This window comes from Micromys minutus (assembly GCF_963924665.1).
Source record: "Micromys minutus genome assembly, chromosome: 5".
Classification (NCBI taxonomy): Eukaryota; Metazoa; Chordata; class Mammalia; order Rodentia; family Muridae; genus Micromys; species Micromys minutus.
This window is the reverse complement of record NC_137974.1, coordinates 24,981,920-25,054,008: the sequence shown is the minus strand read 5'-3', so window position 1 is coordinate 25,054,008 and position 72,089 is coordinate 24,981,920. Positions and strand designations below refer to the sequence as shown.

The following is a 72,089-nucleotide window of genomic DNA, read 5'->3' as shown; positions in this document are numbered from 1 at the left end:
ATAATATCTGACCTCAAACAAGTACACTCAACAGATAACTTAGTTGGTACCCTATAGTGGGGCTGAGGATGGGTTGGTAAGAGAGGAGAGAGGACAGAGAAGTCCTCACAATCACATGGCAAAGGTGTGACTTTGTACTTTATGGAACAGTCCTGAATCTCTGTGATAGGATTAAAAGAAAAAAATTACAACAAATCTATGTCCAAATACCGTTGCAGCCATCCAAGGCATTTGCACTGGGCAGTGCCCGGGCATCAGTGTATGTGCCTTACAAAAGCAAGGACCAGTGGCTGGCTGTGGATGAATGAGGCTCTCCTCATAGGATGTGAATTAGCTGGTGCAATCTGTTTACAATTAGGCTATAATTCACTGTGTAAGGAAACAACGTTAGACCAACCTTAAAGCATATGCAGAGGAAACATCATGCTCACCTTAACAGTGGTTACAGGGAGTCTCACACTGGGTAAAAGCGCCTAGAACTACACGTGTGTGGACCTGCACAGCCACACATGTGTGCAAACTGGTGAAAGTCCAATAAGGCCTTGTAATGGCATGATGTTGTATCAGGAGTAACTTATTGGGTCTGCTGAGATTTAGTCGCTATGTAAAAGTATTACGAGTTGCAGAATACAAAACTGAAGGCATAGCACCTGAATTTCTTTCTACTGTTGTACTTTTTATCACCTAAACGTTCTCATTAAAATAATAATAATAATAAATAATACATTTAAAAAAAATAGCTCAGACTAACCTCAAGCTCATGACCTACCAGCCTCAAACTATTTAGTTTGTAGAAGTAAATAGTAGAAAAGGGTGCTCGGTTCCACTCACCACGCCAAGCTATCCCCAGCTATGCTCTGTCCCCGGCAATGACAGCCCTCTTGGCTAGTCTCTGCCCTCAGACCCTGCTCACACTCCCAGCATCTGCCCCCTGTGGTTATTGTCATAATTTCCAGTAACCTGACAAAATCAAAACTCTTGAGGCTTGTAACTTATCAGTCGGATTTATATCAGTAAGTTCTCTCCCCACAAAATGTCCATACAATAAACTCAGAGCCAATTGATAATGATAAGCACTGTCCATCTGGATGGGACTACTCCTACTCCTCACCTACTCGTCACCCAGTGATTGGTCCCCTGAAATCTTTATTCATTAGGGAAAGCTTCTAGTCATAGCATTACAGAAGTACAATATCACCATTTGCTTTGAAACTATTAAATTATCAAAATGAAATAATTCATGAAATACCAGCCTTTATTTTCATGGAGCTTGCACTTTTCTCTGGCAGGAGAAATAAATTAACTGATAAAATCATCAAATACTGTCTTATTTGTTTCAAGAACTCCTTTGTTGATTCAGTAGTTTGATTACTTGGTCAGTTGATTGATTTCTTAATATTTTGAGGCAGGGATTCTCTGCTTAGTGCTGGCTGTCCTATAAGTCATTCTTGTAGACCAGACTGGCCTCAAACTCACAGAAACCTGCCTTCCTCTCTTTAATTCCAAGTGCTGGCATTAAAGGCTGTATCTCAAAAAAATATGTTAGATTAAATATCAATATGATTTTACCATGAATGGTATGATGCAAAAGAATCATGTACTGGCTGGTTTTGTGTCAACTTGACACAAGCTGGAGTTATCACAGAAAAAGGAGCCTCAGGTGAGGAAATGCCTCCATGAGATCCAGCTGTAAGGCATTTTCTCAACTAGTGATCAAGTGGGGGAGGGCCCAGGTCATTGTGAGTGGTGCCATCCCTGGGCTGGTAGACCTGGGTTCTATAAGAAAGCAGGCTGAGCAAACCAGGGGAAGCAAGTCAGTAAGTGACATCCCTCCATGGCCTCTGCATCAGCTCCTGCTTCCTGACCTGCTTGAGTTCCAGTCCTGGTTTCCTTTGGTGATGAACAGCAATGTGGAAGTGTAAGCTGAATAAACCCTTTCATCCTCAACTTGCTTCTTGTTCATGATGTTTTTTGTGCAGGAGTAGAAACCCTGACTAAGACAAATCATAACTCAGATTACCAGAAATACCTATACACATTTATTTAGATTGAAAAAAGTATATATACCCACAGTAGATATTTTTCAGCTAAAAAAGGACAGTTATAGAAATTTTAAGAAGAATAAATAGAACTGTGGATTATCATGTTAAGCAAAAGTGTCACACTTGAAAGGGAAAATATCATGTTTTTCCCTTATAAGTAAAAAATTATTATTATTATTATTATTATTATTATTATTATTATATTTATTATATAAATATTTAATATTTATATACTTATATATAAATAAGATATATTATTATATCCCTTATTATTTAAGAAGAAGAATGCAACTGTATCTTTTATTCACCATTGTAATTGTCATCTCCAATGCTTACTGATGAATAAACTCACCTTTTCTAATTCTTCCTTAACTCTAGCTAACTAGTTTAACTCAACTGTTCTGGCCCAAACTTCTTTTCAAGTCTACTAATTTAAACTGGCTCTCTCGACTTCTGACTGAAGTGCTCTGCTTAGCCCCAAATTAACTCTGGCAATCTGCTCTAATCTTCTGGCTCCTTCTCAGTGTCTGGCTCACTCTGTCTTCACATAAGACCTGTCTCTGTAAAACCGCCTCCTCTCTTTCTCTACAGATGATTAGACAGACAGACATCTCAGAACTCTCTTAAGTCACCTTTCTTTCTTGTCCATTCTTGTGAGAGTTGGGCATATCCTATCTCTAACTCTTCTGCCAAATCTTTCTCTGATTCCTTACTTTGTCTGCCCCCTCAATTAGACACTGTCAAATATGCCTACTTGTTTTTACAACACAACTTTACCTTAACTGTTAGGGATTAAAGATGTATACTAGGGGAGTGTCTGATTTCCAATCAAATTATACTGTAATCAAGGCCATGTCTGCATTCCAGCCGTATCACATAGAAAGTCTTTGAATATAATTAATCCCTTGCCAGAGCAGCCATGTTTCTGGATTAAAATTCCTCTACAAAGAAGAGGACAGAAGGAACAAGAAAGGATAATAGGCAGGGCTGTGGATAAATCTGTTGGAAGAATGCTCATTCAGCATGCATAATGCCTTGGGTTTAGTCCCTAGCATGTATAAAACCAGGCATGATGGTACAGGAACTCAAGAGCCATAAGCAAAAGAACCAGAAGTTCAAGGTGATACTCGGCTGCATACGTTCAAGGACAGCCTAGGCTATATGCATATTAAAACATAAAGTTATAAAATAGTAGAGCGAATATGATCCAGCTATATTATATACTTATATACATGTATGGAGACGGTATAATCAAACTCACAGTTGAATATCACTGACATGTATTAACAAAACATGAATAGAATTGTATTTAAAGCTGTTAACACTTACTTTTCACCAGCCAACCTAGTGGCACAAGCTTCTTGGACAACAGAAGCAGGATTGCAAGCAAAAGGCCTACACCATAAGTTACTAATACTAGGGGCATAACTTGGTGATAGAGGTACTTGTTACTTATGTACAAAACCTTGAGTTCAATCCCCAGCATTGAAGGCAAATGTGTGTGTGTGTGTGTGTGTGTGTGTGTGTGTGTGTGTGTGTGTAATAAAAAAAGATCAACAATTAAAAGTTTTAATCAACTTCTTCTTCTTTGGGAAACCTCAAATGGTGAATGACGCTGGTTCAGAGGGAGGGCCGGAAGGACCCGGGGCCCAGGCTTAGGAGGCCGCGGTGGCTTCCATGGAGGATTCGGCGGCGGTCTTGGTCGAGGCAGTGGTCAAGACCGCGGGGCTCGTGGAGGTAAAGCTGAAGGCAAGGAGTGGATCCCCGTCACCAAGCTGGGCCGCCTGGTTAAGGGCATGAAGATCGATCAAGTCTTCGGAGGAGATCTACCTGTTCTCCCTGCCCATTAAGGAGTCTGAGATTATAGACTTTTTCCTGAGTGAATCTCTAAAGAATGCAGTTCTGAAAATCATGCCAGTGCAGAAGTAGACGCGGGCTGGACAGCGGACCAGGTTCAAGGCTTTCATCACTATTAGGGACTACAGTGGTCACATTGGTCTTGGTGTTGAGTGCTCCAAGGAGGTTGCCACTGCCACCCGAGGGGCCATCATCCTGGCCAAGCTTTCCATCGTCCCTGTGAGGAGAGGCTACTGGGGGAACAAGATTGGCAAGCCCCACACTGTCCCATGCAAGGTGACAGGCCGCTGTGGCTCTGTGATGGTGTGTCTCATTCCTGCCCCCAGAGGCACTGGCATTGTCTCTGCTCCTGTGCCCAAGAAGCTTCTGATGGTGGCCAGTGTAGATGACTGCTACACTTCAGCCAGAGGCTGCACTGCCACCCTGAGCTACTCTGCCAAGGCCACATTTAATGCCATCTCAGAGACCTACATCTACTTGACCCCTGACCTCTGGAAAGAAACTGTGTTCACCAAGTCTCCTTATCGGGAATTCACTGATCATCTTGTAAAAACCCACACCAGAGTCTCCGTTCAGAGGACCCAGGCTCCAGCTGTGGCTACCACATAAGGGTTTTTATAAAAGACAAAATAAATGAACTAAGTCTATTTTAAAAAAGTTTTAATCAAAACTAGAAATTTATACCTTATAACTTAAATTTCTAATTTTAATTTTAGTACATTGAAATTAATTTTCATATACTTAAATTCTGAATAATCTTTCTCTGTATAAGTCACTCTTGGAGCTGGAGAGATGGCTCAGTGGTTAAGAGCACTGACGGCTCTTCCAAAGGTTCTGAGTTCAAGTCCCAGTAACCACATGGTGGCTCACAACCATCTGTAATAAGATCTTACGCCCCCTTCTGGTGTGTCTGAAGACAGCTACAGTGTACTTATACATAATAAGTAAATAAATACTTTTTTTTTTAAGTCACTCTCATACAGCAGGGGAGGAACCATAATCTCAAATGTGTTTTTTGCAGGGCAAAGCTTGTCCATTGCACTCCAGATGGGCTGATTCCTGAAATGTCCCCAAATGTGGGAAACTCAAAAGCACTAACGGTAGTAGTAAAAAAAAAAAAAAAAAAAAAAAAAAAACAGTGCAGGAGATGAATTAGCAGGCACAGGCCTTTACCATCAAACCTGGCAAGCCCCAGAACCCAGAAGAGAACTCCCACCAGTTGCCCTCTGACCTCCACACGCTCTCCGTGGTGTGCACAACCCTATATAAAATAAAATCCCATAAGCACCACAGAAAAATGTATAAAAGAAAGGAAATCATCTGGCAGTGACAGCTTTGGCACTGCATTACCAAAACTGTCTTGAGAGTGCCTGCCAATCCTGCTGAGCCTTGGGGGGACCATGGTGCAAGGAACCCTTCAGAACAGAGAGAGAAAAACCAACTGTTATCTATTTATCTGAGGGAGTGGCTTGTCCTTGAAGATATCTGTAGAAATAGATGCCAAATTTGGGGTGTCAACCCTCACATAAACCACCAAAACTCCCCTTTCATTACTAGAAACACCTCTGTCTTTACAACCCCTCCCAACGACATGCTATATCACCCTAATGTTTTTCTCCCCAACAGGTTCTTCACGAAGTACTAACCCTACTGACTTCAAGCTTCCTAGATTTATCACATCCTATTTGGATCTCTGGCCTGCTTTCCGATTGTTTACACTGGCCCTGGCCTGGCATTCACCGCTGTGGGGCACAAGTTTTGGCATTTTCCCACAGGCTCTGCCCACCCGAACTGCACACCAAGTCTTTCAAGGAAGAGCATTAGACCTCAGAGCCAGGGAGACTATTTGGAAATAATCCTGGCTTTCTTAGTGCTTAGGCTTCAAAGACTTCTCAATTACCATCTAACATCTCCTCAACTTTGTGTTCAAAGACCTCTACTGAAAACGGGGGAGGGCCTGGTTTGGGGGAGGGGTTGGTTTTTAGTTTTTAGAGATAGGATTTCTCTCTTGTAACTCTGGCTGTCCTGGAACTCATTAAGTAAACCAGGTTGGCCTCGAACTCAGAGATCCACTTGTCTCTGCCTCCTGGCTAAAAGGAAGGTTTTTTCACCAAAATAAACAAGGCGCACCTGTAGCGCACAAACATAAACATGCAAGCAAAACACTCACACACACAAAATCAAATAGGTAAATCTTAAAAGGAAAAAAATAAAAGAACTGGAAGGTTAATATCTCCTATTGCCATTTCCTAAGAGTGGGGAAAGGAGAAGTGTCTTCGGATTAGGTTGGGCTAGAAGAAGGCTGAGGAACACCAGGTGTGTGAGGCAGACATGCCCAGCATGACGAGGTGAAAGAGGATGCCCCAACTCCATGAACTACACTTATGGAACTGAGGGTCAGCAGCACACACAAGTTTAAGGGTGAAAGAATTGGTTCAAGATAACATGACCAGGGAGAGGGAGGAAAGCCAGATGATCTTAGTACCCCAGAGTAAAAGAGGAACAGAAGAGGGGCCAATGAAAGCCACCAGAGATCACTAAAATTGGGGGGGGATGGCATTTTATTTGTTTTATTTGTGTGGGGTGTCAACGTTAGGAGGTGGGCGTAGGAGCGTGAGTGCCCGTGGTGTGCAAGTGAGGACATCGGACAACTAAGGACATCCATTTTCTCCTCCCACTGGTAACCTGATCCTGAGAGTCCTGCTCAGCAAGCAGACAGCTATGGCTTTGCTGGGGAGAGTGAAGACAAGTCTTGGGACCTCAGTTCTATGTGAAGAAAGTGTTGACCGTGTGGATCGAGAGGGGAAGGATACCAACCATCCTGAAATACAAATGACATGTGACAAAGCATCTCAGCATGACAGGAACATTAACGGAAAGGACATACATGGTGTAAAATGGTTCCTACAGACTGTGCGTTCTTCATGACTTTCTACATGAAAATGAGGATGGAGCTGGGACCCAGCCCCAGATATTTGCCTGTAAAGCAGTGCAAATCATGTCTTCAGGAGAAAGGGCAGCACTTGGAAACTGGCCTCCTACTGTGCTGCCATCCCTTCTGAGATAGAAAGCTGTTTCCATGGAAACGTTTCTCAGATAACCAGTCATGACTTGTGTGTGACATTTGATGTTTTGATGTAGGGTATCTCTACATAGCCCTGGATATACTGAAACTTGCTGTGTACAACAGACTGGCCTCAAACTCTTAGAGATCTGCTTGCCTCGTGCTGGGATTAAAGGCGTGGACTTTTACCCAGCCTGGTTAAATTTTTTTTAATAATGTTTTCTTTCTTTTAAGATTTATTTATTTTATGTATATGAGTACATACCAGACACACCAGAAGAGGTCATCAGATTTCATTACATATGGTTGTGAGCCACCATGTGGTTGCTGGGATTTGAACTCAGGACCTCTGGAAGAACAGTCAGTGTTCTTAACTGTTGAGTCATCTTTCCAGACTCTTTTTATTAAAGATTATAATATAGTTATTTTATTTCTCCCTTTCTTTCCAACTACGATATGTTCCTCCCACCTTGATCTCTTTCAAATTCATGGTTTCTTTTTCTTTAATTCTTTTTATTATTATTATTATTGGATATTTTCTTTACTTACATTTCAAATGTTACCCCTCTGGATTTTTTTAAATTCTTATTACCACACACACATAAATATAACCTATAGATTGTTACTTGTATCATATAATTTGAGAGCTGATCACTAGTTAGATTGGAGCTGATCACTTAGTATTAGATTGTCAATTGGTGTGCTCTTCCCTGGGGAAGACTCTCTCCCTCCCTCTCCCTCTCTCTCTCTCTCTCTCTCTCTCTCTCTCTCTCTCTCTCTCTCTCTCTCTCTCTCTCTCTCTCTCTTCCTCTCTTGGCATTTCTTAGTGACAGGGGGTTGAGGCCTAGAGAGATTTCCCCTTCCACATTAGCATCTCTGTTGTAATTGTTTGGGTTTGGTTTAGGCAGCCATTTTGGTGAAACTACGTTGGTACCGCTTCTTTGGCATTGCTAGGAGACCCAATCTCGAAGCCGACTTGCAGTCTCTTTGGCTCTTCTGCCTTTCCTTCTGTTCTTCCTCGATGATTGTGCCTGAGCCACGGATGCAGAAGTTGTATTGTTGATGTATCAGCTGGGCCTGGGCACCACAGATCTTCATCTTGATAAGTTATGGTTTTCTGTAGTGGTCTCGGTTGGCAAGGAGACGTTTCTTTGATGAGGGGCAGTCACAACGTTTTAAAAATAAGTTTTATATAAAATAATTGGCTGTGTGAGTTTTAGGTGACTCACCATTTTGTCCTTACTATTTGCTGTTTGAGGCAGGGTCTCTATGTAGCCCTGATTGTTCTGGAACTCACTATGTAGACCAGGCTGGCCTCAAGCCCACAGAGATCCTCCTGCTTCTGTCTCGAGGGCTGGGATAAGAGTTATTGTTTATAACCCCGACCATCTAGGAACTTTGTGGACCAAACTGGCCTTGAACTTAGTGATTTGCCTACCAGTCTCCGGAGTGCTGGGATTAAAGGAGTAAACCTGAAGTTAAAAGGTTTAAAGACAAGCAATTTAAAAGGCTGGGTGTGGTGGTGTGTACACCTAGGAGACAGAGGGAGATGTGCAAGTTTATGATGCAAATTCAGGCCAGCCAGGGTTAGCTCAAAAGACATTGTCTCAAAACACTGCCAAATAAACAAAAACAAACAATCAAGCAAACAAATCTCAGAAGCACGTGGCTTTTTCCCCCCATAATCCTATCTTCAAACTGGAGACTTTGAAGAGAAAGTCAATGCTTCATGGCACACGCTGTTAATCTCAATACTCAGGACTCAGAGGCAGGTAAAATCTTTTCAAATTCAAGGCCAACCAAAGGTATACAGAGAGACCTTGTCTCAAAAAAAAAAAAAAAAAAAAAAAAAAAAAAGAACAAGAAAGAGCTGGAGAGATGGCCCAGTGGTTAGTAAGATAGCTACAGTGAACTCACATACACAAAATAAGTCATAAAAAAGAAAAAAAAGAAAAAAGTATTGCAGGAAGCCAGGTTAAATTCTTAACCATCTTTTCTGAATAACTCTTAGAAATAAAATTTCACTTTCCACTTTGGCATCTGAGATAAACTATAACTCCAGGCCTCCCTGTTGCCAGTCTGAGAAGGAAGAACATACAAAAGGAAACAACAGAGCCAGGAAAATGGCAGAAACAGGAGGATTTAAAAACATCCCCAAGTCTCAGAGCCGATCTGATTGTGTTGCGTTTTGTTTCTTCCCACACAGAGCTCACTGATGGCGAAGACCTGCTGATACCCGAAGACGGGCAAAGATGCGGCGGAAACCAATGAGGTGCCACAATAGGCTCCTGGAAGACAGGTGACGAAACGCCTGAAGTATATCCATCCCTAAGGTGACAACCACGAGACCTTGAAGAAGCTGTTTTCAAAGCTGAAGCTATGGTGGGACACAGCCCACACTGCAGAGTTGGAGAGATGAACAGGAAGTGTGCATTCAGCCGCGGCTCTTTGGCAAGGTTGGATTATTCTGCGAAGAGGAATGAGAAAGCCCGTAGCTAAAGGAGATTGCACGGTAGGTATAGCTCCTGAGGAGAAGAGCTAGTGAGCCCGTGGGTGTCCAAGTTTCTTCAGGTCATCATCTTGTCCCTGTTCCCCCAAATCCATAGGGACCTCAACTGTAGTCACTGGTCCTCCAGGATTTTCCACAAACGTAACAAGAGTCAAGAAGGAAACCTCAACCTGGTACCTGCTGACCTCTGCAGTTAATACACAAAACACAGATTGCGAAAGAGCAGCCCAGGGCACTGCATTAGAGGGAATGGACAGACACACTTAAAGAAACTGGGCCAAGAGGTTCATTGTGATGGTAATTTGGGGATGCAAACAGAATGGGGGGGGGAAGAATGAAATAAAACAAAATGTTGAGTAGGTTGCTGTAGAATGCTCACTGCATAGGTGCAGAACCTCTGATCTTGGCCTCCTGACACTGAGGTATAGGTATTGACCTAGCCTGGTCAATCCCTAAACCCATAAAAGTCAAAGTAAAGAAACAAAAGCTTCTCAGCACGGATGAGGAAAAGATCCAAGTGAAAAGATCAAATTACAGAACAAGATTGTGATTTGTTCTCTCGTAAAGCTTAAAGTGGGTGAAATTATTTGTGTGCGTCGAGAACGAGAGGGTTGCGAATGTCTGATGTGACATTTCAAAAGAAGACAGTTTCATGTGTGTCACACACGGCTTTGTAAGGTGGAATTTTATAAGAACATTTTCTCTTCTGCATGAAAAATTAAGTACATGAAGGGGAAAAAAGAGGTAGTTACAAAAGCAGGAACTAAATTTGTACCAACCAGCATTTTTCCTAAACCAGCAAAAAGGGAACACTCACAACAGTGAGTATTTTTAATGACCAAAACCCACATTATGGGATTACTAGCAGAAAGAACGAGGGTATAGTTTTATCTGTTATCTCTTGGAGCATTTTGAACTTGATTAATTGTTTGGATATATGTAAAACTATTCAAATTGACTTTATCTAAAGTAACTTTATAGTCACCATCTGCCTAAACAGCATGCTGTATTTCTTATTATTATTTATTTTATCTTTTGAGATTATAATATAGTTACGTCGTAGGTTCTCTCTTGAAACCCTCCCATAAACCCACCCTTTAAAATTCATGGCCTTTTCTTCATTAATTTTTCCATATGTGTGTGTGTGTGTGTGTGTGTGTGTGTGTGTGTTTTGGGGACTGATGTTTAGTATTGGATAATGAAACTGAAGTGCTTTTTCTTAATGAAACAGACTGTTATTGTGTGTGTGTGTGTGTGTGTGTGTGTGTGTGTGTGTGTGTGTGTGTGTGTAGTACTCTAATGAAAGACACTGTGATTGCATGGAAAGTCCCCACCATCTAGGTACTCACATGCCTGAGATACACAGTGTGATGCTGTGGAGGAAGGCAGGACCGGCCGGATACGCCTGACTGTGGAAGCACATAATGTGTGCACTATTCAGCAGCTCAGTGAATCCTCTGGTAATCTGGTCATTCACCTGAAAGGCTGGGGGGAAGTAAGCCATGTGAGTGAGTCGGAGTGAGATGCCCCATGGCTTAATGAAAAGATACTGACAGACTCACTGAGTAGCAGCCTGGCAGATGTCTGCAGATGGAGACAGAGGACCCGCGCTAACTCACCTCTGCACCTTCTCTAGAAAGGCAAAAGCAGTTTCAAAACATTCCATGTGTTTACTCTTGGGAATCCATCTTTTCTGTGTTCTTTGACAATTTCATATATGTATGGAGTGTATTGTGGTCTTACCTTACCCTTCCCAACTCTTCCCAAGCCCCTCCAACACATCGCATCCTCGAATTCATATTTACATGTTCTCTGCACATGCCTACTGCGTCCAGTTAATGCTGCCTTCTGGAATGTTGGCTGATCCTGGCTCGGTGTGGTGCAGGGAGCCACAGGGGCGGAGGGTCGTGAGGATAAAGGTAATAATGCCCAGAAGACAATGTTTCACGATGCCCTACATGCACACACGTTCACATGCTCTAAGTGTGCCAGCAACTCTTCTAAGTTCTATGTAAATAAATCATGGTCATTTCGAAGATATCCTGTGGTTTAAAAACACACATAATTAGACCAGATGGTGGTGACACACATCTTCATTTCTTGCATTGGGGAGGCAGAGGCAGACAGATCTCTGCCAGTTCAAAGCCACCCAAGTGTACAAAGTGGGTACAACCAAACCTGCACAGAAAACCCCATGTCAAATACAAAACAACAACCAAAACCACGAAATTAAATTATCCCAGCAGTGCCCTTTAGCCGTGGGCAACCAGCAGTTCACTAAATGATCAACCCTTGCACATTGATTACTTATCAGTTCTTAACTACAAAGTCCACTTCTTCTCTTCTGTCCCTGTAATCAATTTAGCAGTACGCCATCGGCTGTCACCTTCCTGATGTCATGTGGGGAAGTCCCCCTAGTTCACAAGATAAGCAACACTATTCCAAATGACTGAAAGAAAAATATTTACAATAAGGCATAATGGTAGAAGATACGGCTCAGACAGTTTTGGTCTATAGGCATCCTCAGCCACTACACCAAAGAACATAATGTACAGCCGGCCTGTGATGGCTCACGTCTTCAATCCCAGCATTTAGGAAGCAGATCTCTGAGTTCGAGGGCAGCCTGACCTACGGAACAAGTTCCAGGATGGCCAGAGCTACCCAGAGAAACCCTGTCTAGAAAAACAACAACACAAACACACACCACACAAAAGAACATAATGCATATTTTCACAGGGAGAAATATAGATCTGGTAACCAAGCACATTTAAGGCATATACCACACACAGTGCTAGCCATACAGAGGTGAGGCCTACAAGACATCTGCCTCAAAAGCTTGCCAACTTCTCAAAACCAACAAACGTCATCCAAGAAAAGCAAGACTCTTAGTGTCAGATGGCTTTTATTTCAAATTTTTGGAGTTATTTCCACAAAGAAAAGGTCAAGCCAAATTTATGAAATATTTTTATTATAAACAAAATAAAGGATTGGTGTGCAGCTCAGTTGTTAAGAGTGCCTTCCAAGGGGCTGGAGCGATGGCTCAGTGGTTAAGAACACTGACTGCTCTTCCAGAGGTCCTGAGTTCAATTCCCAGTATCCACATGGTAGCTCGCAACCATCTGTAATGGGATCTGATGCCCTCTCTTTCTTCTGGTTTATATGAAGATAGCAACAGTGTACTCATATATAAATAAATCTTTAAAAAAAAAAAAAAAAAAAAAAAAGAGTGCCTTCCTAGCATGCGCTAGGCCCTGCAATTGGTCCCTGATCACATCAAACCAGGTATGGTGGCTAAAGTCAGAGATCTTAGCACTGGGGAAGTGAAGGTAGGTCAAGGTCACCATCTGCTATAAAGAAGGCGTGAGACCAGCATGGGCTATTTTGAGATAAAACAAAGAGGGGTAGAGAGGTGACTTGGTGGTTAAGAGCACTGACTGTTCTTCCAAAGATCCTGAGTTCAAATCCCAGCAACCACATGGTGGTTCACAACCATTTGTAATGAGATCTGATTCCCTCTCCTGTTGTGTCTGAAGACAGGGACAGTGTACTTATAAATAAATCTTTGAAAGAAAGGAAGGAGGGAAGAGAGGGAAGGAAGGAAAATAAATAAATAAAATGAGAAAGCACAAAGTGCATGTTTTTTTTCTTCAAACATTTTCCTCAACAGAATCTTTCAATACAAACACATAATTTAAAAACACATAAACAACCATGGTGTTTGTTACAGACATGGTAGCTCGTGACTGTGAGTCCAGTATTCAGAAGCTGAGGTAAGACTTTCAAGCCAGGGAGGTTTTGTCTCAGAAAAGAAGAGGAAGAGAAGGAAGAGGAGGATGAGGAGGAAGAGGAGAAGGAGGGAAGGAAGAATGGATAGAAGAACAGAAGAGAAAAAAAAAGAAAAAAACAAAAAGCAACACTCACTAGACAAGATCATACACAAAGAAAAACATGAAACTTAGATTTTTTTTTTTGAAGATTTTTTTTTAATTTTATGTATGTGAGTACACTGTGGCTGTCTTCAGACACACCAGAAGAGGGCACCAGATCTCATTATAGATGTTTGTGAGCCACCATGTGGTTGCTGGGAATTGAACTCAGGACCTGCAGAAGAGTAGTCAGTGCTCTTAACCACTGAGCCATCTCTCTAGTTCTGAAATGTACTTTTTAAATAAGAGGACAAATACAGTTTTTAAGTACAAAACTTTCATAATATTCCCACTCAAAGTTCTGTTTTTCATTTTATTAAGTGGGTAATTGTGCAGAACCACATGTTTGCTAGCCACAGCAAATATGTATGTGAAGGTCGGGACTCAATTCTTTCCTTCCACTATGTGGAACTGGAACTCAGGTCTTTGGGCTTGGTGGCAAGCCCCTTTTACCCTCCTAGTCAGCCCTCATCTAAAGGTCTTTATACAATTGTTGATTTGTACATTGCTGCTCTTACAAACCTGATAGCATTCATATGCATTTTGTTATTGCAAACATGTTTCCTTTATGGACTATAAGACCTTTTAAATTCTGGGCTATTTTTATTATTTTACTTTACTTAATTGTATCTGTCAGGGGGATAGAGAGATGGCTCAGAGGTTAAATATCACTGACTGCTCTACCAGAGGTCCTGAGTTCAATTCTCAGCAACCACATGGTGGCTCACAACCATCTGTAATGGGATCCCATGCCCTCTTCTGGTGTGTCTGAAGACAGCTACAATGTACTCATATAATTCTCCAAACAGTGGCCATGGTATAAAATGCCATAACTGATTCTGAACACTTTCCCTCCACTAAGTCAGTCTTTGTTGGAAGAAGACTGGAAGGTGTCCCCAGCAAGGCTCTGAAACTTTGTTTTGAAAAAACTCTAATAATACTGAATATTAACTACATGTTGTGATTTGATATCTCTAACTTTGTAAAAAAAAAAAAAAAAAATCAGCATAACAGTGAAAATTGTCTCCAAACCAACCAACCAAATGTCTGGGAACAGGAACACAAAAACATGGGTGAAGATTAGTGTTTAACACACTTTTCTTTGTTATCCTTCTGAAAGTGAACATAAAGAAATACACAAAAAAGGGGCGGGACAATTTACCACTCACTTAACAAGTGAGAAAAACTGAGGGCCACAGGAATGAAACTCTCGCCGAGATAGAACACGCCGTTTGTACACCCGATGGGGCAGGATCATAATACACAAGTTCCCACTTACCACACTGATTCATAACGGGCAAACGTAGAAAAGGGTGAGACCAACTCCCCAGCTTGCCTTCCACATGTTCCCTGATTTCTCCTCTTATTTATATAAGTCTCTAATTTATGTCCTTTCAACAACTTTCTTTTTCTTTGTTCTAAATTATTTATTTCCTTTATGTATGTGAGTACACTGTACCTCTTCAGAAACACCAGAAGAGGGCGTCGGATCCCAGGACAGATGGTTCTGAGCTACCATGTGGTTGCTGGGAATTGAACTCAGGACCTCTGGAAGAGCAGTCAGTGCTCTTAACCTCTGAGCCATCTCTCCAGCCCCTGACCACTGTCAATGGAAATTATTTTTTTTATTCACTCTCTTTCTAATAGCTGTCTCTGAGTTTTGCCAGAATATGTTTATGTGAACCTCTGTGTCTTGCTTAAAGCACCAGCTTTTAACAGAAACCGGCAAAATGGCCCAAAGGTGCCAGTACCTGCCATGCAGGAAGGAAAAGCCATCTCCCCTAAACTGTTCGCTGCCCTCTGTGTGAGCACATGGGTGCACACACTCGAGAACACACAAACACACACGTGCACATTCACACACAAAAGGATATTTTCATAGAAAAGTAACAATGAATGTCTTTGATGCCGGCACTCAGGAGGCGGAGACTGGCGGATCTCTGAATTCAAGGCCAGCCTAGTCTACAGAACAAATTTAAGATAGGCAGAACTCTTGAAAAACAAACAAAAGACAGAAGCATCTAACAGTTCTTAAATGCAGTTCAGTCGTTTTTGGTTTTTGAATAATCATTTCTTCATAAATTATAAACTCTATTTTTTTTTAAACTGAGTGAAAATCACTATCCTCAAAACAAGACGACTGGAAACCAGGCCACAGTAACAGCTGCACAGCCTTTTCCTGAGTTTTTCTGGTGCCATAGCTTACCAATGTCTTCTTAGCATTTTTTTTCCACTTGTTATAATTCAGTAATGGGCTGGGTTCTAAGAAAAACAGAAAAGAAGACATAGTCTTATAAAACAGAATCCCATTTGAACTTAAAATGTTGACAGAGTGTCCTGTGACTGCGATTTTTTTGGACCCCCTCAAAGCTGGGTTCCTTTTCATGTTATGGGAGAGTTCAGGGAGGAAGCAGCAGAGAAGGGACAGCCGGTGACCAGAAAGGGGGAATCAGGTTTCAAAACTGGGGACCTGAATTGTTCTTAGAGCCCCCAAATTAAATTCTGAGCCGAAGGAGCCCCCGCTGACTCTCGGCACATTTAAAAGGAAAAAGGCGTTGTCCCCAGACCCCAGAGGCTCTCATTGATAATCAGGTCAAACAGCTGAAGGGGTGAAACCAAGACAACCCAATCAGGGTAGAGGTTGAGGCCTGTGAATTGGGATTGAAAAGAAAAAAGAAAGGAGAAACAAGTGTCTTCCCATACTCTGCACTGCAGGAAAACAACAAAATCTGGCAGACACGCATTGTTTGGGCAAGCATGTGTTGTGATGCACCAGCTTGGGGGTGACTTTTTTTTCAAAAGCAGCCTTTTCAAAACAAAAGTGTTCATCTGGACAAAGTGTCATGCGCATACAAAAGAATACATTTCCCCTGATTCAGTATCATTTTGTTTTAGCCAGAAGCACACCAAATGCCAATGTTTTCTTCTCCCTGGAACAGAAGAGAACAGCAGAAGTCTATATTTTATTATCTTAGCCTTTTGCTTCTAACTTGAGCCTTTGGGAACCATCCATTTTGTCCTAGACTGATATGCAAAAGGGATGTCACAGAGCAAGGTTGACGTGCGGGTCATGATCAAAGTCAGAGACAATCTCCGGTTGGCTATCCGTTGTCATGTGCTTCTTCTTAGGGCCAGGATGAAGGCCTAGAAAGGGAGAGAGGGGTTTCACTCTAGACTGTGCCTTGCAGACAGTCGCTGATGTTGGAGATGTAAGATGTCGTTCTTACATCTCTTACCACCCAGATGAATGGATCTGATGTAACTTCAAGTTCCCAGAAGCCAAGACTTAGGGCACAAGACATCTCTTGTGAGTCAGCTAGATTACCGAGCGCCTGTCACCTCTAGGGAGTGTGTGAACAGAATGTAGCCTGTGGAATCAGTCCTCGGGCAGCTAGATGCCAAGAATGTCCCAAACACTGGGGAGTCTAAAGCATTTATTGGTGTCTTCTATTGATGAGAAGCCATCAGAGTGACTGTGTGTTAGGCTGTTAGGAGGAGGAATGCGTGATTAAAATCACAGTAAACTGTTTGTGGCTGTGTTAAATGGCAGGTTAGTGATGGGACAGGTATTTCTAGGTCCTAGCCATACAGTCCAGTCATATAGGGAAGTTTGAAGCTAACTAGGCCAGAGCATCATTTCCGCCTTACCTAATTTAGCCATTTAAAGCCTTCGGTCCCATCCGGGGCCCAGAATGGGGGAGTCAAGTGGTATTGAAAGCAGAAATAACACAATGGAATGGTACTGGCCACTTTCTGTCTTAAAGGAAAGACACCAGCTTGTGCATTTATCTCCATCCCAGCACCTGCTCAGCATCTCGCCATGTGATATTTCATAAAAATACACACCCCAACAACAGACAGCCATTGAAATAGCAAAGTCGAACAGAGAACGCTTTTATAAAGAGATGTTATCTTTTCTGAAATGTCTTTTTCCTTGTTTTTCCCTGAATGGTCTTTAAAAAGAAAATTTGACAGATTTTTTTTAATAGGTATCTTACAGTGGCCTCGAATTCTAAGGAGCCAGGAATGCCCTTGAATTCCCAGTCTTCTTGTTCCTACCTCCTGGCTACTGAAAGTTATATAATTTTAAGGATCAGGTGACTCTTGAGAAGGGAAGGCATTTGGGATGAAGAAGGATGCTGGCTTACATATTTATGTTCATCTTTAATATCTGTCCAGTGTTGTATCTTGTGATATTTCTATGTTGTGGCTGTGTCTGGTGACTCAGACCTGTAATCCAACTCCTTGGGAGTTGGGGAACTGAAGTAGGAGAACTTTCAGAAGTCTGAGACCAGACTGGGCTACTTGCAAATCCCTGGCCAGCCTGGATTATGGAGCAAGCCTTTCCTCCCCAACTCTGTCTCAAAAAAAAAAAAAAAAAGAGCTATATCATGAACTAATCTTTGCAGACTTAAGGTATGTGTTAAAATTCTTTCCCTACCCAATACAAACAGCTAGAAAATATTGGAACTTCTGGAATGAAGATGATACCAGGTGTTTATTATCTTGAAAGAGAAAGACACCATAAATACCAAGCACTAACTGGATGAGCATTCTTGGGGCCAGTCATGAGTCTCAATGTTTTCCATACATTATCACATGTAATCTTTACAATAAGCTTCAGGGCAGGTGCTACTTCTGCTCCACAAGGGAGGGACAGGCATTTCTAAAGATTATCTTGTGTAAGGCATTCTCGTCAGCAAGTGCACTAAACTTAAGTCTAAGTGTGTGCTCCAAGTCACGATCCCCTACTTCCTCATTAATCTGGTTCAACGAGAAGGAAAGTCGCTCTGGTGCATCCTCAGACATGAGGCTTTTTGTAAAATTCAACAATCCCAGAGTGCTTCCTTCTACACTCTGCTCTATTGTTATAATCTTTTTATCTTGTTCCATATTTTTTAAAACCTGGATTCATGCAGATCTGAATTCACCATGCAACCTAAGGATGACCTTGAGTTTCTGATCCCTCCTGCCTCCACTTCCCCAGCACTCACTTAGCTTTATGCTGGGCTAGAGATTAAATCCATTGCCTTGTGTGTGCTAGATAAATACTCTACCAACTAGCCCCTTCCTTTACTGGTATTTAATTACTTCAATATTCCAGACATTAATTCTCTCGGTTATGTAAGCTCAGCTCCCATGCTGGGGAGTTTAGGGAACAAGAAAGAAAGAAAGAAAGAAAGAAACAAAAAACAAAAAACAAAGAAAGCCTAGATTGTCAGGGTGGTTTCTTTGTTGTTGTTGTTGTTTTGTTTTGTTTTGTTTTCATGATACTCATCTTCTATGCCTCTGTACAAAAATAAATGTATACAAGTCAAAAAAAATCTCAAGCGATACTATAAAATATCATGGTCAGTGACACAGTACAGGCCTGGCATCTGCCTCCTAGTGTTGTGTGTGCTGCTTTCTTCAGCCACTGATCAGTCAGTTCTGGAGCAGCTAGTACTGTCTCGTGTGAACTGAATTACACCTGATACTTGGTTCTCAGACAGAGAGAAATAATGGTACTGGATGGTTCCCAAGTCATGAGAAATACCAGAAAAGAGACAAGAAATAGAGTTCTCGTTTTCATACAGACTCTAAGACTATATACATCAAGATGTATGTGCCCTTGAGGCAGTGTGAAAAGACAACCAAGTCAATCTCAATTTAGTTCCAGATACCATAGACTATGGAATATACTTCAGAGAACATGGGGGGGGTGTTGGAAGTAAAAAACAGAAATCAAATCAGAGACTTGTCTTTTCTTCTTCTTCTTCTTCTTCTCCTTCTTCTTCTTCATTTATTTGTTTTGAGACAGGGTCTCTCTAGATAGTTCTGGCTGGTCTGGAACTCACTTTGTAGACCAAGCTGGACTTGAACTTAACTCTCTCCTACCTCAGCTTCTAGAGAACTGAGGTTAAAGTCATGACCCGCTGAGTCTTGCTATGAGTTCCTGAGACAGGGCTTTGCTTGGGTTAGTCTGTTACTAAGTAGTCCAGGATGGCTTCAGACTCAAGTCAATCATCTTTCTGCCTTCTAAATGCTAAGATTGTGGCAGTGTACCACCATGTCAGGTCGGAAGGAATTGAAGAGAATGTGTCATTAATGATTGTGCACTAAAAGCTGTTTGGGTTTTTCTTTGCTCTTGAAATTTCCTAAAATTTCAGTAGTAAGAATTCTATAAAGATGACTATTTCCAAAGGGAAATGAACTACGTAGAAGTGGGGAGGGGACAGTAATTTAAGGATAGAAATGGCATAAAAGGGTCAACTGCTAATTGTGCAGAAAGAAGAACATCCGAGAAAGCTATGTCCAAGACTAACGATTGAAGGAGCCCAGCCTGTGTGGCTTCACTGTGGGTAGCAGAACCATAGTATTTCCTTTCATCTTCAAACATGAACATGAGCCTGGGCTCAGTGGAGAGCGCCTGCAGGAAGTGAGAGGAGCTTTGAGCTTACCCTTGGCATGAGGGCAGGGGAACCGAGAACAGACAGACAAAGATAAAAGTGAAATCTGCTAAAATAAATCAGCACCACACTCCAGAAGATGTCCCTCGCTCCTGTAACTAAGATACTGCTTTTCTAGCCTCACACTCCCAGGAGGACACGTGACAGTTTACCCTGTTGATGAGAAAGATACTGAGTCTCTGAACTGAGCACCCTAGACACGGTGGGAAACAGCTACTCACTCCAAAGACAACATGAAAGACAAATGTGTCACCATGTACAGGTTTGGAGATGGTCTGAAGCGTTTGTCCCCAGGGAGGTCCACTTGGGAAGATACCGCAAGAGGAACACCCTACCAAACCATTTCAAACAAGGCACACTCAGCCATGTGTATGAGTTAGGACATAAAGAGGGGTGGGTGCTGAGTGAGAATGAAGTAGAGGATGGTAATGAAGTAGAGGTAATGAAGTAGAGGATGAGACAACAAAGGTTGGGTGTACTGGTTCATATCCAAAATCCTACTATTTAGGAAGCTACAGGGCTGGAGAGATGGCTCAGCGGTTAAGAGCACTGACTGCTCTTCCAGAGGTCCTGAGTTCAATCCCCAGCAACCACATGGTGGCTCACAACCATCGGCAATGGGGATCAGATACCCTCTCTGGTGTGTCTGAAGATAGCATTAAATAAATAAATAAGTCATTTAAAAAAAAAAAAAAAAAGGAAGCTACAGCAGGAGGATTGCCATAGAGACCACTCTGGCTCTGTCTGATCGCATGCAGCAGAGTTTTTTTTTAAGCTAGTCAACATTTAAGGAGTCCTAGCTTTTTCCCTTAGCTGGAGTTTGGTTCAATTCAAGGGGCTACATAGTAAGAGTTTATCAAAAACTTAAAAAGAAAAAAAAAAAGATATTAAGGCCATGTATTTAAGTGGGAGAAAGTGTGCATATAGGCCATGAGGGAAGAGAAGGGATCATGAGAGAGGAAGACACGTTTCTGAATCCTATGATAGGGAAGGCAGTAGCACACATAATTACCTGGGGGTAGAACAGTAGACGTGGGGAGACAGGAGTTGGAAAGAAAAACGATCAATCAAACAAAACCATGTATGTATAAAAATGCCATAAGGAAAACTATTACTAGCACACAGGATAGTTATAAAAGCTGTCACCATGTCAGATAGCACACATACCCAGCTCTACAAAGTGGGCACCTAACTGCATTCCCTGGTCCTCCTCAGAGCCCAGTAAGATACTCACATCAACTCCATCCTTCTGGAATATGGGACCTCAAATCGGTAGTGACTTTTACAGGTTAAATGGTGAATCTCAGGGGTGTGTGAGGTGTGTGGGTAGATGTCAAATTGTGTGTAGGTACGTGAGATTATATAGTATGTGTGTCGGGACTGAGGGTGTCCTAGAGAGTCAATGAATGTCAGAAATACACATATGTACAATTCCATCTGAAGCTGAGGAAATTGTGGGAGGTGTAATTATAGCCTTCTAGAATATGAAAAGGGTTTGGAAAGAAAGATGATAACTGTTTTCCATGTTCACAGAGGAGATAAGAAAAAAAATGGATTTAAACTAATAAGATAGTAAGAATGGCATTTGGAATACATTGTCGGGGGCAGCCATTAAAAGATAGACTTATCTCTTTGGACACCTTTTAGGAGAAGCCTCTGTAAGGCCGGGTTAGCCCTTTCTAGTACTATGATGATAGGATTCCATGAATACGTGAGTTGCTGTTTGCCAATAAAAACTTCCTCCTGTGTGGCCCTTTTTATCCAGTAATGATTTCCTCTTCCACTCTGCTGCTGAATGCTTCCAAAATGTAATCAGTATGTAGGTTCCCGGGTCAAATTGTAAGCTTTCGCATTGGTGCCTAATGCTCAGATTGTGTGCAGCAGAGTTTTTAAGCCAGCCAGCATTTAAGAAATCCTAGCTTTTTACCTCAGCTGGAGTTTGGTTCAAACCTCTTTCCTTTGCAAAGCCTCAGGAACAGGCAGCAAGAATCCCGTATCCCCAGCCCCTGTTTTCTCATTTAAATCAATCCCAAATTTATCTTGAGTCCAAGCAAATTTCGCAACCCTACATTTCCAGGGGAACCACAAATTCCCTCCACCCCAGACTCTATCTTGGTAGCACCTTCTCAACAGGAAACTTGCCCTCTTTAAAATCCACATCAAGAGCCTGAGATACCCAGTTTTGCTGCTTTGTTGGTTTTGTTTTGCAACACATCTCAAGCCTGTAACAGGCTAGCCTGGAATTCATCATGTAGCAATGTAGACCAGGCTAGCCTTAAATTCACAAGAATCCTCCTGTTTAAACCTCCCAAATTCTCAGAGGTTCTAGGTGTATGAACCTCTATGCCTAGCTCAGTACTGGCACACTAAGAAACTCAGTTAAACTAAGTACAGGGTAAACTGACAGTCAACTCAGATGAGTCAAGGGAGGATCAGCATTGGGCAGAACAGGGGACAAGCTTCCAGGTCACCTCCACAGCCTAAACCGCCCCAGTTTGATCTCTCAATCTCTAAACCTGGACTGGCAGAGTGAGACAACTTCTCATGTCTGTGATTTCTGTTGTTGTTTTGTTTTTGTTTTTCAAGACACAACCCTGTCTCTATATCACCCTGGCTGTCCTAGAACTCACTTTGTAGACCAGGCTAGTCTCGAACTTACTGAGATCTGCCTACCTCTGCCAAAAGCGTTGGTCACCACCACCCAGCCATGGCTGTGTCCTTTACACCCTGCTCTTGCCTAACCCAATCCTAACTTCCGGTCTCTGTTAGAAATTGGAATACTCGCTCTCACTCTGGCTACCTTCCAGTCCCCAATCCTTGACCTTGCTGTGATGATAGGAAAGGGGCTTCAAACAGGTATTTGCCAAACGTTTTACTTGTCACCACACCAGTGGAGGACCTACACTCCTCAGACTGAATTCTTCAGGTTCATGATGTCCAGGAACACAGTAGGACTGGGAGAAGTCCTAAGGAACAAAGGGACAGGGGGAGTGACCTGCTCTAACTCCAGTGAACATGGCATTGTCCTAACTAGACAGCATAGCTGTTCTCTGATCACCACTATTAATCACGAATTTGCTCAGGCATGGACATACACATCTGCAATCCCAGCCCTTGGAAGGTGAAACCAGAAATATCAGCTCAGAGCTATCTGTAGCTACAAAGTGAATGTGAGGCCAGAGTTCCGTGGGCCCCTGTCCCAAAGGAGAATCAGCGGGGGCCGGGGGGTGGGGGGGGGGGGAGAATCAGGCTCAGTGGGATAGCTCAGCATGTACTTGCTCAGAAGGCTTAGAGACTTGAGTTGGGTCCCCGGAGGAGAACCAACTCCACAAAGTTGTCCTCTGACCTCCACACATATACAGTCCTCCCATGCACACCATGTACAACACACCCATAAAAATGGTAAATCTAATAAAAAATTAAAATCATTTAGCTGGGAGTCATGATAAACATATACCTCAGTGCTTAGGAGATTGAGGCAGAAGGATCATGTGTTCTGGGCTAGCCTGGACTACATAGTAAGACTTGTCTCAAACATGAATAAATCAAATTTAACTGGTAGCTTAGGATGTCTACTGCTCAGACCTGGCTCTAACACACCATCTCTGTTGGCCAAACTCAGTAACTTGAGAGGCAGAGGCAGGCAGATCTCTGTGAGTTGAGGTCAGCCTGGTCTACAGAGCTAGTTCTAGGACAGCCAAGGCTACACAAAAGGTACTCTACCTCAAAAACCGAAACCCCAAACAAACAAACAGGAACAGCAGCCTCAGCCAGTGCGCACAGGGGAAAACCAGCGCTCGCACAGGTTGATGTGCTGCTTCTGGGAGGACATAAGTCCCAGCACACAGTAAGAGCTCCATTCTTATGATTTCTGTCCTTTTCCACCACAAACCTCCTGGAAAGATCTGCAGTCCCTCTGGATTACTGGATCTGACTGCAGCCAAGCTCCTGGCTCAATCCCTCCTTCCTGTTTCAGAGATTCCTGCGTGTAACTGCCAAGAACTGGTTCCAGAGGGCTGCTTCCATTAGGTCCCTGGGTACTTAAGACTTCATAATAATCATTTTTTAAGTGAATTAAATTAAGTCGAAACTCCTCTGGCTGCTTACAAAAGTCCCTCTGCTGTGATAACTTCCTCCTCACTGCCTGGATCACCAAAGCTCCCCTCTTCCTGCTGAGTCTCTCCCACACCGCGTCCTAACACAATCATGTGCTCCTTGTCTGTGACGTTCCTGCAGGAAGCATTCTCTTGACCCTTTGGATGGAGCTTTCTGAACCATCTGGACCTACAGCCATCACTCTCCTCTTTCAGTGTCCTTGGGTCTGACCACAATTTGCCTTTAATTAAACGGTGTCTGTCTTTCATCCTCTGTTACTGGTTCCTGTAACTGAGTTAGTTCCCTCTCTTCAAATAGATTGTAAATAACCCTAAGGGTAGGGGTACCCCATGATACACTTTCCTTCTTAATAGACACGCCTGTGTCTTCTCTCTGCCTGGTAACAGAAAATCTAACCAGATTACCAAGAGAGCTCACAGAAGTTGTATGCAACAGATACACCCCAGTAAACCCACACTTGGAACACATTTAGTTGAACCTAATTTACCTGTTGTCTAAATATTTCAAGTATTGCCCAGTGTCTAAGGAGTAGGTCAGGGTATTGAAAGCAATGACATCTCAAAGTCACTAGGACTTGTTCTGGTCCTGAGGGGACTGGAAATACCAACCTTCCACATTCCTCACTCTGAGACCTGTTAGAACTAGAGATAAGGGACTCAGAAGCCCCGCTAGGCTTTTCCCAGATCTCAGTAGGGAACTCCTCGGTTGCCTTGTGAAGTTTATGCAAATGATGAAAGAGGTCAGTAGGAGACTTAATTACTCTTCTCGTGAAAACCCAGAGCCAGCCACAGCACAGTAACCCTCTGTAAAGTTCCAGTCCCAGTGGTAAAGTACTTTGGAATCTTCGGATGAAAGGAAACCTACGTATCCAAGACCACTATTATTACTGTCATAAATAATGGTGCTTTGTGTTTTATCAAAGAGGCTCACAAACATTAACTAATTAGTTCTTTAAACTGAAAAGAAAAACGCACCACCCTGTGAAGTTGAAGTAGGTGGAAGGAGATACATTATTATCCCCATTACGCAGCCTGGGAGACTGAGACACATGAATTCCTTGATTTACCCAAAGTCACATGTCAGAGTCAAAATGCAAGCCAAGACCCCTGATCTGAAGGAACAACGCTGTTCCTTGCTTCTTTGTGATGTTAAGAGAAAAAGAAAGGCTTGATTATATGTATATATCTCCGAAGTGTTTTTTATGTATATATAAAACACTTCGGAAATCCAGTGGCACCGAACCTTTCGATAGCTGTCAGGTTATAAGAAAAGCAGACATGAGGAAAACAACAGTTTGTAGAAAGGCTGTGTGGGAAGCACCGTTTCATAAACACAATGAAACTTTCCAGCAGGAACCAGGGAGTCGAAAAAAATCTGATATTTAATCATCGGTGTTCTGACGATTTAAAACAAAGAGCTGTAATCCACCGAGTTTTAAACAGAAACCAGTCGAACAAGTTCTATACTTTATTTCTGAACTCTGTTTCCTTATTTTTCCCTTCTCAGGGACCTTTTAAGCATCTATCCGTGTGATGAAAATGTCACATGTAAGATATAAATATTACTCTTCAGATACTTTGCATTCTTTCTCATTCAAACTTGTAGTTTAATATTAATGCAATTCAAGAAAATGACAGGGAACTGTCTCCAAGGAAACAGGCAACAGAGAGGGAAAGAACTAGAAGCCTGTGACTCAATTAATAATTAGACACTGCCATTTTGTCTCTAGACACCCCACATCAATGTACCAACAGAGGAAGGGCATATAGTAGACACAGAAGAGCCTAGAAAATTCCCGGCCAGTTGCATCCTCAAGATCAGGAAATTGTCATCCGATGTATTCCTTTTAGTTTCAAAACTGCTTACATATCATTGTCTTGGCTGGTGGTCCATTTGCCCTTTTTAAATGTTCGTGAGATGGTACAATTCGAGGTTGCTAAGATGGCTCGCCAGGTCCTGTAAGGAAACTTGGTGATCTGAGTTCTCCAAAATACACACAAAAAAAATTTTTTGTACATGTACATACAATAATAACAATTTATTTTTAATCTGAGATTATATAATTCACTGTAAAAGCCAAGCATGATGATGCGCCCTTGTGATTCTAGCACTTGGGAGGGTGAGGCAGAAGCACCACTCTATATAAAAAGTCACTCTTAGAAATCGAGGTCTTTGGAAATTCTCTCACACACCACCAGACAACTTTTTGAAAGCTGAAGGGTTACACAACAAAATTCTCTAGCAAGATTGTTCAGCGTCTTTTCAGACCGTTTCAGTTGCTTGCTTTTGCTTACTCACTGTGATGCTATTTACGTCCCTGCGCACCTGCTGCTATACCTGTGTGCTCAGGAAGAACCACTAATGAGGCGAAATGACTGCCAGGTCTGGCTGAGGAGCCCTAATGGAACTATATACCAAAAACTAGATTGCGACAAAGAGGCTTTGAACCCTGTCACCCACCTATTAAAAAAAAATCTAAACAGTATTTACGCCAGTAGGAAAAATGTCAGGCGTCTGTGAGGCTAAATTATGCCCTTCTCACCTGAGAGCCTTTACAAAATGGAGGCTCTATGCAAAAACAACAAAAGAGAAAGAAGGAAACACACACCACACATACACAAATCCTGTTGAGTCATTCCAGCAAGTGCCATTACGACTGCTGCTGCCTTCATAACACCCCCCCCCCCCAGATCTCTGTTCAACACCCAGAAAGCTATTGTTTTCAACTTTCCAACGTACATGTAAATCTATAAAAGGATACTTCTACAATCCGGTATACTCTGCTCTCAGCAGAATCAAATTTAAAGAGGTGACAACATTCTACTCTGAAAATACAATTTTTTTTTGTTACTATGGGCTTATGTGAGCTCAAGTCTCACTCTTAGCTGATAAAAGAAAAAGGGGCTGAGCTATCAGGATTTAGGCATTTTCTTCAAACTAAGCAACCTGTTGAACAACTTCTTAATGTGCCTATCAATCATCTGGAGATAAGGGTTTGCATTTATAATAGCTGGTTGCTAAAATAAATATAAGTTACTATAACTAATTCAATCAACAATGGGACCTCAGAGGTCAGCAAAGGAATAATCAAACAGTATGTATGAATAGGTTGCTATTTTTCTGATTCACAAATGTTCCTCTTGTCATATGATGTTAAGAGCTGCTTGAAGCCCTCAGGTATATTTAGAATGTATGTATTTACATGGGAGGGGGTCTCTGTGTACACACCCCATCAGAAACCCATGAGTCTACAAGTCTACAAACATTAGGGGGTGCTTTCAGAAAACATACCTTGATGTGGCATTTTTTTTTAACAGGTTCGGCTACCACACATCAGAGAATCTGGCCAAAATTGAATAAAATCGCAAGCTCTCTGGTTGAACCCAGAGATAACAAAACCACTGCAGATTCTTTTATAAAGCAGTTGAATGTGTCCAAACTGGATTGTTTCATGTTTTTTTTTTTTTTTTTTTTTTTTTTTTTTTTTTTTCCCAGTTTAAGTCTCGCTGTTCATCCTGGAGATGAAGGAAGGCAGCAGACCCAGAGCCACCTGCCCTAGGAACAAGATCAGCTGCAGAGCAGACGGGAAAGAACACAGAGCCACAGACCTGTGGCTCCCAGTGCATTCATGGGCACACTGAAATGTTAGATCTAGGTTTCTGCCCCTCCTGCGTATCTCCACTGCCCTCTTGTCTCGCTGTGGCAGCGGATACGGGAAGAATAAACCGAGTTCAGCATGAGACAGAAGAGTTAGGGTAAAAAGCTTTAGAGAAAGAAGACAGTGGAAGTACTAGCTGAAACAAGCACGTGGGTACACACACACACACACACACACACACACACCTCAGAGAGGCATCTGGAAATGTGAGCCAAAAAAGTGAATTAAGCAGGAATAATATCTGTCTTTAGTTCAGACACACAACTGCATCGTCACTACTAGCTTCTGGCTGGCTGCTCTTCTTGGCCATCATTTTGAGGACTTTGAGAAGCAAATGGAAGATGGCTGACATGAAGAAGTGCAGGAGTGGCAAAGGCTGAAGCGGTGACTAAGGCCAGTCCTTCCTTGCAGGCTAGGAAGGAGCAGAACCTCCCCACTCCCAACTGCAAGCATTTCAGAAGGATTGGGATTGGGATCTCCGAAGTACAGGGAACTGAAGCCTTTGCCTCCTGACATTTAGAAGGAAGCAAATGACAAGAGACGACTTTTAAACACCTTGCTATGAAAGCAGAGATGTCATTAGGCACTCAGGTTCTTCTCTGAAAATTAGATTTTAACAGGTTTTTGATTGTCACCTCTCTTCTTGTTGCTTTATTTCTCACTCCTTGGAGGGATTCATTTTCAAAAGGATTTGCTTAAACTTCCCCCTCAAAATCCAATTTGCAAATACACCTGCAATTGAATTTTCAGTATGTACAGTCAACGCCACAGGTGCTACCGTTTGCCTGCAAAGAGGTCCTAGCTCTTGAGCCTGGCCAGGCTGAACCAGCCCCCCCACCCACCCCACTCCCCACCTCCCCATTCCAGAAACAAAGACAACAGCGGGGACCATTCTTCAGCCACTTGAACTGAGAGTGCCCATGTATCCTCCTATAATCTAAGTATGCCGTCTGAGCTCTAAATAGATTTGAATTTGGATCTTAATTTCCTTGATTATATACACTAAGACCCAGTGGTTATCAGTCAACCGGAACTTGATGAATGCCTAACGTAGGCCTTGCTGTCACATACAACAGGAAGAAATGGAGGGGAAAGGCTGGGGTCACAGAAGTCTGTTAGAAGATGTCCATTAATGATTGAATCTGTCTAGCACAGATACAGCCTAATTGTTAAGAAGGAGCTGAGCATGCTGATGGTACAAGTCTGAAATCCTAGCGTTCCGTAGGTGGTTAGAGGAGAGTCTTAGTTCCAAGCTAGCCTCAGGGAGCTAAGGCTAGCCCAAACCAGGAGACCCTGATTCATACACACACACACACACACACACACACACACACACACACACACACACATCCCTCCCTCCACGAACACTCTACATGTTGAATTGACAATAAAGTTCTGTGTCTAACCCAAAGGAAGACAACATAAATAGAGCAATGAAAAGATACAGACTGACAGGATCCGTGGCCATTAGCATCTGAGTGAGGGGGAAAAAAAAAAAAAAAAACGGGGCCATTGTTAACATTATATTTGAAGCTACTTGTGGGCTGGGCATTTCATTGAAGGGAAAGATGGTGGGTTTAAGCGTTGAGTATCGGTCAGGTGAGCTTTATTGTTGGCTCCATAAAACCCCCTTCACTTTCAGCTAAATTAACTGTTATTCACAGATTGCATCATTCTAGTGCTTAGTATCTCTGGTTTCCCGGCAGCTTCCTACAGCACTGCCTGTAACACCTCACGGGCTCATTTTCTTCTCACTAGGTCTAAACCGTACTGCCTGCTAATTGCAGCTCTTTCAGGGTTAAGAATGTTTTGTTTTTAGCGGTCAGTTCATTCCTTCCTCCTTGGTCTGAACCAATCCCTGCCCTGAGGATCCAGACTGGGCCTTAAGCAAGCTGTTTCTCTTTGTCGGTTTGGTTGGTATCTTTTCTTTGTTTCTTAGAGTGTTTTTTTTTTTTGTTTGTTTGTTTGTTTGTTTGTTTGTTTGTTTTTTATTTTTTTTGTTTTTGTTTTTGTTTTATTTGAGACAAAGCCTTACAGTGCTGGCTGGCCTAGAACTGGGTTTGTAGACCAGGATCTCCTGGAACTCACAGAGATCTACCTGCCTCTACCTCCCAGTGCTAGGGTTAAAGACCTGTACCACTAACTCCTGCCTCTACCGTATTTTTAAAATCAGCATTGATCACCAAACCTGAAATTTATCGGTTTGGCTAGGCTGGTTGGCCCGTGAGCTTCAGGGATCTCTGCCAGTTTCTAAACTTTCTCCGGAGACAAGGATTTATGGGCTCATATTGTCCTGACCAGCTTTTCACATGGGTTCAGAGGAGGGGGTCTTAGTGTCCAAAATGCATCATACCAACTGAAGTATATCCATCAAAAAGGAATAATAAAAAAAAAGAGTAAGAGAAGTCTGGCAGGATATAATTTTAGCCCAAGGTAATAGGAGAGATGTTTAGTCCCATGTATTTTACTTGGTCTTGGAGACAGGATCTCAACGTCTTAGGTGTCCAGAACACTTAGGTGGTCTGGAAATCCCTTAACAGACCAGACTTGCCTGAAATTTTAAGTGTTCTTCCTGCCTCTGCCTCCCAAGAGCTGGGATTCCTGGAATCATGAATCACCCTCCTTATCTATCCTGTTTGGCCTCCTGTAAGCAATTCTCTCTGTCCCTATCTCTGTCTCTGCCCCCCCACGACCCCCCACACTTTTCAATGTGCATTCATGTGCCCCAGTACACATTTGAAGATCAGAGAATAACTTTGTGCTGTGGGTTCTTTTCTCCCACTTTTGACATGGCATCAGTGGCTCAAACTCTAGGCTTCTCAGCAAGCACCTTTACCAGATGAGCCGTTTCCCTGGCCTTTAAACTTATTTTTAACTTTATAGACATGATCACATGGGACCTGTCATAACTTAGTAAATATAGTATGTGATGATCAAAACAAGGTACTTAGTGTTTCTCTTTCCTTAGATAGTTGTAAAGTAATTAGGATTGACTATAATAATTTTACCTACATATTCAATAAATCAGCTCACGGAAGGCTTCTCCTTAAACACCAGACTCTAGTTTCTTTTGCAGGGGCATTAAAATAGAATGTCATCCAGCCCAGGTTAATCCAGAACAGATTCTATTGCTGAGGATGACTTGGAACTGCTGATGCTCCTCCTGCCTCTACTCCCCGAGTGTTGGGGTTACAGACACGTGTACCCACACCCAGCTTTGCTCTTTATTATGTCCCCCACAGTGACGGATTAAAAACATCAACTCGGCACTACCCGGATCAACACAAAATACTTGGATGCTGTTGTCTCTCTGCTTAGATCGTGTATCTTCACTTAGTAGGTTTATTTTCTTCTATTAAAAAGGAAAAAAAAAAAAAAAAAGGAGGGCCTGTGAGTTGGCTCAGCAGGTAATGCTCTTGCAGACAAACTTAACCACCTAAGTTAGTAGGAAAAGAACCAACTCCTACAAGGAGTACTTTGATCTCCATTTCTTCATCGTTGGACACCTGCACACCCCTCCCCAGCTCCACCCCTAAAGAGACAAATAAATAAATGTAATTTTAAAACTTACAGTTAAAAAAAAAGTGTAGGGGCTTCACTAACCAACCCTCGGATCATAGTCACAGAGACTTTGGTGGCAGCATATTTTAGTAATTCGGAAGCTACTCTTGGGGCCTCCCTCCATTGTTAGCTTTATCACCATCTATTGTAATGTGTATCTAAGCTCCTAGCTGGATGGTCATGTGAGGGACTGTGCCACCTTCAGATCGGGCTTCCAAAAGAATGATTTCTGGCTGTTCAAGGGATAAATGAACTCCACTTGTTTGGGGGGCAATGTGCTGTGTGGTCACCCTACACCCCACATGGTTTTTGAACTCCTCACTACAAGCAGGCCTGGATCTGTGTCCCCTCCAGCCTTCTCTTCCACCTCCAGTATCTCATGAGGTCATGTGACCTTCCCTGGTTCAGTCAGAGCACTGCTAATCTTGATGTCCTTGCTTGTCCTTTGGATAAGGAAGATAGTCTTCACTTTTTACTGGCGCCCCGGAATAGCCTGGGAGACTGATTACCATTCGGAGATTGTAAGATAAAGGAATTCGAATTGGAAATTCTTGCTGTTGATAGGGATGGGATGATAGCAGAAACCTTAGGCTACCTGAGTTTCTCGGTGAGTAAGCCTCTAGAAATGCTAGATAGGAAAGACCTTGCAGAGATAAGACTTAAGGACAGAGTAGGACAAAGCATGTGGTCTTCTCTGAGATTTACTGCAAAGGGGTAATACCAAGAGATTTAACTAGAAGACTCATAAAGTTCAAATTCCATGGCCTTTGATGCCCACATGAAGCTCCTTGACATCCCTGAAGTCGGTACAGCTGAAACAAGACCAGGAATCTCACCCACCAGATTGAAGACATGGGACCTAGACCTGGATTGGGTTTTTTGTTTTTTGTTTTTTTGAAGCAGGATCTCATATAGTAGCTCACGATGTCCTCCAACAAGCAACCAACAACACACCTCAGCCTCAACATGATTTATTTTAAAAGCCAAGATCAAGCTGGCCTCGAGGATATTATCTAAAACCTTAGCTCTCAGCAGACTGAGTTCAGCTGACTGGAAGAGATGATTGTGGGCCACACTGGAGTTCAAGATCAGCCTGAACCACTTAGAACCTGTGTGTCTTGCTCTGAGGACCCAGCAGCAGGGCCAGTGTGCCGGCCTGGTATGATTGAATAGCTTTAACTTTAGGCCTTGTTAAGCAGTTTAGAAAAGGTGGTCAGAAGCACATATTAGGAGAAAATAGGAAACTGAATTTAGCCAGGAATCAGGCTTGTTGGCTCATGCCTGTAACCCCAGCTCTCGAAGGTGGGCACAGGAGAATCGGGAAGCCAAGGTCACTCTTAGCTACGTAGCAAGTTCAGCACAGCCAGAACTATATGAGATTATAGGGGAAGAAAAACCAAAGAAATAAAAAAAAAACTAACTCGGGTGAGGCAAAAATGAAATTTGGGTTAACTTAATCTAATTTTAAAGGACATACGGTATCATTTGGTGAGATAAAGTGACACGGTCTAAGTTTAAGGACCAGAAAGGGAAGCTTTGGGTTGTTGTTTGTTCGGTGGGGTGGGTGTTTGTTTTCTGAATGAAGATAGTGAGGTGGGTTTTAAGAACACAAGTATAATTACAGACAGACATTAAACTGAGCACAAAACTAAGAGGCACTGGGTACCACTGGTTCCAGGTGTCTTTGTCTCTCTTCTCCGAAGAATCAGAGCATCCTGAAAACACCTGCTACTGGCCAGAACAATGGGAAAGGGTTTTTATTATTGTTGTTTTTTAATGGAAGACCACAAAGAACCGAGAACTTGGTCTTTTTTTTATTTGAGCTCTAGGCTTTAATGGAGATTTGGGAGGACTGACAAAAATAAGTTAATGTAGCTTCCCACTAAAATGTCCGATGGTTAGTTACATAGGTAAACTGTACCATTTTTCTGACATGACCCAACTTAGGTCTTCACCATCTTTCTCCGTGTTTCTATAGCAGCTTTCTGGTATCCTCAAGTCTGGCCCTTCCTCTAACCCTGAAATCCAAGACTAGTTGCTCACAGTCAAAAATAGTCCCTGGCTCCTGCATACACACTGCAGAAATAACGTAGCCAATTTAGTCAAACTTGGTGTCTAAATCCCTTTTGAGATAGGACCCCAGCATCTCTTGCCAAGGCAGTCCAAGTGTTCTTTCCTGCATGTGTTTACCTCCTAAAGAGATAATTCAAGGGCTAATGATGTAGTGTGTAGAATGTTTGGTTAGCACAAACAAGACCCTGGGTTTGATGTCCAGGACCACAGAAAGTTATTTTGTTTTGTTGATTTTTAAAAAAGATAATCATTGGATTCTTTCAATATGATGAGTCTTAAGAATACATGGAGAGAAGAGGCAGAGCTCTTGCTTTCAAAAAGATAAAAATTGCCTAATAAATGAGACATAGCACATGAGCTTTATAGTCACAGTAGGCGTTGAAGAATTGTGTACTCTAGTATTAGGCATATAAAGAGATGGCCAGGCCTGTCAGAGGCTGGGGGTGAAGACTTGCTAGAGCATCCTCAAGGGACATGACTTTATTTCTAAAGAATGAGACAAAATTCTCCCAGAGGGCAAAAGAGAAAGAGAAACATGGTGTGTGAAGGTCTGTGGAGGATTTCCACTTCTTACCTCAGGGTCTGTCTGTCTTCTCATTGATGAAAGGAGACTCGTGAGGTCGACTTGTGCAAGATCCTTGTGAAGGCTAGGCGAGACAGTGATGACCAGGCCCTAGGATGTGCCTATGCTAGGTGCCGTAGACAGTAACTATTAATACCGTGGCGATAGGAATTCCCAACACTGTTTTCATAACTGCTACCTCGGACTCAGCCACATCCCCTTGTACAGTGCTTCTGTCAAAGCCAGAATTCAGTTTCTATTTGATGGGTAGATAACAACAGATGATGCTCCGGGACCCTTCTCAGTGCTGAGCTCCATTCTCCAGCCTAAATGTGAGTTATCTCTTTGAAATGTTCCCAAGATCCTGAAAGAAAAATACTGCTGTTCGGCCTTACCTCTGTCATCACACCCAAGAGGCAAAGGCAGACAGAGCTTTGTGAGTTCTAGGCCAGCCCGGCCTACCGAGAGCACTCCTGAGCAGTCAGGGTTACAGAGAAACCCTGACTCAAAACAAGACAAAACATAAAAAATCCTTCAATGAGTTACTAAATAACTATTCCTATGGAAGGTGCAAACTCAGCCTGAAAATTGAACCAAGTTATTCCCCGTGGCTTGAAACAGTTAGTGTCAATAATTCTTGCCCTGTTACTTCTTGGATGTTTAGATTATGTCAGGCTATCGTAGTCTTCTTCTCTTCCTCCTTTTTTTAGGACAAGTTTTCTTTTTTCTTCTTTTCTTTTTCAAAATTGGATCGTTTATGTATTTACATTTCAAATGTAGGTCAATTTTTCTTAACTAGTGGATTTACTCACTAGCCTGCATGGACAGGTCCTAGAGAGATGAGACAGAACAGGAAATGTGCAGGACAGAAAGGACATCAAGTTAATCCTTCCATAAGCAAGACTTGGTGAAAGTGTAGCAGACAGTGAAGGCTCTTGAGACAGACATCAAAGTTTCGTTCTATAGCTCTGAATAGACTTACGCTCTCTATGCAAGCAAGGGTAGCCTTCAACTTGTAATCCTCCTGCCTCCACCATACAAGCACTGAGATTACAGGGCCACACCACCATGACTATCTTAGTGGGGAGAATGGAAAACAAAACAAAAATATTATACAGATCAAGAGTTCTCAATGACATCCAAAGGCTAGCCTCTAGTGGGCTGAGGCCAAGAGTACTGCCAAAAGTCTGTAGCACAGGGACAGGACACACAACACTCTGGTCCAGTAGATGGGACATGCCAAGGTGGAGGGAGCCCATCCACCAATGGTCACTTGATAATTCCTCAACAGAACACATACACTCAGCCATGCAATTGGCTGGGAAGAGCATGGGAAAGTGGACCAGGTCAGAATGAGTGACTAAGAGGCTGAACATTGACATGCCACCAGGTTAGCTCATTCTTGAGGCAACCCAAGGAACCTCTTCACACTGAGGCTATGTTAGTGTGGAGTGAATTAGAAACATATTCCTCCCAAGTGTTTAGCCTTCCATTCAGGTGGCTGTGTTATGGCTAAATTGTGTTTTAAAAAAGTCTACCTCAGTACTTCAGAATATTAATGTGTTTGGAGACAGATATTTTTAAGAGATTGTTTAGCTATGTATCCCAGACTAGCCTCCAAGTGAGAATCCCTCCAGTCTTCCTAGCTCAACAACATCCCGTGCTTTGAAATCACAGATATGCACATCCGTGTACAGCCTTTGAGCTAGGGTATTTATTTATGTAGCTATCTATCTTTTTTTTTTTTTAAGGACAGGGTCTTTTTTAGTCCAGGCTAGCCCCAAACATGGCATGTAGCCAGGGATGTTGTTGAATTCCTGATTTCCTGCCTGTTGAGATTTCAGACATAGACCACTGGGCTCATGTGGTGCTAGGAACACGTACTTTACTGTTCTAGGAGGCGCTTTACCAGTTAAGTTATAGTCTCAGAACTGAGTCCTCTTACTGAGTCCTTGTTGTTGCTTGCTTGTTTTTGTCTGAGACAAGCTCTCGTGCTATTAGTCCAGGCTGGCCTTGAACTAAAAGTGATGCCCCTGCCTCACCCTCTCTAGTGCTAAAATTACAGATGTGCATCACAACACCTGCCAAAAGACCATTTTAAGTGAGCAAGTCATCAGAGATGGTGACTAAAAAAGCAACTACCAGGAACCTACCCTTACTCATTGGAGAGTGGGTACTGAAGCCACTGTCAGAGGCTACTTCATGCCCAGTGCAGTGTCTGCAAAACAAGAAGACAGACCAGAGATTTTTATTCCTAGGTGTTTAACTAAAGGCATTGACATAAACATGTATATAAGCGCCCATGAAGGTTTCACAAACCACAGCAAGAACATGGAACAAAGCAAACAAGATGCTGTGGTGTATGCACTTAATGAAACCCAGCGGGCAATAAAATGAATAAACTGATGGATCCATGCCTCATTCGTATGAACCTAAAAAAATCTCTGCTTACTACTAAACACAATCACCAGAAGCCAGAAGGGAAGAGCTCAGAAGGGCCTAGTAGTGGGAAAGGGACAGGGTCTTCAAGGTGTAGAATGCTGATGGGGCGGAAGGAAGGTTTTAGAGTGGTAGCTACATTCACTGTCTTGACAATGGAGATGGTTTACAGATTATGGACGTTTCTTCACCATCCTGATTACGGAGGAGAAGGCATACCCTGAGGTGAACATTCCCGCATCGGGTGTGGTACAAACACATGATACTCACTAGCATTCACTACATTTTATTCGAAGATGTGTGTTTAATGATATCCCACTTTTTAAAGATGGTGTTTCTCTCTGAAGCCCTAGCTGGCTCAGAATTCATTGTGTAAACCAGGGTGACCTCAAACTCGACACAATCCTTCTGCCTCTGCTTCTAAGGGCTGGAATTATAAACTTGTACTTCCAAGCTGACTGCTATTGCCTTTCCCCCTCCTCTTCCTCCTCTCCTTTTCCTTCTTCTTTGAGACCAAGTCTTATGTGTAACCACCCTCAGACCTGCAGCTATGTTCCTGCCTCTGCCCCCCAAAAGCCAGAATTATATGCGTGTGCTACCAGCTCTGGTCTCCATTCTGCTTAATGTTGCTAGAAAGAATTGGTCCTAGGGAGAGCAAGAGTGTGAGTCACTCCTGAAGGTGTCTGTGAAGGAGAAACAGGAAATGGCAGACAGACTTCCGGTGCACACTGTTCCGTGACCATGGAGCCACAATGATGTATGGTATAATCTCATGGGCACACCATGATCTTCCACCACACTCATCCCAGAGTCGCTACTGGACTTTCTTCTTGTGCAGGGAAGATGTGGGACAGTTAAAGGGAACGGACTCTAATCCCAAACAACAAATTCAGCTTATTTCTAACCTTTTCGGGACTGACTGTTTACAAAGAGGAGAGAATGTCTACTCTCCACATGAACCCTCAAGTCCTGTAAACAAGTGTTTTCAGTGGGATCCTATCCATTGAGAATAAAAACAAACTTACAGGACAATTTCATAAAGCAATTTTACATTTATTTCTCTAATAGTAAAAAATGTTATATACCCTATTTTCTTCTTCTATAAAATATTTAATATTCTATTGACGATATTTCTACTATTTAATTTTTTTTCCAAAGACAACGTTTTAGAAAATTTGAGAACTGGTGTTTTATCCCAGAGAATTAAGAAGCTTTGGTTTCAAGTCTCTTCTCTCTCTGGTTCCAGTCTCCCAACCCAAAACCCACCTTTATGAAATAGAGAAAAGGCTAAAACCTTGTAAGGAATGCCCTACTTTACCTGATGGTGCTCAAGTATAATCCAGGTCTCTGGAGACAGAGGCAGGAGGATTTAAAGCCTGAGGCTAACCTAGAGCTACATAGTAAGATCCTGTCTCAAGAGAAAACGTTTTAAGGAAAATATTTAATGACTTAGAAAAGTTCTTATGACGTATATGGGAGAGAAAATAGATTAAGAACATAAGTCTCAGATAACAGTGAATGTGCAAAAAATATTCAGGAATAGCAGAACAGAGATGTTGGTTTTTTTTTGGGGGGGGGAGTGCTATTGTTGTTGTTTGGTTGGTTGGTTGGTTTTTGAACACAGGGTTTCTTTGTGTAGCCCCGGCTTGTCTTGGAACTCTTTTTGTAGAGTAGGCTGGCCCCTGAGAGATCTGTCTGCCTCTGCCTCCAGAGTGCTGGGATTGAAGGCATGCCCCACCAGCCAGGCTGGATGTTGGTTTTTCTAGGGGAACCTGCCAAAGGGTAGCAGGTTGACACCTGAAAACTTATGTGTAGGACCATATGGGTCCTTCCTTGTTTCATTCAGCTGAACCCTATTTTGTGTAGCATGCTCACACAGCATCTCACAAAGGTACAAAACTAGCATATGACATTCCATCGTTAAGTCCAGATACATTGACCAGACCAACCTTATACTCCTCAAGACCTTTACCTCCTTAGGTGTTTCCATCACAAGCGTGTGCTACAACAACTCAGCTTTATTATTTATTAGCTGTTCTCTAAGAAAAGATAGAATGACCTGGAGTTCTTACTACTGTAGTGGATACAAGAGCATCACAAGTTCGATGCTAGCCTGGGAAATTTAGTGAGAACCTGATCAAATTAAAAACAGTAGCAACAACACACAGCAAGATACACACACCATAACCTCAGCAGTCAGGAGGCAGAAGCCACAGGATTGTCACAAACTGAAGACTCCTCTGAACTACAAAGCAAGTACCAGGCCTGCCAGGCCCAAATAGCAAGGTACCATCTTAAAACAATAATAGTAATTTTTAAACAGCTTGGGGGTGTAGCACTTGTCTGGCTTGCCTGAGGTTCTGGGTACAGTTCACTCTGTAGCCCTGGCTGGCCTGAAACTCCCAGAAGCCACCCTGCCTCTGTCTCTCCAATGCTGGGATTAAAGACATGTGCCACCACTCCTGGCTTGATAATTATCTAGTCCTTGAAACTGAATAAAGCAAGAAAGAGGGAATAAAATATACTAGCCGTGATAGGGGCATATGCAATTTCAGTGTTGGAACACTAAAGCAGGAAGAGTAGTCTACAGATCAACCTGTGAGGCAAAACCTGAATAAGGAAATAATTAAAAGTAGACTAACGTGCATCGCAATTCTTCCTTAGGAGGCTACAACGTCCCACGGAACAGTGACAGTGGCACACATCTGTGAACATGGTTGGTCCGGAGGCAGAACCTGGATGATCTTGAATGTGAAGCCAGCCGTGCGTATGTTGTGAGATTCTGTCTCAAAATAAAATAAAACTCACCAAGGACTTTGGATAGTATTTGGTGGTGGAGCCCTTCCCTGACACCTTAGGGGGTCCCAGAGGTAATGTTCAACCTTTCAGCAAAAAGACAGGAAGTAAATTTTTACAAACAAAATTTTAGAATATTTGCTACCGAGCTTCCTCCCCTGGTCATACAGGGTGTTCAGAGAACACGGGCAAATCCTAATAGCATTGAGTAAGAATAGGGAGTCTCAGCTCATGAATGACTACCAGCCAGTCAGCTTCCCCCACTAACGTCTTTCTTCTGGCTCTATATAAATGGCTTGAACGGAGCATTTCTAGGTGAAGGAAAATAGGAAAATGCTTCCTTTTTTTTTTTTTTTTTTTTTTTTGGTTTTCTTTTTGGGGGGGGGGGGTTCTGGAGACAGAAAACATCTAATTTTAATGTAACTCTAAGTCCAAACGCAATGCTGAGTCCAAAGATGGTACAGCTGTTTGGATTTGGTTGTTTAGCTCAGCTGTTTTATTCTGAGCCGGGCACAGCTGCCTTTTGATGTCCTTTGCTATTCATGACTGCTATAGCAGGGTTAAAAGCAAGCCAGCCAGCCAGCCAGGGCTGGAGGGCCGGGCCTGCCACATTCAGTGTGAAGCTTTGCCTTTTTCTCCAGAATTCTACTCTCAAGAGTAGAGCTGTGCGTGGAAGGATGGATCAGTCATCTCCCAGAACCTACTCACACTTAAAATGGCATCGCTATTGATGATCGTTCGAGACAGGGTCTCACTGTGTGTAGTCACCACGGTCTGCAGTCGGCCTCATTATTTTAGGCGGAGTCCCGCAAGGTACAGACAGAGCAAGTCCAGCACAAGCCGGGCCTTGGGCTTGATCCCTAGCTGTCAATACAACCAGGAACCGTGGTACACGTCTAGAATCCCGGTCGGGAGGCAGGAAATGAGGAGCCCAAGGTCGTCCTCGCCTACACAGCGTGTTTGGGGCCAGCCTGGGCTATGTGAGATCGTGTCTTACAGCCAAACTAAGGAGCGAACGAAGAAGCAGCGAAGAAGCAGCTATTCGTACTGTTTCCTGTAGGCAGAGGTGGCTCGGTGTTGGGGTGTGGAAGTGGGTTTAGGTTGCTGTGGCATTTGGAAAGTAATCCTTGTTATATCCTAAATAGTTACAAATGGGATAGTAACAAGTTTGAGGTGTGCTTTTAAATAATAAAGGGGGAGCGAGCAGGGGGCGGGTACAGGACAGGTAAGTTTAAGTCAGATCTGAGTTGGCCCTTGTTAAAGCTGAATACAGAAGGCAACAGTTCGTTATGTCAGCCTTCTTTTTCTACTCCTATGAGAATTTCCATAAGAAAAATATTTTAAATATGAAAATTGAAAGTCATAGATGTTTATAATTCTTGCCAGCTTGGCTCCGTATCTACGGATCTGCGTCCAGAAACCCTCAAGTCCACGCAGATGCGACTACGTAGAGAGTTTTCCTGTAACACTTGTGAGAGCTAATGCCTGGAAACACTGCATATCTAACGCTGAGGTCATGGGACCAGTCCTGCACTTATCATCCCTATGACCTGCCCACCCCCCACGGAGAACGAATAGCCACAGAGTGATCCTAACAAAGCCCAGCAGGTCCTCGGAGGACCCTGAAGGAGAGTCCAAAAGCAAATGTTGCCCGGGAAGAGTGGCTGCCCACTGGGAGGCCCGGAGTAGACAAGACAGGAAGCTCCACCGGAGGAGTGTTGTTGTGTGGACAGGTATTTGAGAAGCAAAAGCGATCTTTTGTCTCACCTACTGAAATAGTGAGAAATGGGTTTGAGATGGGCTTTTAAATAATAAAAGGGTAGGAAGCAGGAAGGACGGTCAATAAAAGTTGGTCGTTGTTGAGGCCTGGAAATCTGAGGGATCTCTATGGCAGCAATGGAGGTGAGTCAGAGCCCAGGAGCCATGACAGACTAAGGTGATGTCACCACTTCCGGCCCCAGGAAGTCTCAGGTCGGGGAGGAGGGCTGTGGCCCATAGAGCAGCTCCAAAGCCTGGGTACATTTTTCTTCCTCTCTAAGTAGGAGCAGCAGAAACATACTTGCCATTCTGTTTCACAAAGATTTTTCCAGTTGGTAGACAGAGCACTTCCTGGGTGGCTTCTCCAGCTCTGGAGTCTGGTCCCCTACCTGATAGCTCAAGTCCTCCCTGCCTCTTATAGGGATAGTTGGGATCTGCAGTTCCTTCTCCAAGCAGATAGACCCACTTATGTAGTCTTCTCCGGGCTGACGTCTATAGTCCGGCAAAGATATGCTGAACACAAGGGGAGCCTAAGAAAGCCTGGCCATAAGCTGAAAGCTGTCTTGGGGTCCAGCCTCCTTAGTTATAATAGGATGCCTTCACGGATAGGAAGTCACCCACACATGTAAGAGGTGTGCATTGTGAAGCTGAATTTGGACACCTGTGCTCCTGCTCTCTCTCTCTCTCTCTCTCTCTCTCTCTCTCTCTCTCTCTCTCTCTCTCTCTCCTCTCTTTCATTTTCTCTCTCTCTCTTTCTCTTTTCCTTCATTCCTTCCTTTTCTTTCGAGATGGATTTTCTCTGTATAATGCTGGCTGTCCTGGACCTTGCTCTATAGACCCGGCTGGCCTCAATCTTAGGGTCTATCTGCCTCGGCCTCCAGAGTACTGGGATCAAAAGGCCTGTTTCACCACCACCAGCCTGGAACCTTAGCTTTCTCTTGCCACATTTCAACTGGGAAACACAAACCACTTCAACTTCCTGGTTTATAGTTTCTTTCTCTAACAGATTAACGCAATAAATAAACACATTGGGCTCAGTGGTTAAAGGGCTCGGCACACACGCATCAAGACTGGAGTTCCAATCCTCTAGAACCCATGTAAATGCTGGGTAGGCATAGCAACCAGCTGCAATAGCAGCCAAGAAGGCAGATATAGAGGATCCTCAAAGCAAGCTAGACTAGCAGAGGAAGATGAGCAAATGAACCCTCACTCATGTGCACTCACACACACGAAAAACATGTATTCACACTCTCATGCACAGCACACAATCAAACATGAAACTAGAAAAAGAAAACACCGCTTATTCTAATAAGGTGTGGTGGCACAGGTTTGTAATCCCAGCATTCCTAACTGCAAATCTGAGACCAGACAGAGGTGTACGGTGAGATTGTGTTGGACGTGTAAAAGAATTGCCACAGACATTATCATCCTCACCAGTGCATGTTGCAGGATTACAGGAAATCAGGCAATACGTCATGAATGACTAGGTGGATATCAGAGCACGCACTGTGGTTGTTAAAACTGCTCATTTTTTTCTGATGTGTTGGCTGTGACCAGCAAACAACAACAAGATTGTTCCTCACTGACAGGTGTCTGATGTATTTGACCAGTATTTTTGGAAGAAATGCCTCTTTTCTGTTAGTCTTAACTACTCTTACTTTTCTGAGCCACAGTTTAAAGTATGATCTTTGATACTGTGTTGTCTATGGTAATTAGTTGTTGGCTACAGTCATTGGGTATTGGCTATGCTACATAAAGTTCAGGGAAGCCTGTGTTGGGTTTTTTAAAGAGGAATGTTTCCATCACTTTGATCTCTGTTAGTACATTATCTGAGACAGGGATGTCATATTCCAACTCCTCCAACTTATTGACCCACAGCTATGACAAGGATTCTGTTCCTGTGCCAGGGTCATATTAGTAGTGATGAATACATCCAACATCACCCTCTAGAACTTTGGGCATATCCTAGGAATATATCCATGCAATTAAATGTGCTGCCCAGAGGAGGGTCTTCCCACAAAGACAGGGAACCGCCAGCCTCAAAAGTGAACTGACTTTATGTCAATTCTCATAGATTAGTGATGCTCCCAGCTTTTATCAGAGCAACTTCTCTTGAAGTTAGAGGCAGCTAATGTAGAGATTCACAACTGGTTAAAGTAGAAAGACTGGGTAACTGTGAAATGGGTGGCCTTAAATAAGACAACTATATCACCCCCACCAACTCCCAACAAGATCACTGGAGGAACAGAAAAAGGCCAGGGGTTTCGGAGGACAGCAGGAAAACCGCATCTTCTGCACACAACAACCATGGCTTCTGCACACAACAACCATGGCACCCGGTTGTTTGCTAATGGGTACTCAGAGAGAGGGTGTTATAGAATACACAAAAAGCTAGGGCCCGAGAAACAGCTCAGCAGGAGAAGGTGCTTACTACTCTCAAGCCTGACTCACACCATGGGAGGAGAGGATCAGCACGCAGTGGAAGGGTTGAGACAGGGTTTCTATTCCCGCAGAAACATCATGACCAAGAAGCAAGTCGCGGAGGAAAGGGTTCAGCTTACACTTCCACATTGCTGTTCATCACCAAAGAAGTCAGGACTGGAACTCAAGCAGGTCAGGAAGCAGGAGCTGATGCAGAGGCCATGGAAGGATGTCACTAACTGGCTTGCTTCCCCTTGGCTTGCCTTACAAGTTGAGAAAATGCCTTACAGCTGGATCTCATGGAGGCATTTCCTCAACTGAGGCTCCTTCTGTGTGGTAACTTCAGCTGTGTCAAATTGACACAAAACCAGCCAGTATAAGACCCAACTCCTGCAAGCTGTCCTCTGGCCTTTACTTGTAAACAACGACATGGGTGCATGTGTATATGTGCACACACACACATATGTATACACACAAGAATAAGAAATAAAAATGAATCTTAAATATGTTCCAGTTAAAAAAAAGTCTACTTGGGGTTCATCTGTTCCATACCATTCCAAGTAACAGTTGTTCCTGGAAGACTTAGAACTCTGGTTTTGCTGTTTGTTTTATGTTTGTCTCCACTTGCTGACTTCTTTTAGGTGGTTTGACTTTTTTTTTTTCCTCTTCAGAATCCTATTTAAATTTGTCTGTTGAAGCTGGATGTGGTAACACATGCCTTTAATCCTAAACTCAGGAGACAAAGGTACACGGATCTCTATGAATTTGAAGCCAGCCTAGTCTACATATTGAGTTCCAGTACAACCAGGGCTACATACATAGAACATATCTAGATAAAATTAATAATAATAATAATAATAATAATAATAATAATAATAATAATAACAATAAACCATTACATTTGTCTCTTGGTCTTTAGTTGTGTTGTCTATCTGTTTTGGGTATTTTTGCTTTGTTTTGTTTTCATAGTGTGCTACCAATGGAATTCAATATTTAATATATTTTGTTCCTTTTCTACATTTCTAGCTATGGAATTAGTTTATTTTCAGTTGCTATAATAAAATACTTCTGGCTGGGTACACTGTAAGTAAGTTTATTTGACAGCGTGGGCAGAGGTGGGGATATAGCTCAGTGAGTAGAGTGCTTGCCTACCGTACAGGAAGCCCTGGGTTCTATTCCCAGTACCACATGACTGTAGGCATAATGGTGTTCACCTGAGAGGAGGATCAAAAGCTCAGTTATCCTTAGCTTCACAGTAAGTTTAAGGCTAGCCTGGGTTATGGGAGACTACACGTGTGTGTGTGTGTGTGTGTGTGTGTGTGTGTGTGTGTGTGTGTGTGTCTGTCTGTTCAAGAGCCACCTTCTCTTTGGTAATTCCCATGGTAATCATGGCTGAAAGCATTAGGATGTATAGCAGAGGAGCCACAGACTGGGGGAGTTTGCTGTATCCATTTATACTTTTTTCTTGAGCTGACTCTACATCGGTTGTCACTTTTTTAGGCAGTGCTTCCAGCAGCCTACCTCCCAATAGCCACGCCCACCGCTATTGGAGACAGCACTTTGATGTGAATCCTGGGATCATGTCTGAGCCATATCCAGATATCTGTTCTGTTTCTTGTAAACTGTGGAACGCCCGCCGTCCCTGCCACCATCTTCTTGCTTACTGTTGTGCCTAGAGCCCTCCACAGATGATGTGGAGGGACTCACTCAGGGAGTCTGAACAATCTAATGGAAAAAGCTACCAGAGTTAAAAGGCTCTGATTTCTCAGGAAAACATTCTTCATAAAATATCCAACAGGCCTGATCTTTCACAGTTACCTCTTCACATTACTGTCCCTCCCTGTTGTCAATAAGGAGCTAGATTAACTCGTGTTACTTTTAATATTTATTTACTCCTTCACACTCAACTTACTCAATGCCATCGTGGGATCATAAGTGGTTTTTAAAAAGAAACTAAAAACAAAACAATCTTTTTTTTTAAGTCAAAACATTACTCATTTTGACAGCAATTTCAAAGCTGTCACAGTGTCAGGGCAGAAAACTTAGCGTCTTTAACAAAGAAACAGTTTGAATGCCAATCAGGAGATTGCCTTCAGTGCTCCACTGGTTATTTGAGTTTTATGAAAAACTCTCTGGTGGATGTTTTCACAACAACCAAAGGAGAATTGAAGACATCCTGAGTGTCTTTCTTGGGATGCTACCGTTATCTATATAAGTACCCCAGTAGGAAAACATGAAGCTCAGTCAGTAGGATGCTTACCCAGCATGCACACACCCTTGAGGACCATCCCCAGCAAGTGGTGCATAAGCTAGAGACAGAAGACTGTTTTCATCGGTTTTCTCTCTCTTCCTCCTCCTCTTTCTTTTTGGTTTGTTTTCCAAGACAGGGTTTCTCTGTGTTGCCTTGGCTCTCCTGGAACTTGTTCTGTAGACCAGGCTGGGCTTGAACTCAGAGATCCACCTGCCTCTGCCTCCCCAGTGCTGGGATTAAAGGGGTGGGCCACACAGCTTTTGTTGGTTTCTATTTTTCTGTGTGTGTGTATGTGTGTGTGTTTACATGTACGCATACAGGTGCACATATAAGTGAGGGTAGATGTAGATATATGTAGAGAACAGAAGTCAACCTTGGGACGAATCCCTCAGATGTCATCTACCCTTTATAAACAGTTACATTGTTTTATTTATACATATGTGTTGAAAACAAACAACATAATGTTTAATAAATATATGTGGTTGACAAAACACAATATATTTGTAATTTTTACAGAAAAAGTTTGCTGGATTCTTATTTATATAATTTTATACATGTGTGTGTGTATATATATATATATATATATATATATATATATATATATATATATATATATGTATGTATGTAGAGATGGGGGAGAGGAGGAGAGGAGGGGGGGTGGCCTCAAACATGAAGGATCTAGCACCAGGAAATGACAGATATCAAGCCTGATGACCTAAGGTCAATCTCTGGAACTCAGATGAAAGGAGAGGATGGACTGGAACGTGTGGATGCCACTGGGAAAAGAGAAAACCAACTCCAGAAAGGTTTCCTCTGACCACCCCACAGCACACATCTCCCCAACTCATACACATAAATAAACACAGAAGTAAATAAATGAAATTTTAAAACCTTATAATCTTTCTGTCTCTGCTTCCTATGTTCTGGCATAACAGGTCCCCAACCAACATGTATAGACTTTCCCCCATAATACTCACTGTTAAAATGCTTGTTAAATAAGTCCCAAGTTTTGCCACCTATGTCTCTGAGTAATAGAAAAAAAGGCAGGGGGCATGGCTCCCACTGATTAATTCTATACTGGAGCACTGGATTTAACCAGAGAGAATCTGGTTAACTTGAAAGTAGAGAACAGGCTAAGAAATGGTAAAGAAATGCCCTCATTGTGGTACAGCCCCAACTTAATCCAATGGGTTCCAATGGGTTTAGCTAGAGACAGGAGGCTGCCCTAGCTGGAATGAGTCATCTCTGTAGAGACAGGTCGGGCTTGCTTATCTAAGGAGTCTCTAATGGGAACCGTGGAGTGGTGCCCTACTTAAAAAGTGCCTTACGTAAAAGCTGTAAGGAGAGAACGCAATGACCATTGCAGATAACATTACTCACCTTCGCATCAAGGGGAGGAAAATGAGCCCCACACAGTTAAATCTCAGAGGTTGATGGGTCGGAAATCATAGCAGCATCCCAGCCAACTGGAACCCAAGTTATTCCAGTCCTGTCAAACTGCTCTGTTTTATTTACAAAGAAACAATGGGGATATGTTGGAGCCTAGAAGTAGACCCAGCAGTGACCAGCGATTAAATTCTTTGTGGCTTTAAGAATACGTTGAGTTAGAGTTTGTCTTTTGCAAATAGTATTTCCCTTGAAGACTAATGATGTTTAAAAATCTACAGGCCATTACAGGCTTGCTTGTGTTATAATCCTAGTTTTATATTCATCTGCCTTATCAAAAATCCAACAAAAGCTATATCAACAAAACACAACACAAAGAAGAAAACCGGACAGCAGTAGATTTATCCAATTGCTGCAACGGCTTAAACCAGTTCACACAGCACCAGAACACAATCATGCTTTAAAATGTCCTTTAATAGCCATGATACGAAAATGGGTATAGTTTTCCAATGAGGTGGCAATGACCATTGCCAAGGGATTGACAAACTGAAGAAGAGAAACGTACGAGAAAGACTAGGAATCAAAACTGGAGCAGTTACTCAAATGCTAACGAGTCATATGTCTGTAAATACAAATGGACTCTGGCCAATAATGACAGACAAGAACTCAAGCAGGTAGCTGCCTAAAAGAGAAAGGGTCGGCGTGGAGGCAACACGTAAAAGTTTAGCACCGAAGAAATGGAAGCAGTGAGATCAAGAGCAGTCTACGAAGAGGAGGGAGGGTTAGTGGCAAGAAGAAACAGCTTGTTCAGTCACCCTGAGTAATGTTTTATTAAAGTGTTAGGAACGTCAGTGCCAGTGAGACCAGGGAACCAAATCTGGAGCGAAGGTTCACAGTGGCAAGGTGGCAGTCAATCCATACAATCATAAATTACAACTGATGTCTTTGCTCCAAGAAGCCTGTGGCCAGGGCTTGGAGATGTGTCTTAGTCCATCATTTCCCTAGGATGCTCCAGGCCTGGTTTTGGTCCAACACCTTATACAGTCGGCAGAGTGTGCCCGTGACCCAGCACTCAGAGCTAGAGGCAGCAGGATGGGTTCAAGACCATTTTGCTACATAAGTAAATTCAAGGGAAACAGGGCTAGGGATCATGTTAGGAAAAAAAAAAGAAAGAAGGAAGGAAAGCAGGATAAAAGAAGGAAGGCTGAGGCTTAACTTTTCTCATCTTAATTTCCATAAGTAAATTTAAGACAGAGAAATTATCCGCCCCCCCCCCACACACACACACCGCCCCTGGAAGGATGAGAAACCAGTAAGAACTGTTACTGAGTTACAAGCTCATTAGAGGGTTGCACGCAGCAGGGAGGAATAAAATGGCTAAGGCCAAATTACCCAACTGCAATTTCCACTTTAAATATGAGGACACTAAAGATCCCACCATGATTTGTGGTGACTTATTAGAGTGACTGTGTCTTCACTTTCTGAAAAAGTAACATTTTTATGTTTTTATTTAGCCAGACATGGAAGGTTGTGGGATCTTTCCCATGAGGCCGGCATGGGACACATAGCAAGTTCCAAGCCAACCTGTGCTATACGGTAAAATCCTATATTCATTCGCCTCTCCGAAAAGAATCATAACAAGCTGGGTACGGTAGCACATGCTTCCAATAATAGCTCTTGAAAGACAGAGGTAGTAAAAGATCTAAGTTTGAGGCCAGCTTCTGTGATGGCCGAGAGCTATCTATATAGAAAAGAAGAAAAAGAACAGTGGTGATGAAATTCCTCAAATCGCAACCCTTATTTTGTTTTATTTGAAATATGCATTACTAGCAAGGCGTTGTGGTGTACGCCTTTAATTCCAGCACTTGGGAGGCTCAGGCAGGTGGACTTCTATGAGTTCAAGGCCAGCCTGCTTCACAGAGAGTTCCAGGACAGCCAGAAGTACACAGAGAAACCCCATCCCAGAACCAAGAAACAAGCAAGAACAGCAAAAAGAAATATGGCACACTACATCCTTGATGTGTGTTTCCTTAGTCATTCCTGTCTCCTTCTTGGAGTCAGGTCTAGGGCCACCGTACCTTGTCCCCGGTCCTTTCCTTCTCCATGGCTTTTGGATAGCATGCCGTATTAAGAGCTCTGGTGTCATCCTGACCTGGGGAGTAGTTTATAGGATGCACGGGTGCTGTCTCTCATGACACAGTACGTTCTAAGACCACAGAGGCAAGTTTTCTCTTTATGTCACATGAAGGAGACACACTGTCAGCAGGACTTATCACCATTGGTGTCACCAGACCAGAGCAGTGTCAATAGACTATTGTAGTCACCCGCTGCCCTCCTTTTCTTACTGGAGGAAACTGGTCACTCCTGATGCTACAGGACCCCCACTATTTCCCATGACAAGCTTAGAATTGATTACTCCAGGTACCAAGTGTTCACATCGGTGAATAATTAGGCATTAAGACTTGGGTGCCCGTGTGTCAGCTCACACAGGCATGCACAATCCCATGGGTTTGAGACTCAGAACCTGAAAAACACAAAATAACCTCCAACTTGAAAAATCCCTCTCCTGGCTGGGCATGGAAGCGACTTTAATCCCCGACCCGGGAGTCAGATGATCTGTGAGATCAAGGCCAGCCTGGTCTAGATATCAAGCTCCAGGCCAGCAAGGGCTACCTTCATAGAGAAACTGCCTAAGGTAAAAATAAATCCAATTCCTGTTGCCTTCAACAATAGAAGTTCCCAAACACAAGTCACTACCTCCAACTGACCAGGCTGAGACGGTCCAGCGAGATGGCCACACAAATCTAAGCATTTGTGAATTATTCCTCCCTTCACACTCTGCTTCTATTTTTATAGTTGAGACAAGAGCTCGGTATAACTCAGAACAGCCTTGAACTTTGTGGCATAGGGGGAAGTTTGAACTTCACAGCTTTCTACCTTCCTGAGGGCTGAGATTACAGCTGTGCACCCCCGAGGCATGCGGGCTGGGAAACCTACTCTAACCGAGACATACCCAGCCCTGATTTCATCTACGTCTTCCTGGAGTTGATTCTTGTCCTTGAGTTCAGCCTCTCAAAGACTGGTGTAACAGAGCATTTACCTCCACATTCGGTTCACTGTGATCTGACCCACTTGGAATTTGATTTAGGATTAATACTCACGCTATGGAAGGTCAAGAAGTCACCACATATATCTTTTAGGCACTTTTTATTTTCAAAAAAAAATTGTCGTTAATATATAAACATCTCATTCTCTCAGAAAAATTCTACAGCTCTCTCCAGCTGCTTGCTCTGATATTTGCATAGGAAATGACCACAATACAAAAATAAGGGGAGAAGAACAGCAGCCGACGTATGCCGTATGCTTTGATGTAGGTGTGTCCACGTATAAACAGGTTGAAGCCTTACAAAACTATTTACACCGCTTGTTGCCTATTTACACGTCGAAGCAACTTTTTTCTAACGAACAAAACTATAATTTATCAAGTTATGAAAATTGTTTTCTAAAAAAAAAAAAGAACTTACTATCTTACCACAAAATAAATAATGATAAAACAATATTTTAAAAACAAAATTAGATTTTTAATTAAGACTGCTTTTGGCGTTTCGCTTGATTTCTGCCCTTTGGTTAACAGCGTCAATGTCTCATTCCTAACCACACTGCATACTGGTAAGCTTTCAACACATCACGGATAAAGGCAGACACCGAGTCAGTATTAACAGATTAACTACGCGGCACTGTAATTTCAATAGAATTACTGTGTCTCACTGAATATGACATGCAAAAATCCATATAAATTGTCTTTTAACCAACAGCACTGCATGAGCAAACATCCCAGTCTGAGAAAAACTGCACCGGAAATTCAATGTTTCCACGCGGGAAAACAGCGTCTACGTTCAACAAGGAACAATGTGACAGCCACAACAGTCCTTCTCCACTTAAAAAAAAAAGATACTGCTTAACTTACGGTAAGAGACCGTAACGGCTGTGTATTGTAACTATCTTTAAGCATTTCAGTTTAAATTCACATAAAAAAAATCTCATTTGAAGTAAAATCTTATTTCAATCAGCAAATGAAATCTTCATTTTACTCTCACTTGAATGATTATTCCCTCCCCAAAGAAATGGATTTGGTAATTTGAGGTATCTCACCACAAATTCTAACTGTAAAGGTATTCATCATTATCTTCAAAAGTATGATTTCTCCTCCCAAAACAATCCTTAAAAACTTGTAATAAACCTATAAAGCTGATTTGCATATTTACAAAATTCTGAATAGCAAATATAGGCAACTCATATGTTAAAAAAACAAAACAAAACACAACATTTGTTCAATGGCTGTTTGTGAATCGCCAGGTACACTGTCTGTCCCCTCTATAGAAATAATCTAATCTTTAAGAAAAAAAAAAACGAGTCCACGTCAAGTAAAATCTTGACAATCTGTCTGGGTGCTTGCCAACCGGTTTGTTTATCCTAAACAACGTCACACATCTTTGCATGTGTGCAGTCTACAGAAACAGCATAGGCACCCCGTGCACCCCCAACCAGTTCCCTATGCTGAGATGCAGCTTCTGGAGATGAAGTTTGCTGGAATAAAGCTAGTGGTGAGCAGGACAGCAAGCTTCCAGGTTCTCAAAATGACCAAACACTTTGGTATTGATACAATGTATTCCCTGTGGCCTCAAATATACAAAATATACATTTTCCAGTTCTTTTGATTTTTTTCTTTCTTTTTTTTTCCTTTTTTCTTTTTTTTATATGAAGTTAGGTCTGCGGTTTAAAGGTTGGCGGAGCGGACTGCGAGGCGTCGAGCAGGTTTGGCGCAGTGCTCAGTTCTGGTGGCGCTTCATGTGCAGTGCCAGGTGGTCAGAGCGGGAGAAGCTGCGGTTGCACACCAGGCACTGGAACGGCTTGGCACCCGTGTGCTTCCTGTAGTGGCGGGTCAGCTCGTCGGACCGGGCAAACCTCCAGTCACAGCCCTCCCAGCTGCACTTGTAGGGCTTCTCACCTGTGACAAGGAAGAGACAGGATGAGGCAGCCTGCTGCAAACCAACTGCATAACCCACACCCCATTCCCATTGTGAACAACACAGCGATGCTCTTCAAAGCAGCAAGGACAATATGGCTGTCAAAAGCTGGAGAACTGGGAGTCCATCGGTCCACCTGGCTCTCCACACCAGCCAAAGCCAACCGTACAAACCAGAAAACTTACAATTTAATTGCTTTATCTGAACATTTTGCATTTGATATATTTTTTTAATACCTTAGAGTACTCCAGAGTCTGGTACTTATAAATTCACACTGATATAAGGCTTGAGGCTTTCCTTTCTCTTTTCTTACGTGCTAAGGATATTAAACCTGGGTCCTTCAGCACATTAGGCAAGAGCCACTCTGAGCCCTGGTCTCCAACCCATAATTCTAGCATTTGCTGTTGCACAAGCGTATTGAGCTTTTTCTGTGACAAGGGCTGCTTCAGAAGAGTTATCCAAATGGATTCTATGAGGTTGGATATGACGGTGTACGCCTTTAATCCCAGCATTTGGGAGGAAGATGTGGGCTGATCTATCTGTGTGTTCTAGGCAGCCAGGGATACATAGAGACTGTCCATTCTCAATTCAACCATGAGACAATTGTCCAGGCCACACAAATTTGTGGAATATAATAAATAAACCAGGAGTAGTTCTGAAAGCAAGTGTATACAAGCTTTCTTGTCTAACTTAACAGAGTCTTCTGGGCGCGGTGACTGCTCAGGTCAATGTCTGTCCACTAAGACTGCAGGTACCACAGCCATTGTCCTGATAGCTATTGTGACCCTACAGTCTAGCAGGACAAAGAAGCAACAGCCAGAAAGAATCACAGGAAACTGGCTGGTCCTGTGCCTGCTCCTCCCCTTACAGGGATTCACCCTGCCCTTCCCTGTGGCCCTGCTTCTGCCTCTGATGTGAAGCACACTTAATCACTAACCCCCATTTTGGTTCCTACCATTCCATTTCTTTAAAGTGCACCTCTCAGCCAGGCATAAAGGTAAATTCCTGTAATCCTAGTACTGGGGGAGGGAATAAGCTGGGGGTTGGGAGGATTATGATTTATAAAACCATCCTATGCTACATATAACATGCTATCTCAAAAAAAAATCTAAATCTCTCCTCCATCAGGTGTTGTGTGTGTGTGGTGTGTGTTTGTGGTGTGTTTGTGTGCCGAATCCCTGAGTAGTTTAAATCATGTAATTCTGTCCGGTGAATTTACAGGTGTGTGGTTCACTCCCTCATAGTAAACTCCGTCTAGAAAGTTACAGTAACACTCAAAGCTTTAAAAGAATCAGAGTCATTCCTCTCCTTTTCCCATTCACACAATGCCGGTTCACAGAAAGACTTTAATGGCCATGGAAACTGTTCCTATCTGGATCAGGGGTGTCAATCACACAGAAGAAAGCTTCACACAGAAAAGTCTAATGAAAAAAATTACAGTAACAAGCATTTACAGTAACAAGCATGGTTTCTGTCACTCCACTGGAGAAGGGTCTAGTTTCTGGTGTTTAAATCAAGAAAGAAAGAAAAAAAAAAACCTTCCTTGGAGTCCCAATTTAAGAAGGGATCATTCAAGCCTTCTGAATTTAGTAATTACATAGCACAGAGTGAAGTTTTCAGGGTCTATGTTAGGAGCAGGGGGACACTGAACTCTTTTTGTGCACTGTTTTTATTGGCTGCGAAGCCATAAACTGCACCAATATTTTGTCAAGTTGACTTTACTGATTGGTTGACATACAGTAGCCATTAAAGTTCCTAAAACATTTGGGGTTTTGCTCTCAATTTATGTGCATCTATAGCTTATTCAGCCAAGAATACCACCAGTGTCTGGAAGGGCAGTAACTGGGGCCAAGACCCACCATAAAAGCAAGAACAACTATCCCCCACTTGGGGCAGTTTCTATGGGATTTGTTCAAGTGTCAACACTGTTCAAGTAAAACATGGCAGAGGAAGCTGGTACCCATTTCTGGCCAAGGAGCAGACTTGAGCCTTTTTTCCTCAGCCAGAAACACTATGGCCAGTACTTCTGGGAAGGCAAACTGACTTCCTCCAAGTTATATTTCAACAGGATAGAGCTTTCAAAAGTTTAATTGGATTTTTCAAGAATTTCTTTCCAATACCACCAATTTGAAATACTCGGTTAAGCTCTTTCGACATCCACTGTATGTATTTTTAAGTCCCGCTGCTAGTGTCAAACTATGGCAGAGCAAAGCAGAAACACTGGCAAGCTTGTGTGCTGGGGGAAACCCTTCCACTTTATCGCAGAGGGCGCATTGGCTTCCCCTGCCTTACAATTAAAGAGAAGGCTGAAGAAGCCTGCCTCTGAAAATATGCCCAAGTTAAACACAATCACTCCCTGTGCTGATAAAGCTGATTAGCATACTTTATAAAAAGCTCAGCAGAAACTACCAGAAGAAGCAAGCCTGGATCAGGGTCCGCTCGAGCTAGGTAGTCATTCAACCCTCAAAAGCAACTCTAGAAGTTAGAAGCCGCCTGACTAGCTCCACATCCGCTTTCTTAATGCCCCACTTTAAGTCTTCCATTAGCAAACAGTACTATACTCTTTGATTCAAGGAATGAACACATATATATTGTTCAGATTTACTTGGATTCTACAGCCTCTTGTGAAGGAAAGGGACTCTGAGGCCCATAAAAGCCTTGGCCGAGAGGCACTGAAAGGCACGCAGTAGCTGAACCACTCCATTACAGAGACATCTTTTTACAGCTTCAAGGGACCCTGAAAGCTGTTGTTCCATATTCTAACTAGTAATTTCAATGCTACCCGAAAGGTTCCTTTCTCTGTGTTTCTGAGAATGCTTGTTATGACAAGTATTAAAACAAACAAAAAACTTCAATAAACATTTATCTATTTTCCTCTGATGAACAGATTAAAAATTTTTTTTTTCTATTTCTGAACCAACTACAATAGAATGGAGGTCTCTCTGCTCTGTTGAACATATTCAATAGTCCCATAGCGAGGCCCTTTTCTAGAAAGTTCTACATAGACTGTTGTAACAAAGGAAATGAGAAAACTCTAAGGTCTATTTTATGGTAAAAATAGGTATGTGTTTCCTTCAACGTTGAAAAGACAGTCCAAAACATAATAATGATAAAAGCCCCAAACCACCAGAACTGCAGAGGATACAGCCTGCCCAAGGATGCCTAGCAAGAAGATGGTGTCTGAGCAATAGCTGTGTCCCCTAACATCACCATCTTGTGGGCGTTAGTTCCTGAAACACTTAATAAGCGACCTGCTAATAATCAAAGGGGGAAACTAGACGACAATTAAGAAATTGTGAGAAAATAGGACTTACATATCTGAGAAAAGTGATATCGATTTAGGCTCACTGACTTGTTTATATACAACCATTCTGGTGCATGCCCATAAAGAGATTTATTCCGCTCTATAGCAGCAGTGGTCTCCTTGTAACCAATAGGAAGGTTCACTTTGTGAGCTAAGGCTTCCTGGATGTCAGTGTAAAGGAGATTATGGAACCCCTTCATCAGGTCTCAACTCATCACATCCTTTTAAAATCAAATTCCTCTTTCTCCCCCCAGCCCCAAAAACCCGAAAGACCTCGAGTGGCTGCTGAACTGTGTCCTCACCGCATGTACTCGATGACTTTGAGACTGAGGATGTGGCTCAGTGCAAGCTGTCGTGGTTTTCAACATCAGGGTGGTGGGTTTAATCCCTAGATCGAATGTACTTGAGCCAATTAGTTGTTTAATGAAGCCCCAGAAAGCCAAGAGGCTGACTGAGGTTTGGGACCACTGGGGTAATGTTAATCTATTTAGATGAGAACCTTGCTTTGAGTGTCTTCAGGATAAAATTCTAGAATTCCTTATACTGAAGGAAGGAATGCAGGACAGATTCTCTGCAACCGAAATTCCTCCTATAGAACTGGAAGTAATCCGAGTGGTTCTGAAGGACCTCTGAGGCTAGACCCAAGCACCACATGGCTTTCTCTACAGGGAACCAGAGCTTGCTCATCTGCTACGAGACTGGGATGAAGGGAGGCGTCCTTGCTGTGGAGGCTGAAGGGATAGGTGGAGTGGTCCCTTGCTCCTTCCTACACTTGGCTAACTCTCAGCCTCAAGAAACAAGAACAGTCACCAATTTGAAGCCCCAGAAAACAAGATGCTACTTCAGTTTGGTTGTCTTTTTTTTTAAATAAGGTCTCAAGTTTAGAACAAGCAAACAAACAACAAAAACAAAACAAAACAAAACAACAACAACAACACCTACCCACCTAAAAAGTCAGTGAAATGCTCCAAAGAATGGCTTCTCCATCTCCTCCGCTCAACTGGGCGCTGCCCTTTCCTTTACCTAGACTTCACCTGGCTCCCCTCCCTGCCCAGCCGCTGACCTGCCTCTTTATGAACAGCCAAAAGCAAACTCATTCTATGCAGATATTTTGAGGTAAAAGGTAGCCACCGTGTGGTTCTAAAGCATTATCTGGTCCCCTTGTTTTAAGACATGACTTTGTTTCTAATCTTTCACCAAGCAAGATGTAGGCCATCAGATAGAACTAAAAATACCTAGCAAGGGAAAATTCCTGAGTAATTAAAATATATTTTTTAAATACTGCTTTCAAGTCACATGGACGACCGCTTCTAGCTCAATTCCAGCAATGAATTCTCCTCATCTACGTAGGAACAGTCTCCTCCCACGAGCTTAGAAACTAAAGGGTAAGAAACTAAAGATTAATTCTTTGGATTCTTCACGAAACCAATCAGAACTGTCTGCTGAATTAAATTATCCTTCTTAACCTTTGATAAACTCTATCAACGTGAAACAATGTTTGATCAATTTCCTATGTAAATGTTTTTCTGATGGAAGGACTCCCTGAAGCAAGGGTTAGTCTCACCAGTGAGTCATTAAAAAGAAATTGTGTCTAAGCTTTCATGTTCATAAATACCTATCCTGGGGTCTAAACCAACAAGTCCCTTAAGCCACTGCTTTAAAAAAAAATGCCAAAAAATCAAGGTTAAAAAAAAAAAACAAAACTTCAAAGCTACAAATGAGATCCAATACTGAAAGAACACTAATGCATTTCACCAATCCGTGAATGGTGATGCTTTTCAACGCAATAGTTTAAGACATGAAAATCACTATATACTATATATACATAATATTTTCCTTATGGGATACTAATTTTGAGACAACAGGTTACGCAGCTAACTGATATCCATCTATTATAGATCCAAATCGTATGAAAACATGAAAGCTGACAGAACCGATGGAAAGGTGAGTTCTCAGCAAAGACCTGACTCCACATTTGTCTGCAGGATCAAACTTGGAAACTAAAGCAGAAACCAGAACTACGGACTTACATTCTCACAGATAAATAATTTGGATCCCGTAGCAGGTTCTGGGTGAAGGTAGACTTCACACTACAGACCCTCTTCATCAGGGGGTCTTGAGAAGAGTCTGTTTTGTGTTGTTTGAGGGACAGTTTCGACTACCCGTTTTCTTTTTCACCCCCTGGCCAGCAGATTTGTGCAGACTCCTGAGTGTTGCTCCTAAATACTTAATATGTAACTGCTAACTCTATCTTAGACCAGAAAGCCAAGGCTGAAAACTGACAAACATTCGTAATGGATTTGGGGGAAGGGGTCTGTCTGGAGCAGACATTGCTAAGGTACCATAGAATGCAATGCAGGAAGTTCTCTGACAGAAGACAGTTTATCAATCGTAGGTGACTTGTGATGCCGCAGTTGTGTTTTTTGAAAAGTACTAAGAAATGTTAGATCGAAGGCCATTGCGTGGCTTCCTTCGCAAACATCACAAGGCTTCCAGTGGCGTTCTTTCAAATGCTACAAATAGTTTGACTTGGGAAGAGACCATTTATTGACCCTGTTGCCTACCTTCACCCACACAAAGGATGCCTATATGAAGCCAAGTGTGCTGTGTGTTACACAGATAAATGCAAATTTAGCTATGTCTGACCAGTCAGAAGAGCTTAAGTAATTATTGTAAGCATTCTCGATGAACTTAGAAAACGCGAATGCTATACTTGTGACTCAAGAGGCACACTGGTGGTGTACTCGTGTCCCTGCTTAGGAAGAGTGAGTTAGTTGTACAGCTGACAAGGCTACTGGGTTTGACTCTACAACTCAAATCAAAGGGTCACTACCTAAAACCCCAGAAATCAGTCATTGAACAGAACACAGAGGAAGGTTGTTTTAATTGCTTAAGTCAACTGAGGCATATGGTACCTTGACATTTTAAAAAAATAAAACAACTACAATTACTTCCCACAGAAATGCTGGGGTGCCTCACATTCCGCCTGCAACCATCAGAGAAGCATTTCTTTTATATCATCAAAGACACAGTCAATGTGGCCATGTAGTGTTTTGGAGTCCCCGAACAAGTTTTCCAAGTGGGAGGAAATGGGACAGAAAGAAAAACAGGACAAGCTATTAAACCAGAGGTACTATTCAGAAAGGAAAAACAAAACAAAACAAACAAAACAAAACAAAAAAAAAACTGTTTCATCTACTTGGGCATTCGAAGGAGAAAGAAAAAAAGAAACCGGCCACAAGCCTCTACTGGCTCCCTGTATATTCAGAGCAGGAGCAGAAGGAGGAGACAATGGTAGCCAGCACTCAGGTAATTTTAAAAGGCATTGTCTAGAAACTAGAAATGAGGAGAAAGCCTCAATGCGCCATGATTACCTAAGAACGGGTTTAGCCAGATGAGCCAGTCTGTTACAAGCCCTCCCCAAGGCATTTGAAAGACTATCAAACAAAACTTCATTAAACAGCATTACATATCCTCACTCATTATATGGTTAAGGCCACAATATTTACGATCGAGTGACAAAGTCCCTCCATGGGACCCTAACTAGGCCTAGATCCTCCATCTTAGTCTGCTTTTTTATTAGTACAGGCATTGTTCAGAGGACCCACTATTAAATTTCTCTGCCAGCAGGTCAAGTTCCAGGATCCCAGGTACAAGCATTCAGAGCAGTAAACCCTGACAGGGTGGAAGGGCTATTTAGATACAGCCGGACGACGTGCCTGCAATAAGCAGGTAATTACATCGGTATATGCAATCGCATGCTTCTTTTATTATGGGGACTTTACCCTCAAAAAAAAAAAAAAAATGCCTTCCCTCTTTCTTATCTCCAGTTTTAAGGGCTTCTGATGAAGGAGAGAGAAGAGAGGAGAAACAGCTACTACTGTTTCCCCTTGATCAAAAGCTCAAAAGCCCAAGTTCACTGTTTCCCTAACAACAGGATTTTAGTATGTTGCTTTAGAATTTCTATATGGAATCTTCTGGCACCTGTCAAATGTATCTGAGGGATATTTAGATTAGAGTTTGAATCATCTGTTGGATTATTCTGTTCATGCTTACCTTCGACAAAAAACAAACCAAAAAAAAAAAAAAAAACAAACCAAAAAAAAAAAAAAAAAAAAAAAAAAAACCTCAGGCCCAAATGCTTTTATTCCCATCACAGATAATATGGGATGTCTTTCTTTTAAAAGCCGTTCTCGGAAAGCCCGAATCTACGGTTAGGATTTTTTAGGAAGTGTTTAGCATTCAGATTATCAAGCCCTGCTCCCTAGCAGGCACACAGAATGTCTGCTACCATACTCTCCCAGGGTTCTACTTCTGCACTGACCTTTGTTCAAAAGGCTTTTACTTTTTAATGCAACGGTTAGAGATAACTGCCTCATTTATCAAAACTCAATTTCCATAGTAACATCTAGCCTAGGGAGATTCAAGTCCTCACACTAATCCAACAACCCATTCAAAGGAACTGTTGAATACTTTGGTTTCCATGGCAATGATGGAATAATACATCTTGCTAGGTCACTGCTTTTATTAGCAAACTTATTCTTTGAACTTTAGGTAAGGAGGGTGTATTTATTGAGGGGGGGAATGCAGTCACTTTTATATCTGTTTTCTCCTTTATGGCTATTTAAGAAAATTATAATAGTTACCATCCAGACTCTTAGAAATATGACGGGGTATGTGGAACCCACCCTCTAATAAAGCCTGCTACTGAATTTCATTGTTAAAGTGTTTCTGATACAAGGGCTTCAAAATTAATAGCTCCTGCAAGGGATTACTGTGAATTTAACAAAACACATCAAAATATAATTAGAGACTTAGAGGCGGAACTTAAAAGCATGCTGCAAGGGAGAATGAAATGGATGGATGAGAGCCTCTCAACCAAGGCCTGGGGTTGGCTGGGGAGGAACGCTGAAAGGACGGTCCTCTGTTCAGCCACGGTAGTTCATGCTCTACACATCCCAGACACAGCAAAAGCCACTGGCGGAACTGAAGATGTGCTAAGCACTGGCGTTCAACATGGTGAGTGGAAAAGATTTTAGCTTAAAAAAAAAGGGCAAGATGATTTACTAAGGAGAATTTTTTTCCTTCTTTCAAGACAGAAATAGCATTGCCATTAAAGTTTTAAAATCCATTAGTAAACACCGCTGTTTACGTTTTGAGGGTCGTTAATTCTATGTGGGGTGACAGGGCAAGGGCTCACTGGTTTCACCTTCCCAGAACCAGACTGTCTTGGCGAACTGAATTTTGAGCCAAGCCCTTTCTGAAAAGGTAGGCCGTTAAAAAATAAAAGTTGACAGAAGAAAGAAGAGATCAAACACACATTGGCTTTTAAAAGGATGAATACCACTTATAGTATTTACACAACTCGCAGAATTAACAAGAAGATTACCTACCCGTATGAGTCCTCAGGTGAGCTTTCAAATGAGACGACTTTGTATACACTTTTGTGCAACCTAAGAAAGGAACAGGGGAAGAACAAGTTGTCATTTCCAGGGCCTTTGGAAATCTTTACATTTGATGATTCAGTGTTTAAAACCTGCCTTTAAAGATTGGGAGCTTTGGGTAAGAAGTTTCAAGGCACCCTCCTGACCTTATTAGAAGGCAGAGGTGACCTGCTTTATGTACCATTTTGGGAGCAAAGAACACAGGTAATCCAGCCAAACGACAAATAGAAATTCTGTGTTTATATTCCAGTAGGTGCTTTTTACTATAATACGTGCTTCAGTGAACGGAGAACTACATTCGTGTACGTGCATGCGTGTGTGTGTGTGTGTGTGTGTGTGTGTGTGTGTGTGTGTGCGCGCGCGCGCGCGAGCACGAGCGTATATGTATGTATATGTAATGGATGTGTAACTGACAGTGTTAAGCCATTAACTGAGATGACTAGAATTTTCTACACCCCTACTTTGTTTTTTTTCCATTTAGCATGTCACGCCACATTGCGTAGTCAATAGATTATGCCCTGCATTAATCATAAACTCCCTTATGCCCTAACTTGGAAATATATTTATTACTGTCCAATTATATTTTGGGTCACATATCGCAATCAAGGATGAGCATACACTAATGGAACCAACCATTCTTAAATCTATCCTGATGGGCAGCCTGCCAAGGGGTCCCTACAACCTGAAGAGATGCACATACTACTGTGTATCGACCTGTTTAATCTCCAGACTTTTGAATTGGGTGCTACAGTTTATTAGACTAAGTGAAATCCAAGTTTCATATACTATTAAAGAGAAAGAAATGAGTTAGATTCATGGTCTAGCCACTGAGTGAACAGATAAATAAAATCGGAAATTGTCACTTAAGAGCTAAGATCTCACTACGTAGCCCAGGCTAGTTTGAACATGTCAATCTTCCTGTCTCAGCCTCGTTGCTAGGATTCAAGGCATGGCTGACTAGCCATTATACACCAACATAAAACAAATATTAAGAGAAAATAGGCAATTTCTTTAACTGTCGAGTACACCCTATATGTGAGACTCGGAGCCCACGCAACATGAAGCGCTACTGAGGCTGGGTACACATACCACTGTAATCACAGAAGTGGATGCGTCGCTTCTCCAGATCCGGGTTACTCCTCCTGTTGTATCTGACAGGTTGGATATTTGGCGAATTCACTGGCAGAGTGGCGGGTAAATTTGGATTGTGAATCGCCAGCTTCGAAGCAATTGTAGCAGCATAGGACGGAGGTGGGGTTAAGTTCTGCAGCATCTCAGCTTGTCTATCGGGACTTCCAGGCTCTGAGCTCGGTGGTGAAGGGGGAAAGTAGGTGGCCTGCTGCGGGAGAAACTGACTTGGCATGGTGTACGTGCAAGGGGGCATGCCCTGGAACTGCTTCATTGACGTCTGAGGAACAGCCGAGGGGTGTGCGTTAAGGCCTGCCATAGAAACATTAAGGGTGTCCATGACTCCTGTCTGGTTTGTTGAACTGGGCATGTCTAGATCCGGTGTGTTCAATAGCTGGTACAGGTGGCCCTGCTGGGAAGGGACAGAGAGATGAAGATCGGGTATAGGAAGTTCTTGCTTGATGAAGATATTGTTCACCTCTGGCGCTGTGGCCTGGTGGGAACTGAATATACTGGTGAACTCAGGGAGGGCCTGGGTGGGGGCCGGAGGAGGGGCAGTCGACTCGCTCTGGTGATTGAAAATGGTAACAGGTTCTGTCTTGATCTGTGTTACGCATGGTCTCTGGGATTTGTAGAGGCCAGTTCTCAGGTGAGAGATGTCGGGGAGGAAGACGTTCATGTTGATGCTGTAAGGCAAGCCTTCAGTGTCAGTGAAGAACTGGTCTACCACTGAGGCACTGTCTCGTCTATATTTCTTATGTTCTGTAATGATCGGAACTGGAGGAAGCTGAGGTGTCAGATACTTCTCCATTTCACATCTTGTCTAAAAAAAGAAAAGATGAAGACACATCATCTACCTGATTCAGTCAGGAAGGATAAATAAATATGGCTTACTAGAAACTCGGCAGGAGCGCCGGGGCCAACTCCTAAGTGTTGCTTATAAACACAAGTTTACTTTGTCAATTGTGTGATTATTGGTTAACCAAAAGTCTCTATGACATGTCTTTAGTAAAATCACTCCCCCAAATCATACCCAGACAAAAAGTGAAAGAGGCAGCGGTGGGGGGGGGGGCGTCAAAACATATTCTTTCTGATGTAATTGCCTCTCGCCCGTCGTACAGTAAATCTTCAGTTAAAGGACGGTATGACAGTTTTCCCAAACTGCCTCAAACCTGTTCATATCCATTACACTTAAACATGCTTCTCTTGAAAACTAAAACCTTTGCAAATCTTAAAAATTAAATACTTCGAAGGGCTTCTCCGTAGGCCTCATAAGGTTATCTCGGGTATCTAACATAAAATGTGCCTTGCCCATTCCCGTACTTTAAAACAAGAACTTGAACATTTGGAGCAAAAGCCTGAATCCACTGATACGCACCCTCAACATTTGATCTAAATGTTCATTTTAACTAGAAAATTCAGTAACTGGTCACTATATTAGTGAAACGGACCTATTCATATCCCTATCTAAAACAGATCATTAACTATCAAGGAGAAAAATAAAAAATCACTCGGTAGACGGGTGCTAAGACTCCCGTGGGTGGGGAAGAGGCTGCTACACTGCCAGCACAGTCACCAGCAAAACATTTATCATGTCCTCTCAGTGGGCCAATGTTACATTCCCCCTTCCTCTGTAAAAAGGGTAGTCATCTTGCTATCTCCTGAGAGAAAACTACCAAAGTGAAACAACCAAATGTCTTCCAGGCCCTGATTGTTGTTAAGAACATACATAATCCAGCCACTGACCCTACGCCTACCATCTCTAATACAACGAAAGCTTTAATCACTCCCTCTCCCTCTCTGTCTGTCTGTCTCTCTGTCTCTGTCTGTCTCTCTCTCTCTCTCTCTCTCTCTCTCTCTCTCTCTCTCTCTCTCTCTCTCTCTCTCTCTCTCTTCTCTCTCTCGTTGAAAAAAGGAAGTTAGAAAAAGATCAAACCCCAACTAAATGAAATGGCTCACAGAACAGAAAACCGCTGCACCTTAATCGGTGAACAGGAGTCGTATTTTTGCTTTTAATTTTCAAAAGAATGTCACCTCGGACCTCAGATCATCAAGATCTGAATGTGGATGAGGACGGACGGGATTTCCCGGATATGCAGGACTTAAAAATAAAGATTCATGCTGTGGCCATGTGAGTCACATCTGACAAAATGCCACTGTCCTCCCAAAGCAACGACACTGGTAGACCCCAAGAAATAGGCGCTGGCTGCAAATACACAATACAGCAAGAGGCTATTAAACTAAGCGTCTTGAAATAAACCGAACTAAACCCTTTCGTGCACTGCGCTCCCGTGGCGGTTAGTGGTTTCTGATTTTAGCTCTTCCAGCTGTTTGCATGTGGGTCTGTTTCCAATTTTTTTTTTCCTTGGGACTAGCTAAAAGTCCCGGGGAAGTTTTTTCTAGGCTATATGACTCCCATGCGTGGGCGAAAGAAACAGGCGCTTGCTCTAATTCGGCTGCTGGGCAAGTGTAAAAGCCAACTGCCAGCTTTCAACGCGACTCCAGGAGGAAATTTACGCGCACACGTAGAAAAACAACACCCCTGGCCTTTTTTTTTCTTTTTAAGGAAAAAGCGGTGTTCCAATACAACCTTCCGATTCCAGTTTCCCAAACGGGCCCCTACATACAGTCCATTTTAGGGTGAGCCACGGAGGTCTATTAAACCCCAGTACTCCAATGTGCATTTCGATTTCACCCCAGAAGGACGAAGCCAGGTGGACTTCTAAGGCCAGGGCCATCGGGAGAGTGGTCAAGAAGCATTTTAAGCCAAGTTGGGCGTGGGCACAAGCTTTCATCCGCACGCAAGAAAAGACAAGGTGCACGTGAGCGCGCGGCTCTCTTTAGCCTCCTCTGGATAGATCGGGGTGGGCCCCCGCCCTGCTCCCCCATCCACTCCGCTGTGCCCGGTCCGGGAGCCCAGGGTGGGGCTGCCCACCCGGGCACCCGTTCGCGCGCGTGCCAGCCTGGAGCGGCCCCTGTCGCCCGCGCCTCGCAGTGGCCGGACACGCCCGAGCCGGGGACGGGAGCCCGGCCGCTCCGCTTACCTGGACCAGCTCCTCGGAGGGCAGCCGCGGGCCAGCGGCTGGCTGCGGCGCAGGCGGGTGGTGGTGCGCGTGTTTCAGATCGTCTCCGGGGAAGAGCGCCGCGTCGCGGACCGGGTTCGCAGCGCCCAGCACCGGCTTGAGCTGCGCGAACACGGGTTCGTCCTGCGCGGCCGGCGGCTGGGGCATTGGTCCCAGGCGGGCGCTCATGGTCAGCACCCGCGTGGGCATGGACGGTCTGGGGGCTACTGGAGCGAGGCACGGGGCGATCGCGATTCCCACCTCACCCGGGCTGGCACGGGACGGCGGACGGACTCGGCGCGGGGCCGCAGCGGGGGACCCCTGGGCCGACAGCCAGACGCTCACGAAGGCGGGCACGAAGATCGGGGCTCCTGGGCTCGGCCACGCGTCACCGCCGAGGTCCTCCGGCCGCCACTTTCTCCCGCCCCGCCCCAGCGCTCGCTCGCCCTCTCGCCGGAACCCGCTCCCGCCACCTCCAAGCTCCTCCAGCAAGCTGAGAGGGCGCGTACCTGCCCCGCGACTACTGACACTTGACGCCCGCCTCTATTTCACCCAACTCCAGGGAGGCAGGGCCAGCTCACCCGACTGGCAGCGTTATGGCCAATGGCAAGGCTCCAGGGCCAGCGGCTAGCCAATGGGAAAGAAGCCCCACGAGGTCCCGCCTCCGACGGGCCGACCGCACCCCTCGCGGGCCAGGAGCTTCGCGCGCAGGGCTGCGGCGCAGTTTGTACACAACTTCTCTGACAGATTGGGCCGGCGGAGCACGGGGCGGAGGGAAGGAGAGGAGCGGGTGGAATCTAGGAAGAGGGGGAAATCAGGGTGGAGACGCGGAGGGAGATCTCTCGGAACTGTTCTCTGCCAGGATTAGGGCGAAAAAAAAGTATTGCACGTCTTAGGTGTTGTGCAAGGACCTGAAACTCGAAAGCTGGAGACAGAAGGCAGCTAGGTGGGGGAGCTGAGATCTACAGTCTTATCCAATGAGTGGGGTTTTTTGTTTTTGTTTTTTTTTTTTAAGTATACAAAATGTACTTTAGAGGGAAATAAGGGGCGGTGCGGTAACAAATGTAAAACAGCTCTCATTTCTGTGTTTTCAGCTGTAGATCTATCCTTTAGCAGATCTCTTAGGGCCCGAGTAAAATCTGTAATGTCAAGCATTTTTTCAAGTCCTTACATACCAACCTGGGCACATTTCCCTCTCCAGTATTTAAGGAGCTGGAAGTTTTCACAGACATTTCTACTTTTCCTTCGCCGCATGTGGGGGAAAAAAAAGTGGGGTAGGCCATATGAATTATGAAGTTTTTAATATTTAAACCATGTTGATTCTAGTCGGAGCATGGAATCTAATTTGAGAACGAACAGCCAGCTCAACTGGGTATTTAAATAGACATTACATCTTTGGCTTATTTTTGCTAGCACTGTAGTCTCCGAAGGGGGCGGGGGATGAAGTTTTAATATTTTCAGAAAAGAAGTATGACCCGTCTACCTAATACAGTAGCACCTTTTCCTACGAAACGGGAACCAAAGAAGCCACAAGCATTCACAGACACTCAATGACCCTGAAAACTGGGAATCCAGATTTGTAGGAAAGCGACAGCCAACTATATTACCACCTTTTTACTGCCTTGTTTTAATGGAGGGTGAGTGGTTTTGTTTGGTTTGGTTCTTAATTTTTGCCAGTGATCACCAAAGGAAACTACTTTCCTTAATCCTCAATGTTCCTGTACATTATTTTATCGGGCTTATTGAAAAGTTGAAACAATAAGTTGCGACTTGAAAAAATGCCTGTAATTTTACTGTTTAAGTGCGTCTGTTGACAGCACATTATACCAGAGTGCCTAGGGAGAGCACACAGGCCCCTTTACACTGAAGCATCTTTTTAAAAGTTCTCAGGGAAAAAAAGTGTACTCCAAAGAGTATGTCACAGGTATGAGTCTCCTTAACAATGTATAGGTAATGAATGTTCGCAGAAATTCTCACGTGCTGTTTGTTTGGGTGTTTTTTTTTTTTTTTAAAGCAAAGATAAAATCATATTATGAACTCAATTTTTTTCTCCCTTTTTCTTCCTGTTAGCAATAATCCATTTTTATAATTGTGGTTGCTGGTTTCAGAGAATGGGTGATGACAACTTTCATGACACCAGGATGTTATTTAATAAGTGTCTGTGCACTTATGTTTTAACTGAACAATTTCATGTTGCCAACCTTCATCTTTTAAAAACCTGGCCTCGTTTTCTCTGTGATTAAACCCAATCATGTGCTCAAATAACTCTGAAACAGGTCATAGAACTGTTGTTGGATTTTTAACTTTTGAAAAAAAAATTTTTTTCCAGAAAACTTTTGGATACTTAATGCTGATAATATGACTAATCCAAGGTGTGGCGTATTGATAGCTCTCAATACAATGTTTCATTTCTTTAACTCTCTACTCTCAATACAATTTATCTTTATTTTAGTTGACTTTTAAGCCTCTCTAGACCAGAGCATCAGTGGGGCATGACATTTTCCTGCAATAAGACCCATTTATTTTAATGGAAATCTTTCTAAATTTCACAATAGATATTTGACATGCTTTTCCTTACAAAGATTTCAATTGCAGAGAAACAAGACCCCACCAAACGATTTGACAAGCGCCAAAGAACATGTTTTTATAGCCTTGTCACTCTATTATTTTCCTTTTTTTTTTTTTAAAGAAATGTATAGATGAGCCTGCCTTGGCCTGGTTCACAAAACTGATTCATTTACAGTTTTAAAAATACTTGAATGTCTACTTTTTGCCTGACATGTCACCATTTATTTAAATGTAATTTCTGGCATAAAGATAAAAAAAATAGGGCCACCGCTTTTTAAATAAGTAATAGTTTCTCTCAAATCCTTAGCTCTTCAATCTCCCAGAAAATAGCCAGTTTAGCTGTGCATGATCGGACGGAAGTTGGAAGGCAATCTTTTTCTGAGGTGTGTACCATGCTGTTCTAAGCACACAGAGACCATGTTTAACCAAGACAAACACCGCTGTTGTCCACTCCAGCTTCCAAGAAAGGGTTAAAACTCGATAAATATTTTTCAGATTTTTTTTCCAGGTTCTACACTGGCGTGCAGCCAGCCAGTGTGAATGGACAGACCCCTCAGTTACTTTGAACTTTCTAGTTCTTTACACTCCTCCCTGCTGAACCATTAGAGAGGATGGGAGAAAACAAAACAAAACAGAAAGACAAATGTCAGGTTTCAGAAATCAATTAGTGGCCAGGCAAGTAGTGTGTGAACTGAAGTGTGCCAAAACAGGGGGCTGATTCTGAGGGAAAGAAGGAGAAGTGTTGAGTAGTCAGGCTGCCTAGGAGGGTAAGCATAGAAACAGTGTGCGTGCTTAGGTCCTTAGTCACTGGGCAGCGAGGATTTAGTCTTAGAATAAACCCCAAGTGTCACTATCTTTACGGGAATAAATACGCCTGAATGTGTGGGGGCTGAGCCGGCATCCAGCTACGGGGGCGGGGGCTTGCAAGAGACCGTGGAAAAAAAATAGATAAATAGCTTCTGAGTGGGCTGACAGAAGCAAGGAGCAATCTGCAGGGCAGTGCTCTGGGAGCACACGGGCAGCCAAGACATCTCCTGTCAGTTGATCATAGAGAGTCCTCCAAACCTCACTCAATTTGAGAGAATATCCGCAGGATATTCCATTTCTGTTCTCAGAACTATCAAACGATCCTGGACTGTAGAGGCACCAGAAAGAGTGATAGTAACTTCTGGTAAGTGAGCGCACAGTGCCCGAGGGTAAGATTATTTAATTAAAAGTGACTTTTATATTCACTGTGTATCCCTGTTAGAATCTGGATCAATGGAAACACACAAGATATTTTATCCTGTAAACCACTTCAGCTCTTTCATCTTTTTAGTTTTTCAGTCCTACTTGAGGCCAAGCATTTAAAAAAAAGTTACTGAGAGGGTAACACAGTAAATAAGCTGTCAAGAAGACCAGACAACATGAAGATCATGTCGATTCAAGAACGTCAGAGACACAACAGATGTCTCCTTCGTTTCTTTTGTGCTGACAGATCTGTAATTTCAGTATTTTAAAGATTTCATTTCTGTATCATTTCACATGACGTATACCTAAGGAAATATTTTAATCTCCGGACTGCACTGTCTCCTTTCTCTTGTTCACAAGAGATACGTTTTTATTTAGTTTTGGATTTGAGTGTATTCTCCGTGATACTCTGAAAAGCTGTGTATGTTTACACAATGCAGCTCACCTACCCCAGTTTTACAACACCCGTAGTACTTTTTTAAAAAGTAGAGGTTTACCTTTTGGAGGGACTGGGATTGCTTTTTCCACCTTGTTAGTGTACTAAGCAGATGAAAATGGCAAATATGAATGCCTTAGACCACGTTATGGGCCCGGCATACCGCAGCTTCAACTGTGCAGTACTTGTATTCCGACTCAGAATAGCTTAGGAAAGGGGACGAGACCATTCCTGGCCTGAAGCAGTTACACCAAACAATCTTTTAGAACGTAAGGGATGCTACCTCATCAGCATCACAATGAGCCAATGGCTGGCGTCTACTGACTACAACAGCAGTGAGGGCTCCAGGCTGTGGGGCAGGCAGAAGTGCCCCCGTGGGTCCTGAACAGGGACACATCTTTGTTGGCATAAATTCATAGACGAAATGTGTACAATGTGTGCTTCATGTGGTGCTGCGGTCATGGACGTGTGGGCACGTTTGGGAGAGGACAGTGAGTCAAAGAGTACGAAGAAGGTGAAAGATGTGAATGAGCTCAGGGGAGATTAGCCAGGCCTGGCGGGGCTGTGCTGAAGCACTCAGAAGCAGAGCCAGGACAGTAGTCACATATTCAAGGTCAGCCTGGGCTCACTCCGAGTGACACAGGGAGACCCTGTCTAAAACAAAGACAGATAACAGATAACTCTCCATCTAGAAAATAAACATGTACATTCATATATTTATATTTGGAAATAACTTAGATATCCAAGATTAACATTTTATATGTATATATAAACAGTAACATTTTATATGTATATACACACACACACACACACACAGTACAGAAGAGCTCTTGCAGAAGACCTGAGTTTATTTCCAAGCACTCATGTAGGTGGCGCACCAACACCTGTGATCCCATCTCCAAAGAATTGAATGAATGCCTCTGACCTCCATAGTCATGGGCACATGCGCGCGCACACACACACACACACACACACACACACACACTTAAAATTATAATAAAAAATTTTTTCTTTAGAAAAAAAGAGAGGGGAATGTTCCTGACACAGGAAATGAGAGAAGTTTACAGGAGAAGAGAATAAAAGGCAGAGGGTTTTATAAACATGGACCCACAGAGGTGAAAAGAAAGGACAAAGTTACAGCTTTTGAAGCCAGGCAACGTGGAGAGACTGGAGCAGGTGAACGGTGAATTCGAGGCATCGGGATCACAAAGTGAGTTCCAGGCCAGCTGTGGCTACTTAGCTAGACTATCTCAGACTAACCTGTTGCTGGCTATCCTGGTGCATACAGTTTAATTCAGCACCCATAAACCAGAGGACGGAGGATTACAGGACATTGAGGCCAGTCTGGGCTACATGGCAGCAGCCAGCCTCAAACTGAAAACACACAAAAGAACGAACGAACCATAGTTTGACATCTAAGATTAGATGGTAAAACTATTGGGTAATTTTTATTCTTCTTCTTTTTTTTTTTTTCTTCCCGCTTTCTTTTCTTTGGAGGGAGTTGTGGTGGGGTTCTTAAGTCTGTGACGACTAAGGATATAGCTCAATTTAGGTGTAGCATTTGGCCAGCACTCTGTAATCCCAGGAAGTAGAGACCGGACAGTCAAGAGTTTGGAGTCATCCTTGGCTATGTGGTGACTACAAATCCATCATGGTCTGCAACAAAATTAAACAAAACAAAACCAGTATCCACATCTCTTATTTTTCTACATAAACACAAGTTTCTCTCTGTATAACCCTGGCCATCTTGAACTAGGCTGACCTCGAACTGAGAGATTTACTGGTCTCTGCCATGAGTGCTGGATTTAAAGACACATGCCAACACACAGCTGCATGTTTAACAATTAGAATGCAAATCATTTGTAATCAGAATAAAACATTAAAAAAAAAGATTTGTTTATTTTAGGTATGTGAGTATACTGTAGCTGCTTCCAGACACACCAGAAAAGGGCATGGATTCCCATTAAAGGTAGTTATAAGCCTCCACGTGGTTGCTGGGATTTGAACTCAGGACCTCTGGAAGAGCAGCCAGTGCTCTTAACCACTGAGCCATCTCTGCAGCCCCCAGAGTAAAAGTTGTAATGAAAACACATAGTCAAGGTTTAGTCCGGAGTGGAAAGCACAGACTCCCATTTGAGATCAACAAGGACAGTGATAACTTACCCTGACCCTTCTGAACCGGGTTGCTGCCCTAAAGAATGGGGGGGGGGGCGAGGTGTGGGGCAAGAAAGGCTAGAAGTCAGGAAGGAATAACCTGGGAATGTTTGATCGTAGACACATGCTGTACTTGTATGTGTACGAGGCAGGACTTCTCCTCCATAACACTTTTTTTGGGGGGAGGCGGGACTCCGACTTCTTACACTTGTCTCCTGCTTCCTCGATTCGTTTCAACCATTTACAGTGCTGATTTGAAAATCAGTGTGTGGGTCAGCGCACGTAATCTCAGCCCTTGGGAGATGGAGGCAGGCAGGTGAGGAGATAGTTCAAGGTTACCCTTCATAATAGAAGTTCCCAGATAGCCTTGAATTCCTTATGTCCTTATATGGTCAGTTTGAAGGCAGCCTGGGCTTCTGTTCTCCCCTTCCCCCCCCATCAGTGTTTTGACAAAATGCTTAGGCTCTTAGATCTAAGTTGAGTAGACCTAATCTTTAAAGAGGTGTGCTAAATCCTAAAAGAGTCACATTTTTAATGGAGTATACCCAAGGCCTTCTAAGTCCCTGTTCTCTTTCTTAGTACCTTTTTTCTTTTAAGAATTCAGTTGGGGGCAGTTGTGATGACAGATACATTGTAGACACTAAACTTTGAAGACATGTTCTTTCCCATTTTAAAGAATGTAATAGAGAACTATTTTCTGAGGAACCCCTGCTCCTTGGTCACCACCTCCACTTACCACTGACATACAGTTCCAACTTTCCATCTGCTCTCTTAATAAAATTCCCAGCTCAGACACTTTTGTCGCTGCTCCCAAATAACATTCATAAATTCACACGGAATATTGCAAATCACTGAGTCTGAATGAGTT

At 42.9% G+C, this 72,089-nt stretch overlaps 1 protein-coding gene across 1 annotated transcript; it reads right to left on the bottom strand.

Annotated features, from left to right (window-relative positions):
• Window positions 1-50,102: 50,102 nt before the first annotated feature.
• On the bottom strand, window positions 50,103-65,333 carry KLF5 (KLF transcription factor 5). The gene is made up of 4 exons (XM_080916662.1): window positions 64,816-65,333; window positions 61,733-62,594; window positions 60,593-60,652; window positions 50,103-51,876 (listed from the first exon to the last, which is right to left on the bottom strand). The coding sequence occupies exons 1-4, from the start codon at window positions 65,041-65,043 to the stop codon at window positions 51,698-51,700; spliced, it is 1,329 nt and encodes a 442-aa protein (XP_080772788.1). The 5' UTR covers window positions 65,044-65,333; the 3' UTR covers window positions 50,103-51,697.
• Between the last annotated feature and the right edge of the window lie 6,756 nt (window positions 65,334-72,089).

What these genes read in the sequence shown, in the direction of transcription:
- KLF5 (XM_080916662.1), bottom strand. Translation starts at nt 65,043, where the DNA reads ATGCCCACGCGGGTGCTGACCATGAGCGCCCGCCTGGGACCAATGCCC. An exon ending in CCTCCGAGGAGCTGGTCCAG is followed by an intron (nt 62,595 to 64,815) that starts GTAAGCGGAGCG and finishes TTCTTTTTTTAG; the next exon opens with ACAAGATGTGAAATGGAGAA. An exon ending in TCACCTGAGGACTCATACGG is followed by an intron (nt 51,877 to 60,592) that starts GTAGGTAATCTT and finishes TCCTTGTCACAG; the next exon opens with GTGAGAAGCCCTACAAGTGC.